The sequence below is a fragment of the Neopelma chrysocephalum genome, unplaced genomic scaffold, assembly GCF_003984885.1.
Source record: "Neopelma chrysocephalum unplaced genomic scaffold, ASM398488v2 Primary Assembly neopelma1_26, whole genome shotgun sequence".
NCBI classification, from domain to species: Eukaryota; Metazoa; Chordata; class Aves; order Passeriformes; family Pipridae; genus Neopelma; species Neopelma chrysocephalum.
Window position 1 is genome coordinate 9,951,492 of NW_020897695.1, and position 72,089 is coordinate 10,023,580.

General features: G+C 42.2%; 1 protein-coding gene across 1 annotated transcript; it reads right to left on the reverse strand.

Moving 5' to 3' along the window:
* Nucleotides 1-26,862: 26,862 nt before the first annotated feature.
* On the reverse strand, nucleotides 26,863-56,534 carry ABHD5 (abhydrolase domain containing 5). Its single transcript, XM_027675476.1, has 7 exons — nucleotides 56,399-56,534; nucleotides 41,112-41,197; nucleotides 40,487-40,859; nucleotides 37,036-37,190; nucleotides 32,944-33,055; nucleotides 32,230-32,416; nucleotides 26,863-29,961 (listed from the first exon to the last, which is right to left on the reverse strand). The coding sequence occupies exons 1-7, from the start codon at nucleotides 56,521-56,523 to the stop codon at nucleotides 29,872-29,874; spliced, it is 1,128 nt and encodes a 375-aa protein (XP_027531277.1). The 5' UTR covers nucleotides 56,524-56,534; the 3' UTR covers nucleotides 26,863-29,871.
* Nucleotides 56,535-72,089: the final 15,555 nt, after the last annotated feature.

Below are 72,089 nucleotides of genomic sequence, written 5' to 3' on the forward strand. Positions count from 1 at the left end.
ATTTATGACTAGTTTTCTGTTCAAACCACTGTAATTTTGTGAAATGATAGCAGTATTGATTCCAGCAAGAGTTTCACTTTGCTGAAACTACCAGGCCAGAGGGACTAAATGGAGCCTTGGAGTGAATAATATAGCTTTCCACTTTATCAATTTCATCTGTTTTGCTCCCCACCTTCACTTAACAACCTACATCTCTTCTTTCTTTCCTTCCTTTTCCTTTAAGGCACTGGTCTTTTGCTGTGGTTCACAGCTATAAATGATTGAGTGTATTTTCTTACCTGAGAACTCTGAGCAGCATCAAAATACAAGCTGAGCAATGAATAGACTGCTTGACATCTCCAAGTGGTTCATGTTGCTGTGTGGGAAGCTGAATTCTGGCTCAGAAACACACTGAATTATGGAGGTGAAAGAAGAATTTTTTATTCATGGAAGAAAAGATTTCTGGTTTAGTTTTTATGAAAATAACAAGCAATCATAAATATTTGCCTAGAAGAACTAGGAAGTTACTCAATCTGAGCTAGATTCTACTCTCAGTTACCTTGATGAAAATGAAGATAAACATTACTGAAGACAATTAAAGCATCTTGGCTTAAAACTGGTGTGCAGACCAGTTCCACAGACAGAAAAATCACCACCTAGTAGAGAGAAACAAAGGGGAGTTGGATGACGTTTCTGGACCTGTAACCTCAACAATGACCTAATTCAGAGAATAAGTAAGAATTGCAGATGAATTCTATATACATTCCATCCACACTCCCTGTGTGCAGGTGTGTCTGTGCTTCCATTTCTAGTCAGAGTGGGAAAACCTCAGAAAACACAAATGCTTCAGTGGCACTATTAATTCAGCCATTCATTCATGGCTAGGCTTCACGAACGAAGATTTGGGAAGGGCTCCACCCACGTTTCTTGCAAGCGCGTTGGTGGCTAAAAAGGCCAATACGAGAAAGGCATGTCCGGTTGCAAAAGGCACAGCAGAAAGACTCCTTAGGTGGTATATTCTGTAAGGCTCGATTCTTTCTGCGTTGTCTTTTCTCCTCAAGGGTGATCCTGTGCGCTTTCTCAAAAGCATCAGCAGCGTTATAAATGGTTTGTCTCCAGGCCTCCCGATTGGAGGCCAGAGTAGACCAGTTATGGTGATCAATATGGCCAAGGCTGAGTTGTTGCTTCAGGGAGTCCTTGTATCTTTTCTTTGGGGCTCCTCTCTTGCGGCAGCCAGTGGCAAGTTCACCGTAAAGCAGGATCTTGGGGAGGCGGTGGTCCTTCATCCTAGAGACGTGCCCGGCCCAACGCAGCTGTGTTCTCAGCCATAGGCACAGCGAATATGTCAGCATAAACCTTCAGTAGCCTCGCCAGCTACTGAAATTGCTGCTTCTGCATTTGCTTTCTCTGTACTTACTCACTTAAAGAAATCTCAGAAAACCAGGAGGCTATAAAGGTGTTAGGAACAAATACCACTCAGAAAAATTAAGAAAAAGATACATATTCTATTTTTCTTGGCATACACACAACATAGATCCATTTTTGCAAATGGACCATCCAAGGCTCGGCAAGTACATTAGATGTTTGATGATTTTGAGGCCAGTGTTGAGGCAAAAAAATGGCAAATAATGCAAACATTTTATCATGATCAAATAATAGTTTTGTCTCTATCACGGGAACCATGGTCTAAAGTAAAGCTGAGACAAACTGTATCTCTCCCAAACATTGCACGTAGTGGTGTGGTTCCAGAATGGGGATGTCACCAGTCAGCATGTGGGGTCAGGTTTGAAGGTGGAGGTGGATTGCTGCCTCCATGCTTGTGCTAAACAGGCCCGTGGTGGCCATAAAAACCTACTGCCTGCAGCCTGTCCCCTCGGCCCCAGGGAGAGAAAAATGCAGGTAATGGCTCAGCAGCTCCCAGTGCAGAGAAAAAAGTGCACATAGTGATGCAGGAGGGAGAATGCTCCTGCTTGAAAACCAAGCCAAGCATGAAATTAGTATTTCCTTTACAGTTAAAAAAAAAAAAAAAAAAAAAAAAGAAAAGAAAGAAAAAGAAAGCCTGTAACATGGGAATAAATGTGAACTTGAAAGCCTGGGAACGGGCTTTGAATCTCCTTGTAAGAAGGGGAAGGCTTTGACAGGTTCGCTTCTCTCCCCTTGAAGAGGTCTAGGATGTGCTGCACAGTTAGATTGTGATACCCAACCTGCTCCCTGGGTGAAATCCCTGTAGATCATGTATTCTCAGCCTCCCCCAGGAAAAATTTCACCCATGAGGTGAAGGTAGGGCCTGTGTAAGTTTTCCAACCCTCAAGAATGGATTAGGAATGGACCCTTGCTGGGCCACCAGCTGCCAAAAACCACTGCAGAAAGCTGGTGGGGCTTCAGAAGGGCTTTCCTGTGGACAAAAGGGAAAGTAGTGCCGTGCAGGGCTGTGCATCAATGGACATCTTTGCTTCCATGGTTGGGTTTCATGCAATCCTTTGCATTTTTTCATCCCTCCACTTCCTTTAAAGAACCACTCTGAAAGATTTTGTGTTTGGAACCATCTGCACTGAAACTGACCAAAACTGGACTGTGAAACTAAAGCCTGGACAACCTGAGAGGTATGGGATTTAGTCAAAACTGCATCTTAATTTCCCCAGAAGAAAGTTGCTCAGGAAATTGTTATTTTATTTGTGGTTTTCTTCCTCCCACTTTTTTTTTTGACAACCACAAGTCAGCACTGCCCTGCCCTTTTCTCCAGTCAGCGGTTTCCTGGGGAGGAGTTTTGCATCCCCTGAGCCCAGCACAGCATGGCTGGTCCATTTCTCCTGGCTGGCTCAGTACAGAACCTTGCAGCATCACTGGTGCTTCGCAGGGGAGGCAAACTCAGTTTAGCTGTCACCATCAGCAGCTGAAGCAAAGCAAATGAGCACTGGGGACTGGAAAACACCATGGGTGGCAAGTGCATATTCTCCCCCAGTGGGGAAGAGCTACATCCACCTGGATTGGGCGCATTTTAGAGGGTGCTGGGTGGGTGGTGGGCAGGTAAATACCCAATATGTCATCAACTTACAGCCTTTTTCCCCTGAAAGGTGTGAGATGAAGGAAGAGAGATGGCCATTATGCCTTGAAAAAAATTGATCCAACCTTCTCCGTTTTGGGCACAACACACAGCTACCTGAAAGGAGGTTGTCATGAGGTGGGGGTCAGTCTCTTCTCCCAGGTAACAAGTGGTAGGACAAAAGGAAACTGTCTCAAGTTGCACCAGGGAGGCTTAGACTGGATATGAGGAAAAGTTTCTTCAGCAAAAGGGCTGTCAAGCGTTGAAACAGGCTACCCAGGGAAGTGGCTGAGTCATGTCCTTGAGGTATTTAAAAGACATTTAGATGTGGCACTTAGGAACATGGTTTAGGGATGGACTTGGCAATGTCAGGTTAACAGTTGAACTCAATGGTCTTAAAGATCTCTTTCAACCTAAACAATTCTATGTAAAAGAGCAAAATTATGGAAACTGCAGCACACTTTTCAGCAAAAGGTAAAAAGCTAAATAAATTCCTGTGGCATTTTTGTTTCTGAAAAGCCTGTATTTGGGAAATCTGCTTGAAACTAAGCTTCACTTGCTCTGTTCTCCTGCCTCTGATGGGTTGAGCTGTTGTTGGTTCACAAGGTCTGATGTGCAGCAATGCTACTGCTCAGCGCACTCCCTTTTTTTCCTGCCATCCGTCCAATTTTTTGGTCACTTGAGAATCCCGAAGTTTTGCTTTGAAAAGCCAGGGTCTCCTCCTAAGTCATCAAGCTCTTGTTCCTCCTCTCAGCTAGAAACCCAATATGCCTGTTTAAAAAGGCAAAATAATTCTGTTTTTTCCCTGTAACTGCTATTTCAAGGACAGCCCAGACAGTGCAGCACGAGATGGACTCTGGATACTCTACAGTATATATATTTCCCAAATGTCCTTCTGGAAGGGGTCTGACAGGAGGAAGCAGCTGCAGTGAGGAGCCACTTGGCGTGCTTGGGACCCCACCACACTTTGGTCGCTTTCTCTGGCAGGCTGCCTCCCTCCTCCTGACCCTGGTACACCCACAGGCCTTTAAATTCTGCGAAAGCACTTTGATTTTGGAGAAAATAATAATTAGAAAGAAAAAAAAAAGAAAAAGCGGAGGAAAATTCCTCCTTGATTGCTGAGGCACTGATGGTAGGACCCCTCTTTCCCCGCTGAAGCACTTAATCAGGCTGGCCCCCTGGCAGCAGCAGGTGCCCACCAAGGCGACCTCGTGAAATCTTCTCATCACCGGCAAATGGCCCTGATGACGGCACAGCAGGGGCCGAGCGAGACTGGCTCTTAGCAAGCGCAGAGGAGCTTCACCAGCAGTGCTGGAGATTCCCATCCCTCACCAATGCTGGCAGGGGGGAAGCTGCTCTGCCACTGCTCGGGGCAGCTCCTTCAGGCTCTTGCTGCCGAATGCTCAGCCCTGAGTCCTGGTCCTGATGGCACAGCCCAGTGCTCTCAGTTTTAAGAGGGAGGACTTGTAGCTTCCTTGGGCAGTGGGGAAGGGATGGGATTTCTGAGGCGAGGAGCCATCAAGAGGCCACCTGGGGCACAAACTGACTTGACTGACCATATCCATTGGGATTGCACTTCCTTTTTGCTTATAGCCATGTGGCTGTAAGACAGGCAGGGACTTGCTGCTCATCCTCTGGGAAGTTGTGCTTTCATATATGGTGCCCATATGGAGCCTTATTCCAAATCTGATCCAACCCTTCTGGATTGTGGAAGAAAGCATGGCACTGGCATAACCTAGTGATTTCCCCTTTGCTTCCATACCACAAATACTGATGCCTTCCCCTAAACCACAGGTCTCTGCCCTGGGCATTAGCAGTGGCTGCCTTACCAAGTTTACTCCAGGTGACGTGATTACAGCCCCTGTCTCCTTTGGATAAATGTCTTCAGTTGCTCAGCAACCTCCACACCGGGATTAAATTAACTTTGATTACAATTACAGACAGCACGAATCAGCCTGCACCATCAGAAGAAAGCAAAGCATGGGCTATTTTTTCCTGTAGGATTTTCTTCCCAAAATACTGCCATTGTGGGGTAGGGGAGCGGAATTGCATTTCTGCTCTTTCCCCTCCTTGCTTTGCGCTGAGCACAGGTGCATCCCAACCTTGATGCTTTAAATGCGCAGGGGGATTGAGCACCAAAAAATTCATTTACATGCCTGAAAATATTTCCTTGCATGAGAAAGGAAAGCAGAGAGGAGACCCAAGTGCTGAAGGTGGCTTTGCTCTTATGCCAAGGTCCCAAAACTTCCTCTGGTGAAACCAATAGGCTTAAATACAGCTACTCATCACCCCCAATAAGGTCTTGGCTGTCAACCTCCTCCAGGTGCTCAGATTAATAATAAGAATGTGCAGTTATTATATATGGCTTCATGGCTCCCTGGAACAGACTTCCTGGCTAGGAGGAGCAGCTCCAAGAATCCCCTGGGCAATGAGGATTGCAGAGGACCAGCCCTGCAGGGACCAGACCTATGGGAAACAAAGTGGGAGGATTAATCATCTCTATCTGCTGCTCTTGGTCTTCTGTGCCTGCACCTGGAGCAGACCTGCCAGGCTGGCAAGATAGTTTCGTGGTGCCCAGCATCTCACTGTGTGGGGTGCAGAGGGGTGCACCTGGACGGGCAGGAAAGCCTTTGTCTGGCATCTAGAAAACTGAGGGTTGCCTGACATTTACTGTTCATTTACTCCTGGCCTTGGGAAGATCAGCAGTTCTGTTCTCTGCTCTTGTACCTCTGTTTCACCACCTCTTCCCAGCCAAACCAGAGCCCCTCTTTCCCTGATCTCTTCCCCTGGTTTCCCCACTTCCCTGATTTGTGGCTCAGGAGAGCTGAGTGATGCTAGCCACATCAGTCTGCAGGAGACCTGTTGTCATGGCTCTGGAGGAACGACTGAATGGTGTTTCTTTGGGTAAGAGCCTCTCTCTGGTAGGTGGAAAGGAAAACAGTGCAGAGTGGTGTATTAGTGTGGGAACTGGGACTGACAGCACCAGTGAGAGGCACATAGAGCCTGGGTGCAGATAAAATTGAGGTTTGCTTCTTAGATTCCTTAGTAGAGGAGCAGTGTTTCTTTTCTCCCTGGGCAAAGAGGAGGAGGAGGAGGAGGAGGAGGAGGAGAAGGCAGGGCAGGGCAGGGCAGCAGCTTTTGCTCTTCTCTGTGGTTCCCTGACCATGAGATTTCTGCCAATGTGCTACCTAAAGGCATTGTCTGCTGCAGGAATTGGCCAGCAGCAAATGACTGTTCCCAAGTGGGAGTGGGGAAGGAAGTGTGGAGGCTCATTACATTTAATGTAATTACTCTGGATTTAGAGCAGAGTATGTGACAAAGGAATTTGGTCTTCTCTTTTTTTTCTCCCTCCCTGCCTTAATATTCAAAAATATAGGGGTCTGGTCAAGCCAGCCTGGGATCCAAAGAGGCTCTTTGCAGTGCTCCTTAAGCAGGGACATCCCCAGCCTTGCACTGGTAGAGGTAACATGGCAGAACAATTTATAAATAGGCCTAGAATTTTGCCAAGGCTGCTGCTGTGCAGAGGTCTGACGTGAGTGTCCTGCCCCAGCGTCCTCTACCAGGCAGGTCCCTGTGCTGTTGGAGCTGCTGCCCTCCCAGCTCTGCCAGGGAAGAGTTGGAGCTGCTCCTTGGCCTTCTGCCCATTTCCAGCACAGGAGACACAGCCACAGAGGCCAACAGAGTGTTCCCTTTGCTGGGTCCCACCAACATATCTGCACCACTTGCAAAACAGGATGTCTCAGAGGTGGGTGGGATATGGGGCTTTGATCCACCCACTCCACCTTTCACAGCTCTCATTTTTGCCTCCCTTGTTCACTGCTGGGGGAGAGGGAGATGGCCCAAAAGCTGTGGCAGTGCTGTCCTGGTCCCTCAGGAACGCACCTCTCCTCAGCACCCTCTGCTCTGGGATTGCACCCCTGTCCTGGCAGGGACCCCCTCGGTGCCAAGTACTGACCTTCACCCTGGGGCTCCCAAGGCTTGTCCATGCAAACCAGGCTGGGGCCACCTCCTGCTGGATGCCTTCAGAGATTAAGCAGGAAGGTCCCCAGGCTATGGCAGTGGGCAGCTACCTGCACCTTGGGAAAGTGCCTGGTCATGGTCCGTTAAAGCTCACAGCTGTCTTTCAGTGTCTGCTTTCTCTCTCTCATGAGTATCGTGATGTTTCCTGACACTCTCACCTTCCTCTTCCTTGTGTGTATCCAGGGGAAAGTGTCTTTGACTCACATTCCCATTTCACTGTGACACATTTCAGCCCTGCTGCAGCCTGCTCTGACCACTGAGCGCAGCACCAGAGATTTGCCAGGATTTGTCTTTCCTAACTGCATTTCTGACGAGGAGCCTTTGCATAGTCCGCCTTTTGCAGATCTTGGTCAAAGAGATCACTCTGATCTTGCGATCATCCAGAAGTTGTAGTTCCATGCTCACCTTTCCTAGTCAGGCTGGACTTCCAAACAGTTTAAATTTGGCTTTCTTTTGCCCCTTGCTACAGGAAGAAAGCTTGAGCTATTGCTTTCAAAGGTATCTTCTTCTCAAGGGCTTTTGTGATACCCTCATGTTGTTGTTTGAGCAGCAGTGATGGAGGCATCCAAAACTAGATGCCCAGGTGTTTTCACCACCCCTCCCACTCATCTCAACAGCTGTAGAAACACAGTTCCTGGCCACGGAACACACACGTCAACCTACAGCCTCTGGCAAAGGCGACGTCTTTCCTCTGCTTCCCTTTCAGGAACAAGCATCCACAGCATTCATTTCTCCTATGCAGATAAACCCAACTTTCAGAATATGGAGAACTTTGCGTCCATTTAAATACTTATTTGCTAACACAAAAGCAAGTGCCCTCATGATTTAATATTCTTCGGGAAGTAATTGGATAGAAGTCCTTTGTTTCTTTTCCTCCTGTCAGCTTGCATTTGTTTAATTTGGCTGTCGTGACATGAAGTGACAGATCCCATGCTCTGTTTTTACAGATAGCGAAACTCTGGGATTCTTCTTTCTGCATTGTTAGAAATTTATGTATTCTCCCCATTCACTCGTACATCACTATTGTGTCAGATTACTGACCCCCTTAAGAATAAATGCATTTTAATACAGCTGACCCAGAAACCTCCCAGAGGGGAGATAAAGCCTAGCTCTGAGAACCAGCTGAATTTGCTGTAGCTTAGAGAGGAATCAGAGAAGGGTCCAAAGTGGACAATGGCTCAGTGCCATAGTTATTTCCCATTAACATGCCCACATTTCCTGCTGCTCGCAGCATTCTGGTCCCAGGGTTGCATCCACTCCTCCGACTGGGAAGGGGCTGCTCACACAGAGTTTTCAGCAATGCTTTCGTGGAGATACAGATTCAAGAGAAGGCAACAGGGCTGTCACAGAGACCAGGGATCCTGATGTCTGGCACAGCAGGCATTGAGGGCAAGTATTACTCAAGCACAATGCCCACAAGGGCAGGAAGGCAGGGGACACAGCTATCTGCAGGGGTTGGGGAGGCACATTGCAAATAATGCCTCCTACTACAGTTGCCTGGTTGGCAGTGTTCCTGGCACTTCTCTTTAAGGAATATTTCCTATAAGAAAGGAGAAACAGTAGGAAATTGCAGATTCACACTTGTATGTAAATGTGAAGCTGCAGAGAGCAGGAGAAAAAAATGTCATCTTTCTCTTTCTAGAAGTTTTTATACAGTTTTCTCAAATTTCATGCAGTGAATCTTGCTCCCTGTCCATTTCAGCAAGTTGTTTTAGAATGATTTCTGTAAAATGCATTCAAAGCCCGAAGGATGTGCTCAGTTCTGAATACCACAGGCGAGTAGCACTTCCACTTCTTTTGTTTTGAGGTTTCTGAGTCAAGTGTTTGTGTCCCTGTAGGCGTCTTTGGTTTAAAGGAAATGTCTTCAGATTATAGCCATGGCAAACTGGGGGGGAATTTGTGTCACCTTGGATGACTACCGTTACCCATCATGTTATTCTAACACCTTCCCCAAGCACCACAGGCCTTAGGTGTTTAATCTCTGTACTATAGTGCCAGTGACCAAATAAAGAGCTTTCAGGCAAAACTTCTTTTAATTTACAAATTGTGTGTTGAATGTTAACCTCAAGCAGTTTATAATGGCCACAGTGTTATTAGCCCTAGGAGTCTCAATTTGCCGTGGCCCTGGCAAGGACCTTTCCCCATGGGAACAGCAGATGCGGGTGGACGCTGCCACTCAGGAGCCTGCCCATGTGTTCTGTTTGCCACCACAGCCAGTCTGACTGTATGGAGCCTGTGTCCATGGAAGGGATGGAACCTACTGCTGATGAACTTCCCACCCACCACTGCTGAGGCCACCAGGAAGGTACTTCAACCCAGCAATATGTTTTGCACCCATCCTCCAAGGGACCAAACCCTTTGTAATGGTTTTCCTGTTTCCCACACATATGGAACACTGGTTTAACCTATTAACACAGCAACACAGCAAGGAATGAGCCTTTCTGCTATTTTATTAGTGATGATCAGGGGTGGAGGGATGAATCAGGAAGTGGCTAAGTTCATTTGTTTAATCTTCCAGGGTAGTGCAGACTGGGTAGGCTCTTCTAATTCATATCTGCCTTCCCTGAGGGGGGTATGAAAGCCAAAAGGAGAAAATAGCTGAGATTTCAGATCTCAGGTTGATTTTACAGCATGGCCAAAAAAAGAAAGCAAGCTACTCCTCTTGTTTGGAGCTGAAGAACATTTGCTCTGGAAGCCCTTGAAAGAAAATAAACACCATGCAATATGGTGTTGTTTGTACAATCAGTTTTCAGTGAAAAACCTCACTTTAAATTGTTACAAAGATCTGGATAGTGGTGATCACTTATGTGAATTTAAGGGCTATGCAGTAGCCAGGGTAATATTTATATAAATGCCTAATTAGAGAATAAAGCAAGTTACACAGAAGGATGCATTTCTGAGGGCTGTTCTCCCTGTCTCCAATACAAACAGACCCACAGATATGCATATGTATACATATATACATACATATATGCATATATATGTATATATATATATGTATATATATACACGTTAGAGTTTATTTAGATCTAAGGCCCATTTAACAACCTGGCTTTAAGACTCATGATGAGATTAATCGGGCATGATAATTGTATGCACTTGAAAATTACTTAGCAATTATACTTGAAGTTACCAAGACCTTCTATGATGAATTACCTTAGGATTTTAATTCTGAAAGAGGTAAGGACAAGGTTAACAAAGGTCTAGTTTGAAGAGAGTTGAGCACTAGATAATTATCCTTTGCTGCTGTGTATTTACAGCATGTACTGTTGCCATAAATCTTCAGACCTGTTGCAACGTAATTATTTCTGTTTTCCATAATAAGAAATGGAAAGACTTGGGATTCCCTGTTCAAAGCCATGAATATTTTTTGTCTGTGGTCCAGAGAGGGGACCCGGCTGTCTCTCAGGTCACTGCAGGTGACTTATTCCACTCTCCTTTCCTTACACACTAAGACATGGATTGAGGTTCCAGATATCAGGCACATGTTTTGGAAATTTTAATGGAAAAGGGTTTTAAAGAGCTGTGTTCAGAAACCGAAGCATTTAAACTCTTAAAAAATGTGGTGTAAGTGGCTGTTGCTTTCCTGTGTCAGCTGAACTAAGGGGAAGATGGAGGATTGGCACACAGAAGCACACTTTTTTCATCTACAAACTCTGTGCATTAAAAGCAAAGAAGCCATAAATTTCTCTTTCTGTCCTCAGCCCCTCCAGGACATACAAGGCTGTGGTCCTGGTATGAGCCAGATGGATCAGGGGTCTCAGCCCTACGGGGGACCAGGGGATGGTTTCAGCAGCCAGGCTTGGCATGTTGGGTCTTCAGTGGCTGGGTGGGTGTCCTCAGGTGTGGTGTCAGTCCCCCAGTGTGCAGGCAGGACTGACACACTTCTCACAGCAAACGACAGACAGAGCTCACCTTGTCCTCAGCAGCATTACTGTGTCTTCGATGGAGTTGCAAAAGCAAAAGGTTTCATCTCTGGTGCCCAGGCAGAATGAGAGGGGGAGAGGTGGGGCTGAATGAAATCTCTGCAGCACTTAAGTTCCCAAGTAAATATCTAATTAGAGAAATGTTTGATTTCAATAATAAATGAGCAGAATATCAGGAGACATGAGTACTGGCAAAGTACATCTACAGCAAAGTCTTTACAATGGGGGCATTTTTTGGCCTGCCCTCCTAAGACCCTCATGTAAGTGGAATAAGCATGTGTGCAGCTGCTAAGGGTAGGGCATGACTTTCTTCGCTCTTGCTTGAACAGTTTGGAGGCACCCATCGGCAAACCCACCCTCATCAATTCTGCATCCTCCTGAAAATGTACTTTTAAGCACCTTAATTGCATTTCAGAGATAACCCTGCAGGCAAAGTGACAGGAAGAGAAACCATATGGAGCAGTTTGGCGGTCAGGCTCTTTGTTTTAAATCAATCAAACATCTGCGGCTAATGTAGCTTTGGGCTGCTCCTCAGGAAACATTAGCCCTATTAGTCTGGGCTGGCAGGAACACAAAATAATATATTTATGGACAAAGCACATGTGCATTACTGTTGGAGAGCAAGCGGAGGAGGAGGAGGAAGAGAAGATCTGTGGTCAGCACTTTGCCTTCTCAGGAGATCAGCTCCAACAAGCAAAGAGCAGGAATGTGGAGTTCTGTCTCCTTGCCCCACACCACCCACTTCTCTTCCTGGTAGCAGCCTCAAGACCTGCTGCCCCAAGCTCTGAGGGGAAAGACCACCCAAAAGAAACTGCATGGCTTCTTACCTTAAAGGAAATGAGGTGGGGGACAGTGCAGTGGGATGTGTTGCAGTCTGCAGGGGCAGCAATGGAAGAAAAGCACCAAGTGGTGGGGCTGCCCATGTTGTGGCTCCCCACACCACCACATCCCTGTACAGCTGTTGGACCATAGCAGGCACAGCACAGGTATCACATCTCAACCCTCCCAAGTGGAGTCAAGGACCTTGCACACAGGGGGCTGAGTGCTACCAGGCTGAAAACAACACCATTTCACACCAGGGACTACAAAAGCCGGAGGCGGGCTGGTTCCCTGTCTAGTGTTCCCTTTTAAATCTAGACAGCCAGTTCATCCCACTTGCCTCTCATGTCGTGTCTTTATGTGTGCTTTGGTAACAGCAGCAGCGACAAAGATGAAGCGGGAGATGGAAAGGGTACCAAGGCTTTTTCATTTACATTGTCATGCAGGCAAATATAGATGCATTTGCAGGTGCATCAATAAATGAGAGGACTGAGGACAATACGCCTGCCACACAGCACTTCTCCAGTCTGTCCGCCAATACCCCAGTTTCCTAGGAAATGGAGAACCATGACTGAGAGCATGAAGAACAGGAGTTTGGGGGAGGCTTCGCAGCCAGCCACTGCCCCTGTGCAAGAGGTAATTTACGCTAGAGAAACTTTAAAAGGTGTGAAAATACTGTTTGTACTTTTAATTAATTCCCCAACCTGCTTCTTAGGCTTCTTTGTTTCTATTTCCTACAGGGGGAAACTGAAAAGCCTATGACACTAGGGGGGATAAGGTAGAGCAGTCGTATTTTCTAAGGAAAAGTACATCGCTGACACATTTTGATTCTGCCAAAACAAAATGTTGTGAATCCCAAAAACACAAATAATTGTCAAGTTTAAGAAAAAACTCATTCAGAATAAGGAGTTGTATATAAGGTAGACTGAGACAAACCTTAGTGACTGAGACTTGCCCCTTAGTGACACTCTGAAATAATGACACAGCTATGACATTTCAACTAGATTTTCATTCCAGCACTAGATGATCGTGTCTTCCAAAATATAGTCTAATTAATCTATTTCTATTTTTTCTGATGCTAACAACACTGGGTAAAATCAGGGATTTGGGGGTACCTTAACTGTGACTTTCCAAATTTTATTATGTTTTATTCTATCTTTGCACCTCTACAGATTATAATGGCAGAGGCTGAAGAGAGGAGGGTAGAGGAATGTCCAATTTGGGTATTATTTTTTTAATCATGCATCCATGGATGCATTTAGCATTAGCGTGTATGTATCTGTTTGAGAAGTTTCCTCTTTTGCCCACGTTGAAAATATTAGACTGGTACAGTGACCGTGAAATGCAAAGAGAACACTTTTACATAAAGGAAACATAATTACTTAAATCTGGAGAATGCCAGCTCTATTTCCATTTCTGTTTTTTCATGCACATGCCCACATGTAAGCTCTGGCTTTCCTGGAGGGATGCAGAGAAGCTAGGCTGGTTTGGTTAGGCAGAGCAGCTGAAGCAGGTAAGTCTGCAAGCCCCACAGACCTCCCCACTGCCTCTGCAGCTCACACCCCTCACATGCCCCTCATTGTCCCCCTGCCCACATCCTCTCCCCATACCTCACAGCCCTTGTGCTTCTCCAAAATGTGTGTCAGCTCCCAGAGTTTTCAGTTGCACTAAGACCATTTCTGCCCCAGGAAATACCCCCATTTCTGAGCAGACATGTAATTCCACCTTCCTCTTCTCTAAAGGGATAGATGAGTTCTGCCAACTCATGACCCCCATTCTCCCAGGAGGGAGCTCCATCCCCTGTGAAATGGGGCAATCTCTGGGACAGCCATTGTTGCCTTTTCCTTTTCCAGAGTGTGACAAAGGTTCCACGCTCAATGGCAGGAGAAGGGCTCACCTTACCTTCCTTTGAGAGCCTGTGAATGTAACCTGTATGAAATATTTTGTCCCTAAGGGAAGGCTGGAGAAACATCTACACTACACATTTTCTCTGGTGCATTCATGAGAAAGCACAAGTCTGAAGACCGCTGCTAAATTTGTCAAAAGATGTATTTTCCAAAGTACTTGTAACTCAGGCAAATTATCCAATCTATTTGCAAATTTTTTGAAAATCCATCCTCTACTCAAAAGAGTAAATGCTGTAATGGTGTCAGAGACACACTGCATCCATATCAGTTGCTCACCACCTTCTCCAAGTGCAAAGAATCAGCACAGTTCTCAGGAGCAGCCATATCTTGCAAAGCACTCTGAGTTGATTTGAATTCTTCCAGCACCACAAGCAAAAGGTTTCCTTGGGTCACCCAGAGCTGAGGGGCTTCAGGAGGAAACCAGGGGATAACTCAGCCGTGAGTACAGGGAAACTGCTGCTGGTGGAGCTTCCCAGTGCGGCCAAGGGTCTTCTGGGAGGGTGAGAAGAATAAGCAGGAGGTGTTTCTGGGTGGAAAAAATGGTAGAGGGGAGTTTGCTTTGAAAATAACATGTACTTCCACCCATAGACCACATCCCATGATGGGGGAAGTACAGGAGGTAGCTGAGGTCTTGCAGCAGACTTCTGAGCATCGGCTGCCCCATGGTCCCCCTGGCAGCTCAGCGGAGCAGGAGCCTGTGTTTTGTGGGTCACAGAGTGGGATGGCATCCCAGGCAGCACATAGGGTTTGAATGGACTGAATTTCCACAGCTTCCACAGAGGATACTACAATTAGGAGTCATCCTAGCCCATATGGTCAAAGACAATCATCATACATGATATATTTGAAATCATCAGCTACAACAAAGGGAAGTTTTTTCTTTCTTGATCCATACCTTGTGGGAACACTTTTTCCAAGGAAAGGAAGTGAGATCTTTTCATCAGAAATGATAGGAACTCAAACCAAGGGCATCAGTTCTTCCCTGTGCAACTGAAGATCTCTCGTGACTCCTAAGAGTTCATCCACAACCACTCTGGGCAACCTGTTGCTGCATTTTACTACCCTCATTGCGAAAAACTTCTTCCTTATATCTTATGTAAACCAACGCTCTTTTAGTTTATAGCCATTCTCCCTTGTCCTAGCACTACATACTGCTGTAAAAAGTCCCTCTCCAGCTCTCTTGTAGGCTCCTTTTAGGTACTGGAAGGCTTCTCTAAGGTGTCCCCAGAGCCTCCTCTTCTTGAGGCTGAATAATCCTAACTCAGCCTGTCTTAATAGGAGAGGTGCTCCAGCCCTCTGATCATCTTCATGGCCCTCCTCTGGACTCACTCCAGCAGGTTCATGTCCTTCCTGTGCTGATGACCCCAGAGCTGGACACAGTGCTCCAGGTGGGACTCACGAGAGCAGAGAATCACCTCCTCGACCTGCTGATCACCTTCTTTTGGTGCAGCCTGGGATGTGGTTGTCTTTCTGGGCTTCTGATCACCTGTTGCTGCGTCATGTCCAACCTTTCATCTACCAGCCCCCCCAAGTCCTCGTCAGCAGAGCTGCTCTTAATCTGTTCACCCCCTAGCCTATACTGATACTGGGCTTTGCCCCAACCCAGGTGCACAGTACCAAGCAATCTTTGGCCCATGGCTTCCAAGCTGGGGCCCTTTGGCCTCTTGCCCCTTCTTTAGTTGTTCATTGAGGAGGCTGTGCTCAGGTGGGCTGCAGCAGGCCCACCTTTACAAACAGGCAGTGAGGAGCCTTGCCCAGCCTAGGTAGTGGATTCCCAGATAAGGTGAGCTGATGAAGGCTTTTTGCATCTTCACCCTGACTGGCACTGCCTCTGTGACCTTTGCAAGACCCATTGTCCCGCAACATAAAGAGCACCTTTAACCTTCCCCCTAGGTACCAAATTAAACAACGTTTGTTTTCTTTTGCTTTCAGCAGATTCTCTAATCATTAACTGTGCAGAGGACTCAGGGTTTACTGCATGGGTTGCTTCCTCTTGCTGGGGGAAGGTGCTCTGCACAAGCTGGGGGCTTGTTTGCTCCTCTGCTCCTGCAAGATAAGAAAGACATTGAACAACAGGAACCCAATCATCTTCCTTTTCCCCCCTTGACCATTACTTTGATTCATAGTACTTTCTGTTTGTCACTGATGAGTAATGAGCTATTTCATCTTCATTCCAGATCTATGCAGAAATGATAGGTACACATCATGCAATGTAAAAGATATAGAGATTTAACCCCTTGGCCCAACAATGCACTGGTAATAACATGTGCCTTAGAAATACTGCTGTAGTAGTAGAGGGAAGAAGTATTGTTTTTTTAAATCTACCTTTGATTAGAGACATACATTTTTGGAGTGACAGCCTGCCAGAAATACAGTGTTACACAAGCTCTCATCATCTGAACCAGCATCCTGGAGTTGCTCATTTTTCTCTCTCAAGGTCGTATTGTTATTATGCAATTGCAAAAGCAAGGTAGGGACTAAAGGTGTAAAAAGACAAAGAAGGTTTTGATGCACTCCCAGGAGCACAGGTCCTTTAGGACTGCTCATTTAAGTAGAATCATAGAATCATAGAATAGGTAGGGTTGGAAGAGACCTCCAAGATCATCAAGTCCAACCCCTGATCCAACTCCAATTACTATATCATGGCACTAAGGGCCATGTCCAATCTCTTTTTAAAAACCTCCAGGGATGGTGAATCCACCACCTCTCTGGGTAGGCCGTTCCAATGCCTGATAACCCTCTCTGTAAAGAATTTCTTCCTAACATCTAACCTAAACCTCCCCTGGCAGAGCTTGAGCCCATGTCCCCTTGTCCTATTGTTGGTTGCTCGGGAGAAGAGACCAACCCCCGCCTGGCTATAACCTCCCTTCAGGTAGTTGAAGAGAGTGATGAGGTCGCCTCTAAGCCTTCTCTTCTCCAGACTAAACAACCCCAGCTCCCTCAGCCTCTCCTCATAGGACTTGTGCTCAAGTCCCTTCACCAGTCTCGTTGCTCTTCTCTGGACCCGCTCCAGCACCTCAATGTCCTTCCTGAACTGAGGGGCCCAGAGCTGAACACAATACTCAAGGTGTGGCCTCACCAATGCAGAGTACAGGGGAAGGATCACTTCCCTGCTCCTGCTGGCCACACTGTTCCTGATGCAGGTCATATGTTTGAAATATTTTGCATGTTTTTTCTCAATTTGGCCCTTTTTTGGCACAGGCCCCATGCAGTCTGGGGCTCAGAAGTGTCACCCAGCCCTGTATGCCGGGTGCCTTGGGGTCCTACTCTCCCTGTGCCAGGCTGGAACAGTGCAAGGAGGGTGTTGTGCCAATATCCCAACCACCTTTCCACCCTTCTGTAGCACAAGGCACATACTTTGGTCCCACCTTGAGCAACTCTAGCCAGAAAGCCCTGTGCCAGATCAGCCTGGTGGTCCCTCTAAGACCAGTCCCCTTCCTCTAGCAATGCCCAGTACAGCAGAGGCTCGGTGCCTTTGGGATCAGTATAGGTTGGAGGCAGCTGGCAGGAAGCCCTTACTCATACCCACCTGACTAACCCCAAGTGCTGTCAGGATAATATATATGTGTGGGTTAATAGAAGTGCTGAAACGGTGATGGTTTCCCAGAGTCCACCGGAGCTGACTCATAGAACAGAGCTTTGCCAGAGATGATAGGGGGATAGAAATCAGGGCCCTGACCTGCTTCTCTCTCAAATATTTATTTATTTTGTTCACCATCTTCTCCTTCTGCCTGTTGGCAAGGAGAAGAATTCATAAATGAAGGTAATAAATGCGGAATAACAGCTAATCTTAATTGACCAAAGCTTCCCTCAAAAGCCTGAATTGTGCTGGATGTAATATGCTCTAAATGTAAAAATATAAGCTAGGAAATTACACTGGTGGTTTTACATGCCTTTAATCTGCTGGGTTTTATGCTGCCAAGCAACAAAGTCAGGGTGGGATCTATCTGTGAGGGGGATTTTTTCCCCTAGAAGAGGAAATCTGCAGTTCAGCGTCCTTGCACTGCTGCTCCGTTCTGCCTCCTCTGCTTCCCAAACCTGCAAATTTGGGCTCCAAAGTGGCACCAGTTGGTAGGGTTTTATTTTCTGCCTAATCTAACTTTGTCTTTCTGAGCATCTGCCACATGTTTGGTGCAGCCACCGTGCCAAGACACCACTGAGATGTGCCCGAGGGGACCCCTGTATTTTGCCAATGACATTTTACCTTGGTGGGTTACTTATTTTCTCTCCAACTATAATGCACCACGGACTGTTATTTTTTCAAGAAAGTATTTTTCCTCCCAGGAAATGGATGTTGATGGCAAGATGTCCCCTTATGTTCCATCAACTGCAGCACATTTGGAAAAACTGGTGCACGATGCCCAGGGGCTCTTTAAGGCTGAGGGGAAAGAGGAGGAGGCCAGGCATAACCCCAGCTATTCCCTACAGGGACACAGTGCTTGGTGCACCTCTGGCAGACTTCTCTTCCCATCAGAGGGTATCAGAGGGTATCCAATATTTTCCAGCACTCCAGGGAGCCAGGGCTCTGGTGGCTGCTCCCTCTCCTGCCTTGGGCTTGCAGCACCATCTCACTCCCCACATTTTTTATCTGCAAGGAGGTGTCTGGAATGCTGGGGCTGGGACATGTAAAGGATGAGGGCCAAAGAAGAGAGGAAGGTGAGGAAGAAAACCTGAAGACAACAGCATTTTTGCAGTCCTGCCAGGATGCTTCTGCTTGGGGTTTCTTTCCTACTTTCCCATCTTGGGTAGGTCCTCGCCCTGCCTGTCATGCCAGCTCAGCTGGGCTTGTACTGCGGCACTTTCCTGAGAACATCCCAGAGACTTCAAAACCTCCTCCTCGTCCTGGCAGAATGACTTGCAGCTTTTCCGAAACCTGGCAGGCAGCCTTGGTGCTTTTACCATGGGAAGAAGGTTAACTCCTTCCCTCCTTTTCTCCTTCCCTTCCCCCCAGCCCAGTGCATCATCCTGCTGATTTGTCCGGGAACTGGGTGTAAGGAACAACAGAGGAGGAAATAGTTTATTTTTAAGAGCATTTAGCCCTCACAGCTCCTTGGCTCAGGGTGTCAGGAACCCAGCCTTGCACTGACAGCCAGAGGTTTCCTCCGTCTGAGGCCATGAGATAAAGACATTTGTACGTGGTTTTTGAAAGGGGCAATTGTTGAGGGTTTGGGGGCCGGTTATTTGCAGGGTGAGGAACATTTATAAGTGGGGACAAAAGATTTATCCTTCAGTCATTGCAGGGAGGAGCTGGCAGCAGCTCAAAGGGCGTCCAGTTCCAAAGGAATATTTTAAAGTTTTCCTATTTTCTAGCTCTGCGTAAGAGCAACCTGCAGCAATTGCACAGCAGGGCTCCTGCCTCCTCTTCCTAGCTTTGCCTTGGGCTTGCAGCATCATCTTCTTCAAGAATACTCATTTTCTTGGTTAATTTTCAAAAACACAACTTTTTTTTTTTGCCCAGAGGAAGCTCTGCAGGTAAAACTATTGGGATTCAATGGACTGCAGCTGCAAACCTGATTTGCACCCTGTTAAAGTGTGACCCTGGGGTGCTGCCTTCATTCTCTTCTGTCCCTGGGCTCCTCTGCACCACCCCATCTCCCCAGGGATACTCTTGGTCCTGGCCACTGCTCAGGTGGGAATTACTACCCTTCACCCCTGGCAGAGGCTGGCCAAGATGGTTACAGTACATGTAGTGGGAGAGGTGAGGGATGAGGAGGAACATGACTGAGAAGCTGCCACAGCAAAGGGGTCCAGTCCAGTAAGCCAGACTTTAAACTTTTTTCTTGTTCTTTTTCAGACAAGATTCTCACTCTTGCAATGTCAAGATTTCAGATTATTGGGAGATAAATTTAGAATAGATCTGAAAAGTAATTTAGAGACCTAAAAATAGCCTGTGAGCCTGTCTATCCAGTGACTGTAAAACCAGAAGGGAGGAGGAAGGAGAAAAAAATGACTGGGGGAGTGGGGTGAAATAGGAATAAACTATTATGAGAGCACACAGCCATGACAGAGGGAAATCTCTCGCACATGTGTGCCTGATCACTGGGATCTGGAACTGGCTTAACTTGTCCTGGCATGCATTGAGAAAATATGGCCAGCTATTCTGATATTAAAATCGAGAGATGCCATTTCACGTCACAGTGGGTAGCCCTGTGCGACTGCTCACTGCTTCACCCTCTGTACCCTCTACCATTAGGGCATCGTCAGTGCCTGTAGCCCAGCGAGATGTGAACCTTGATCTCCTTTCTTTCTTTCCTCGATAAAGTTGTGGGAAACACCATTTGCCCCCAGTGCTGAATCAGATGTGGAGTCGGTGGGAATCAAACAGCAAAGGAGAATTTTCTTCAGGAGTTTTGGGAAACTGAGTAAACAAAACATGGCTGATGATGGAGATTTGCTGTAGCAGGGTTGGACCTGGTGACCACTGACAGTCTCACCTGGCACGGTGAGCCAGGTCCAGGAAAATCCAGGAGCCACCAGGAAATCCAGCCAGGAGCAAAAGGAGACGGGTTAGAAGACAAGTGACAATGTATAAGCAAGGTGTCTGTGCCAAGGAGAAGCCACCCACAAGCACAGGGCCACAGTCCATGCTGAAGGAAGGACCAGACACAGGCAGTATAATGCAGGCAGGACTGGGTACTCCAGCCAGAGCTGAAACAGGTTTCCTGGTCCCCCATGAAAAAAATAACAAGTGGGACCAGGGTACTCAACCACCATCACAGCACCAGAGGCCCGAGGGGGAGTGTGGCAGCCCTAGAGGGGCATGAGGAGGGAATGGCGAGGACTGCAGATGTTTCTGGCTTGCTGCACATGAGATGCAGAGAGGATATAAATGCTGGTGCTGTGAGCTAAGCCTTGCCTCGTATCACGCCTTGCTTTTATAACCTCTTCTTTTTAATATCCTGTTGAGACAAACAGCCTGTGCATGTGTGCAGGGGGGGCCTGCCAGGCAGTTGAGTATCTTACAGCATCTCGGCCTGAAAGATGCTTAAATGTCCCAGCATTTCTTAAAGCATTTCAGCCTGAAAGATGCTGTAAGAAATTCAGTAGTGCAGCAACTTCTGGGCTGCCAAATTGCTCCTGTCCCAACCTTGATCCCTCAGGAGCAACAGAGAGATGTGACATGGCCACAGTCTGGGTTGTACGCTTTGGTTTGCTGGTGACAGACCATGGAGGACAGGGATTGCAGCAGGACAAGGAGACAATGTTATAGGTGCTGAGATGGTCGGTCAAAGGACTGATAGGATGTCATGGACATCTCCCATGCAATCTTCTCAAATGCCACTGGGACACTATAATGCTTTTGTTTATCTGGAGCTGGCATGCATGGTGACAAATATAGGCATTGAGTAGATGAAACATGATTTTCCATATGGTGACACTGCTGGCCACCGTAAGTCTGCGTCATAAGTGCACTCCTGGATGGAACAATGTCATCACCTCTCCTTCTGTACGTCCCATCAAAAGAGGTGATGTAGCTGCTGGTATTTCTCCTTGCCCCCTTAGCACAAATCCCTGCTTCCAGAGCGTTGTTAGATGTCCAGAAGCACATGTGAGTGAGGCACACAGAGAGCAAGAGCCTCTCCTTTACTGACACCTATGTCCCCTGATGACTGATGCCCAGCACAGAGTTTTCCCCTTGAACTGTGAATCATGTTCTGTAATAGGTGTTTTTGAGGCAGACACATCATCCTTTATGTGGTCTGTCACCACATTCCCAGCTCCAATCAGAAAGAGAGATGCAGACAAGGACAATGGCAGGGGCCAAGGTGTCATCTCTTGCACCATCAGCACACAGACTGGGAAGGAGGGTGCCCAGCAGTCACAACCAGAAGCACAATGCCTATGTGGGCTTGGCCATGGCCATAATCCCCTAAACTGTGGGGTGTACTTTCAGCCTCACAGGCTTATCCCAGCACCCTTTGGCATTCCAATCAGTCCCATGCTCCAGTCATAGTAGGGCCAAATCTGGTTGTCACCATCCTGAGTGGGAGACCTGAGGTGATGGAAGCAGTCACACCTCATTCCATCTCCCATGGTCACCAGCCCCACCAGTAAGGTATGGTGAACCATCCCTTTCCCTCAGCAGCAGCTGGTGCAGCCTGTTTCCCCAGTGAGAAACTGCGCTGAGTGGGAATATCCGGGGGGGGCACATCCTAATCCCCTGTCCCCAGTTATCCACGCCAGGTGCTATTTGGTGTCTGCCTCAGAAAAAGCCCCACTCTTTTAACGAAATGTGTAGCTCAGGCAACTCATAACCTGTTTTTGCAGGGCACACTAAGCCTTTTGACTGGTCTTCCCCTGGGGTAATAGGCCTTGGGTGTCGGGTTCCCGCAGCCCATGTCCATGGGATGATCCCACCTGGGGGATAGCAGGGTCTGCCCCCACCAGAGCTGCACAGACCTCTGTCCTAACAGTGACATGCAGTGGCGGCAGGCTGCAATGGAGGCTTGAGGTACCTTTGTGCTGGTACAAGTTACACCACGTTCTGTAGCTGTATTTATACTGCTTTTTACTAAAGGGTCAATATTATCTCGATAGTGAATTCTGCCCTTGTTTCCTACAGTGTTGTTTCCTTCTAACTCCAATTCTGTTACCACTGTGAGTGCCTACTACAGTATTTTCTGCAGAGACCTGGCTAAGCAGCAGCAAAGCTGCCACCACTTTCCCTAGGGCATGGCCAGCCAGGTGCTGCTCCATCTTCCAGAGTGAGAGGTGAGGCTGGTGCAGGCTGAGGGATCCCTGTGGGATATACGCTCACATGCCATGTCCCACTCGGCCCATCCCTGAGCCGTCTCCCCATCTCTGGGGGTCTCGATCCTTGGACATGAGGGAATCACTGGAAGGAAGGGAGCTTCTCCCGTGCCCTCGGTCCCTCTCAGCAGGCTGGCTGGGTGCAGCACCCACTCAGCCCTGGCAGAGCATGCCCAGGGCCGTGCCCCAGCGCATACTTCTGCACTGCTTACCTGCTGCTGCTTGCAGATCAAGTAGCTAATGTCTAAGCAGTCCCATTTAAACCCACAATCAAATTACAGGAACAAAATTAGAAGCCAGACTGGAGCCACTTTAAAAGTTGCCCCTTATTTAATAATTCTGTCGCAGTTATTTTTTCCTCTTATCAACATTTATTCTCATTCTGGGGCTGGTCTAATAGAGGAGGTTCATATATAATAATAGAGGAGGTTCATTTGCACTCCCCCTCCTCTTTCCAATGCCTAATCTTTCTGTACGGATTTCATTTCTGCCTTGTGAAAAGACATTAGGATAAATAAAACAGTGATGCACTACTACAGAGGTCTACGTTAATGGGACCACATCACGCTCACCTCTTCCACGACCTGCCCTTTGCTGTATGAAAGGAGTGAATCAAATGGATGAAATACCTATTTCATCCCTGCCCCACACCTATAGGTATCAATCTACCAGGTGTGGAAGAAGAAATTGCAATGCAGCTCTTTCCCTAAAAGCAGCGCTGTGCAGAAGCAGAAGCCCGCAGGAAGTGCTGGGGCGGTTTGGGAGCGCCATCTCCCCTCTAGTGGGGTCTGCGCAGAATTGATGAAGAAAGGGAGGCAAGAGCCTCGGCTTCCCAACTGATGGAAGATAGGAGGCGAGAGTCTCCTCTTCCCTCCCTGCTCCTGCCATCCCTGCTCCGCGCGGCTGACAGTGCAGGCATGGAGATACTGGAGTGGCGGGAATGTGCAGCCCCAGCTGGGAACTCGCTTGTGCTGAAGGAGCCAGGGGAAATCCCGTTGTAATAATTTGCCTACTAATCAAAGATGTGATTTGATGAGAGGTTGGATTCCTTCACTTGGCTGGATTTTCATCTGTTTCCAGATATTGCTGGGATAAAAATAAATGCATTTTGTCACTAACCCTTCATCATTTTAGCAAAAACTATTTTTAGAACCCTCATAAAACAAATCTATAGCCATTCTACAATAGGCAAACACTACTGTATGGTTAATAGTTGCTGTCTCCCAAACTGCTGTTGAAATCTGCCAGTATTCAAATAAAGCAAAATAGTTTATGCAACATTTTGGTGACAGCTGCCTCTGTGACACACCTGAATTCTTGTTTTCTGTGAACAAGGCATGACTAACTCACAGTAGGTACCAACTCAGGCTTTGCTGGCAGCAACCATGGCAGGTGCCACACAGCCTGGAAGCTGTTTCAGGGTGATGCACAATGTCCCAGCAATGCCCCTGCTTTTGCAGTATTCCCATACCCACTGGAATGGGGGCTGCAGTATGGGAGATCTCCATGAAGGTAAGTTGGGTTGTATGGGTCTTTGAGGGTTGAACCAGATGATCTTAGAGGGTTCTCACAACCCAACCTATTCTGTGATTCTACAATTTGTTGTAGAATCCCAACTGGGAGACCTTCCTGCATGGCCAGGCCTCTTGCAGGGCATGGAGGGGGGCTGAAAGTTAGAAGGAGTCAGTGCTAGGGGATGAGCCAGCTGGCAGGTTAGCTCCTCGCTTTTCTCTGTGTCTTGCCTGCACCCACTATTAACCTGCAAATTTCCTTTGTGGAAACAGCCATGTATTCTCAAAGGCTTCAGCTGCGAGCAGACTAACTGCTGGCAGAATGCTTGGGTAGAGGTATTTAAGATGCTCAGGAGGCTCAAAGGTTTCATCCTGCAGCTCAGGCAACTAGATGTAGGGAACTAAATTATGAGTTAGGGGTGTGCAGCAAGCAGAACTGAGAGCATCACAGTGCTCAGGCCCTGCAAGCCTGGAAACAAACCAGGGCCAAGGGCTGGATGGAGTTCCCCATCCCACCACTCTCAGGAATCATCCTGGTGCTGGTCCTTCTTCCCCCATGCATGACCCCACTACTGGAGTCTTCCGTCCTGTGTCTGCAGAATGGTTATTTTCCTTAACCCTGTACTCATCAAAGCATCTACTGGGGGTACTCATGAGGCAAATCTGGCCACCGGTGCATGGGTGAACACAGGGGCTCAGTGTCCAGTAGGACAAGCTGAGGGAGATGGCAGGCCCTGAGGAGAACATGAATGTCGGGGAGACATGAGCGATAATCTCCTTTTCAGAGGTGTTCTCTAGCTGGGGGATTTCTATCCACTGAGCTGTTTAGCCTCCATTTTAGGTTTGAGCTCTGAGTGAATGCAAGTATTTTAAAATAAAAGTCAAAGCAGAAAGGCAGCTGGATATCAGGCAAGCATTTAAATATGCTACAAAGGAAGTGATAGCCACACCTTGCTCCACAGACAGCTCCAGTCATTTACACATCAAGTAGGTGAATGCAAGAGTGCAGAAATAGACCTGTAAATATATGGATATCCTATTTTGCAGTAGTTCATTTTCAAAGCACATCTACTTCTTAGCATATATTTTGGGTCACACTCCGCTTCACAGCCCTTGCCCTGCTTTCCAAAACTAGCTGTTTCAGTTTGCTAGCCTTCCTCTACAAGTGAAGCATAAAATGCAAGTAAACACCTAACTTGTAGTGTTGTCACCCCTTTCATCTTGCTAATTACTAATGCAAATTATGTACATATCTAAAAATGTCTTAGGTTCAGTGTAGTACATTCTTGCTACTTGTGTTTCTTATTTTTAAAATGTATGTGGCAAATATTTCCAGATTTTATACTTCTACATTCTCCTGGCCACGTCCAACCCTTGAGGTAGGATATCTCTGTGATCACAAGGCAACAAGGCAAACTGGAACAGAGCCAGGGCCCTCTACTCCTCTTGTAAAAGATGAATTTATGATCTTTAGTGACAAGCCTTGTTGTACATTGGGATTTTTCACCTTACTTCAGGCAGTCAAGTGACCCCCTACCTCATGTTTTGTTATCAGCTCACTTTTGATTTGTGAGAATAGTTTCTCATGATTTCTTGAGCGCGGTAGGAGGCAGGCATTCTTTAAATGTTTCCCATCCGAGTACAAGTCTTGAGTTAACAGTGTCCAGCTTGGGAAATTACACTTGCATTCAGAGGACAAGCCTTAGTCAAAGGAGGGATACCAAAATTTTACAGTGCCCCATATAGCATAGATCCAAGCTCTCCAGCCAGACTTCCCTCTAGTTGGTGCTGCAAGGCATCTTCCTTGCCCTGGTAAACTGTTACTCTGCACACCAGGCACCTCAAACTCTTCCCTTGCCATTTCCCTTATCCTCATCCAGAGCTGAACTGGCTCTTGAACATTCCCACATGTCCACTTTTCAGCTGAATTTTGCTGTTTTCAGCTGCCTTGTTTCTTTCCAGCTCACACTGTTTCTTGTGGTGTACACTGTCATTCCAGTTATGTGTCTCTGTTCTATACACTGGTCTGTCCATCACCTGTCTGAAAACCTGAAGGCTCCACCCATTTTCATCTACTGCCACTAACACCAGAAAGCAGTTGCAGCACACACCTGTGCCCTGTTCCGATCTTACCAATCACACTAAAATGTGTCTCTCTCCAGTTACCTTTAGTGCCTCACCCTTTCACAAGTTTCACTTGTGTTTCCTACAAAACATAAATCCTCAGATAAAGGCTTCTGGCAACATTAGTGCGCTGCCATGCTTAAACATTGCAGGATAGGTTGATGGTGACCTGGCCAATGTGAAAGAACCCAACAAAACGACAGATTAGGGAGGAGCCCCTAAGAAATTACCCGTTTAAACAGCAGCTGACTATTAGCCTTAGGCTTCCGGAGATTCACATCTGAATGAATGCAAAACAGGCATTCCTGAATATGTCTGGCCATACATTAACTCCAGATGCTTTTATTCTATTCAATCTTGTTTTAACCCCAGTGAAAAAGCTGAGTAACTGTGATCTGGAAGGGCTGGGAATTTGAGGAACCACAATGCGGATCACAGAGAGCATTTCAGACAGAGACTGGCACATCAGTTCAGAACAAATAGTTGTAGGAACCTTCACAGAATCATGGAATATTCTGGGTTGGAGGGTACCCACAAGGATCATGGAGTCCAACTTGTAAGTGAATGGCCCCTATGGCGATCAAACTCACGACCTTGGCATTATTAGTATTGTGCTCTAACCTTAAAAAGATAACTATTTAAAAGAAATGCCAGCATTGATTTAATCCGTGTGAAACCAGATGACGACATTTCTCTTGTTTGGACCCATTTTTCCAAGCTCAACATATATGAATTCATGTTTTCCATTTCCATTTCACAATCAGATACAAACAGGGACTTCCTTGTGATGGTTGTGAATGTTTTATTATAGAGTCTTATCGGTAAGTTCTCTGAAAATCAGTTTTTCAGAACTAAAATCTAATCTGGCAGGGTTCAATAAGTAACAAGATGAACTCAGCCATGCAAACAAAATATTACTAAGTTACTTTAAATAAATTTTATCACAACAACTTCAGGAAGAAGAGCATGTCCTGGAGGCTTAGGCTGTTAATCTTGCATTTCTGTTAATATTTTGGATTCTTTTTGTTATGCTCTAGCCTCTGGTACACAGCTATCTTCATTTTGATGCTAGAACGGGATAGATCTTTGGGTGCCTTCATGCCTGTAATTCTTGTCTTATTTTATAGTGCTGTAATAAAAATAGCACCATCAGAGTTCAGTGCTCACCACAGTACATTGAAGCAACTGGTCATTGCACTGAAATAGAACTTCTAGGGAAACTGAGATTATTCCTAGACAGTAATTGCTCACAAAAGGTGTAGCTCCCAAGTATTTTCAGTATGTGCCATTCCTTTTCTGTTCAGCACCTCCTATGACATTTATTCCGGTAATTTGATCAGGCTATGCTGCAAGCAATAGGATATTCAGAATTCCATTTTGACCTTCAAAGCAGCATTTAATACTGCCTGGAAGAATACCAAGAATCATTTTCCTTGTACATACAATCAACATTCTGAGCTTGCAGCTACTTGTTGACAAGCGCTCACCAGTTTCAGTTAAATAAATGTAAACCTAAGAACATTGAGACATTTGAAAATAAACATTACCATATTTTTAATGTATTTGGATGGTTTAGCTCAACTTGTTAATAACTCTTGATTTCCAGGACTTAATTGCACATAATTTTTACAAAAGCAATATTTTGTCTTAACATTAATCAAATATAACATTTAAGATTTATTGTGCAAAACATAAGCAATAAGTCTTATTAGTACAATAAGCTGAAAAAGCAAGGGATATTTAAAACAATATTCACATGCGGTGTGCGAGTTTTATCCCTACTTCCAATTTTTGACGTGGAATCTAGAATTCCCATCAGTAAGTGCTATCCAAAAATACCAAGTTTGTTTCACCTTTGATTATTTGGAGGAGACTCAAAATTTATTTTGTGCATTAGGTTTTTACACACAATTAAAACAGGTGTTTAAGTTGATAAATAAAAAATAAGACACTGATAAGGGTGAAAAAAACCAACATGCTGAAGGCATCCACCTAAATGGTGGCATGATTGATAATTTATAGCTTATATTAAAAAATGGAATAGATAATTTGGATTTTCCATTTTCAACTCAAGATTTTTGCAAATAACCCAAAATTTCATTTTATAAATCTGGCATCTGCTGACTGAAAAAGTAATTTAAATAAATACTTCATTTTAATTAAAATCTTTAGCTTGCTAGATATTAAATGCTACCAGTCAAGGCAGTCACAAAAACTGTTTGATGTTTACATAGCACCATATAGATAAATATCTCCTTTAGAAAGAGAGATTATGTTTGGCTGGGAACATAATCAGAGTATTTCCTGAATATTTTAGGTATCTTTGCCTTCCACACCATAAATATATGCAACAATTCCTTAATCTGAGAAAAAAATGCAGAGAATTCCATTCAAGCTTTAACACGGTGCTATCATTAATTCAAATTCTCTCTACATAAAAGTATCAAGAACTCTTCTGCAGTTAATTTAATATTCAAAAACAGATCAATAGTTTTATGTAAACTTGTTAAAAAACAAACCACCACATAATTTGGCTTTAAAGTGACAAAGTATTTTCCTTAATATAACTTACTAGGCATGTGAACAACTAACGTCAAACTACAATTCAAAAAGATGCAGAGACTGGACTACCTCTGATATTGAAACACTCAATTAAAATATGTAAAGAATCTCCAAAACATGTAATTATAATTCGTTACAGTGGTATTGTTCATTCCAGTAATAATCCTTCCTACAAGGAGGCTGCATGTTGAATAAAATACACTACCCTGTTCTAGTTCCCAATTAGAGAACATCAATATTCTCCCTCTGCCTCTCCTTCAGCCCGAATTTACTAAAAAGTAGACTAGGTTTTCTACCAAAGGAAATAGGAAATATGCTCACTCTCCAAGTGGCCATTTCCTAGCCCTAATCAAAATCTTATCAGCTTATCTACAACTGTTAGGTTTAGACTAGTAACAAATCTTGCAGTAAAGTGTTAAAAATAGATGGAGTAACTAATAAGCCATCTTCTGCATTTTCAATCACTGAAATCTACACATCGAAATATTTATGGAAGCATGAGCGCTGGTGATTCTTATCATCATTGACTCTTATAAACTGAGTCTTCCGTAAAAGTTGCACAGATGAAAAAGGATGCCTTGAGATAAATGGAAATAAAATTCAACAGAAGACAGATTTCCTAATATTGAGCTTCAATTTCTTGCAAACTAAGAGACATACTTCAGTGACAGACACTGCTTGTTATTTTGGCCCCATCCCTCTTGCAAAATCAGCTTCATAAGCTGTTATCACTCCAACTGAATAAAAAACTCCGCTCTCTTAAAACAACATATATGAAGTTCTGGGTTCTCAAAATAAAATACATATGCGTTTTCATAATCTTGCTATGAAACATCAACTAAAAAATATGAACATTCATAAAGAAACCAAATTGCATTTTGTACATTGTATCTGCGTTGATACAGTTCTCTCTGTTGGAGAGTTCAGCATTTTTAGAGAGTTCGACACGTGCAAATTTCAAAATTTTGAAGAAAATTCCAGTTTCAAAAGTTACACGTAATTTTGTATCTAACAGGTCAATAATCTCAAAAAAACTGTACAAAGTTAGCTTCAAACTTCTTCATTCCCCCCCAAATAGGCACTCAGTGGTTTAAGTGTGCAAATAGCTTCTTAGAAGAAACAGTGTGCAAACAGAGCCTGTCCCATTAGCTCCGCATTCTTTAGTGATTTCCTAAAGTATTGCCATTAAATGCTATCTACGGTATGACTTTCTAAAGAACAGAAGACAGTCAGTCCACAGAATCACAGATATCTTTCACTTTCTGATTGAAGTCTTCAGGTTGATCAGCATACACATAATGACCTGCACCAAGGATAGCCTAGAGGACAAAGGTGAAGAAACAGGTCAGATTCACAAAAATGTAATAAACAAATTAATAAATACTGGGATAAGGTGAAGAACCTGACTTTTACGCATTACCTAGGAGCTGGCATCATACAGCCTAAAAAAAGACTCTGAACATAAGGAAGACAAAAATCTTCTTTCCCCTGTGAAGGAACTTTGCTGCACAGGAAAAGAGGGTAAAATTACTGCTTATTAAATTGCACACCTCGTTAAAAAAACCCCACCATTCAAGTGGGCGCAAGTCACCGCAAAGCAAACTTAGAAGAACACGCTTTGCAATATCAAACTTCTGATGCATCTGCATTCCCTTTGCTTTCCACTCAAATAGTTCTGCCAGGTTGCTCATTAATCCTGCAAGTGTTTGCGTTAGAGAGAGCATCAAGCCATTTGGATTTTCGTATCACAAAAGTGATACAGAAGAGACTAAAGAAGGTACTGGGATAAATGATTAAGAACTCAGAAGCTTAAACTGTTGGGGATTTTCTAGACTTGTGGAAGCAGATTTCAACCCTCCAAATTAATGACTACTATGTTAAACAGAGACAAGTAAAATCCAAATGATGCAATATTTGGGAGGAAACCCCCACATCTGTGAACTAGATTATTTCACAGCAACTATGTAACAAAAGTAAGGATTTAAGAAAGCATTATTTCTATAATTTGTTATTCTCTGTAAAACTGCTACGAAGCCATCACCATAGTGTACAGCAAAGATACTTCACCTATTTTTCTTTCCATTTTACAGTTGATCCAAGACTAATATGTATTTAAATCTATTTTTTCCCCTTCCCTCCTTAAAACACTCTAAGTCTCTAACTGAATCCCATAAATGTATAGCTATGTAATTGTGTTAAAAAAACCCAGAAACTCAAATTAAAAATTAATTAGAAATAAACACACATAATAAACCCCCAGAACTTCTGTGCATTTTACCAAGCATGGCACTGCCAGTCCATGTCTTGGTCTCATTAGAGCCCTTTCCACCCTATGGTTTTTTGAGTGTCCCTGCAATTTTTACCACTCCAATTTACCTTTTAGAATATGTATGTGGCTTGACAAAATTTTAATGTGGAATACAATAAAGTTGTCCACAGTCCTTTCTAAAAGCCATTGGCCAGAATGGAAAAAATCTGCCTGAACAGTATATGCTTATCCCAGCAATATATTGTATACTTTTTAAAAATGACTTTCTGGTTAAGCAGTTAAGTGACACTTTCAATCCAAATGTTAACATTTATGAAATTTATCTGTGCTCTTTAATATACATAAACAGTTCAATAACAATGTCTTATTCTCTGAGTTTTAGCTCTGATGTCAACTGTATCAAGTTATAAAATTTTATTTGAATGAGCTGTTATAGCATACTATCAACATTGCATATTGTCACTTCTGTCCAGATAGTTCTAGACATCAGTAAGATGACAGCTGGTGTGTTCAAACATTTTATCACCTCACAGCATTGTAACATACATGCATATTCAATTATCACAGCTGACTGATGTGAAAATGTGTGAAGAGTACTTTTAAATTAATTTGGTTTTATAGAAATAAAAAAAAAATGCAGAGTGCACATTCCCATCAAGTTGCAGGTACACACGTTTTAATATTTTTCTAAACAAAAATACATTAGCTAGGAAGAAAACACTAAGTATTTTTTAATGACTTAGAGAAAGATGCTTACAAGAACCTAAGCACCAGGTACAAACCACTCTTACTAAAAAAATAAAAGCATTATATAGACAGATGAAAAGAGTTTATGAGAGCCTCCCTCCTATGTTACACATATATGCAGATATTATGACTGCTGTGGACAAAACCTGTGACTACAAAACCTACTTGTACTAGCACACTGTAGAACAAAATAAAGAATGACCTTGTTCAAAGATCTAGTTTGGCTTGTAGTGCTACAGTAAGTTGTTCTTACTTTGGGAACTCAACACTTTTGTTTAGGTTTTCTCTGATCTACAATGTGTTTTCTCTCTTCCTGTTACAGAAAACAGAAGTTATTACCCCAGGCTCTAAAACAAAGGGACAGCATTTCCACAGTTGATATAAAAAACACAGAATCACAGGACAGTTTGAGTTGGAAGGGACCTTAAAGATCATCTCGTTCCAACCCTGATACCATGTGCGGGGAGACCTCCCACTAGACCAGGATGCTCAGAGCCCCATCCAACCTGGCCACATAGATATGACTTAAGTCCACACAATAAACAAACAAGTGCTTTAAAAGTCTACTTACTATTGTCTTCACATATGAGTTTGGTCTCAGAGACTGGATAGTACTGCCAGAATTACCATCGATACACGAACGTGCTCCATAGACCACAGTGATAGGAATGTCTTGATCCATTTGTGAAATCCGTTGCAGCATCGGCCTTTTTGCCCATCCGTAAGGAATAGTCATGTTCTTGAAAGCTGTTTCACCACTTCAAGCCATTCAAAAAGGCAAAAACAATTCAATTTTCATTGGATCTGCTTTTTATCTAAATTGGGGTATCTGTGCCTTTTGCTAGCACAGAGTACACAAGGCTGGGATTTTTCACAATTAAGAAATATAAATTTTCAAGGTTTACATGTAATTTTCAACAGAAAGACCCCATGTTTTTACAGGACTGAGTGTAAAAGAATGAAATGCCTTATTTTAAAAATTTTTAAAGAAATTCTTTACAGATTAAACTACTGTAACAATTTTTTAATTAAATTAGTGCCCAAACTCTCACAGAATTAACACAAGTTAACAGGAAATACAGATATAGGATAGTTTTTACTAGTTTCTTTATCAGTTTCTGGAATTCAGAAAAAGTGCAATGCTATCTTTTTGTTCAATAAAATAAATGCTACAATTAAAAATAAAATAGCATGCACACTGCTGCCATGGCCATTGGAGGGAGTAGCAGGCACTCAGTAAATGCACGACAGACTTCAAAACACACACTGGGAAACTCATACTCACCTGGGTGACTGTACATTGCAGTGATAGATATATTCAGCCACAGTGTTATCATCAAACATCGATGAATATTTTCGCTTGAAATCTGGTCTTAAACGCTGAACAAGGCTTAACCCTGTTAAAACAGAAAACACTATTAGAGAAGAAATGAGTATAGATGACTTTATCAGATTGCTTAATACTTTTCATTACAATCCTCAAAACATGTCCCCTTGAAACTCGTGGCTAAGCTCAATGACTTCTAAACCAGTATTTCATTTTAGAACTAGCATGTCTCAGGAAAACACGATGGCATTACACCAAACAGGAATGAAATATAAGTACTCTTAAGGATTTTATGCTGCACCCCCTGCTGAATATATACAGGGCATGTTTGAGAAAGGTCACTGCAGCAACAGAAGAAACTGTCATCAGTTTAGTCTCACATGCTGCCAATACCTTCTCCTTGCTCTGGCAGCACTGAGTGGGCCAAATGCATCACACCTTTCAGAACCAGAAGGCACTGCTGAAAAATCTGGGCTGTTTTTCTTTAAGTCTGTCCCCTCCTATTACAGAACAGTCTGCTTCTGAAGCTAGTTCATTTAACTAGTGTTTAGTTGAAAAAACAGAAGTCTGTGGTGAAAAACAGGTGTAGAAATCTTGACATAAGGCACAAGTACTGGTCTAAATTAAGAGATTTAATGTTGAAAACTATTGTCCTCATGCTCTCTTAACAGCCAAAGTAGAGAAGTGGGTCGTTTCAGGGGCCAGTTCAGGCCTTCTAAATTTAAGCTTCTTTTCTGAAACACTTCTTTAAGGAGGAAGTGTCTTCTAGTTGGCCAGATGGATCTTTGGGACAAGAGCCTCAGCACAAGGCTAATTTTAGTCTAAGAATACTATTCATCCCTAATATCTGATCTAAACCTACCTCTTTCAGTTTTAACCCATTACCCCTTGTCCTATCACTACATGCCCTTGTAAAAAGTCCCTCTCCAGCTCTCTTTTAGGCCCCCTGTAGGTACTGGAATGCTCCTACGAGGTCTCTCCAAAGCCTTCTGTTCTCCAGGCTGAACAACTCCAGCTCTCTCAGCCTGCTGTCACCGCAGAGGTGCTCCAGTTCATGTCCCTCCTCTAGACTCACTCCAGCAGGTCCACGTCCTTCATATGCTGAGGGCCCCAGAGCTGGATGCAGCACTCCAGATGGGGTCTCACATGAACAGAGCAGAGAGGGAGAACCACCTCCCTTGACCTGCTGGCCACACTGCTTTTGATACAGCCCAGGATGCATCTGGCTTTCTGGGCTGTGAGCTCACATTGTTGGGTCATTTTGAGCTTCTCATCAACTAGCACCCCTCAGGGCTTTCTCCTCAGGGCTGCTCTCAATCCATTCTCTGTCTAGCCTGTACTGGTCCTTGGCATTGCCACGACCCAAGCGCAGGCCCTTGTGCTTGGCCTTGTTGTACTTCATGAGGTTCGCATGGGCCCACCTCTCACGCCTGTCCCGGTCTCTCTGGATTGCATCCCTTCCCTATGGTGCATTGACTGAGTGCACAGCCTGGTGGTGTCATCGGCAAACTTCTGAGGGGGCACACAATCTGCCTGCCCACAGTGCTGATGAAGACTCTGAACAGCGCTGATCCCAATACTGATCCCTGAGGAACACCACTCATCACTGGCCTCCACTTGGACATTGAGCCACTGTGCACAACTATGTGTGACCATTCATGGTTACGTTTCCCCTTTTCCAGATGGCAGGAACTTCATATTGTTGTTAATTATGATGATGTCACTCCTTCCCTCCCACCTCTGGCCAAAGGCCTGGTACTATTTACGTAGACCTTGTCATGGTGATCTATGCTTTTGTAATCTTGAGATTAGATATTGCAACACGCCCTTATGCACGCTTTAAACAGATTTAGAAAACTAATACAGTACAAGAGAAAATAATTCCCTTATGAAACAGTGATTTAGCTCTCAAACAATGAAGATTTTGTAAAATCCTGCAATTCTCTCTGCTCTATTTTCCCTGCAGAGAGTTCAATTGCTGGACTTATTCTTCTCTGTGTTTGGCTTTTTTGAACACAAATTATACAGTTGGCTTGGAATAAGAGTACCTGGAAGAAAGAGACTAACTCTGTATCTTCCCCTGCTATCAGCATGGAGGTCATGGCATAAGTGTTAGCAAATTTTAGAATTCACTTTCCATTTTGATAAGAAGTGTTTTGTCTGTGGGTCCAATTGCAAAACAGTTCTTCTCTGGGAATTTACAGGGGAGAATGAAACAAGGATTTAAGGCACCTTGGAAAAAATTTTGGAATGAAATCACACTGATTCATGCTTGTAATGTTTATTTGAAGACACTCTTCTCTGGCTGCTTTTCCACAGTGTCTATGAAAATGCTGTAAGAAATACTAACATGGAAGACAGCAGGTTCCACAAAAAGGGTGTGGTCACCGTGACATTTCCGTTGTCCTGAGAAATTTTTATGTGTCCAGCTCTAGGAATGGAATTCACAAATCCAACCTAAGCACCAAACCCCCTATACTGTGAGCCTCCTGGGTGACCATTCCAGTTAAGTGAAGGAAAATATGCAAATCCTCTATCTGGAAACCACTCAAATTAAAAAATATCTCTGGATTCTGTTTCTCTCCCAGTGTTAATTATTCGCCTGCGGGTCTGATTGGTCAACGTGATACCATTGAGATATCCCAACGAACTTGGCTCACATTTAAGTGCTTAACTCATACCTTTGAACAAGATCAATTGGCTTTATAGTGAGGTTCAAACAACTACGCTTGCCCAGCAGCTTAACCACATTTGCATGTAGAAGGAAAGCTGTATTTGGTTCAGTGCTTTCACGAGGTTGGGTCTGATGCCTACCTCGCAGGACAGTGGGGACATCTTGCCAAGACAGTGTCTGTTTCTGCAGCATGGTTTTGAGTGCACTTACTGCTAAGGGAGACAAATTTCAGCTTTGAACTCTTCCACATGGATTGATTTATGCAAGCATATGTTATTGGATAAAAGGCATTAAATCAGTGCTTATCACTCAATATGCTTCAGGTTGTTTTGTTAGCCAAAATAGCATTTTACTTTAAAAAAAAAATCTGTTTGTACAAACTACGTTGCTTGTCTGACAAGCTAATTTTGTCACATTCCTGACAAGAAAAAACCAGATCAGTATAATAAAATATATATTCTATAGAAAGAGATTTAGGAAACAGATGTGGTTTAAATGTAAGCAAAGCCTAGGAATCTCACTAGTTTATCTTCAGACTGATTACTAAAAAATGATGAAGAGGTGAGTTAATTATAACTCAGAAGGGACCAGAAGGATATCTTTTTCCAAGCCTCTCCAGCAGATACTTCTGTAGCACACAGAGCAGCAGACAGATAAACTCTTTTTCCTCTAGAAGGAATACATATGATGACTTTAAGACTTTATTATGCCCTTCTCCCCACTCCTCAGATAGACTAATACCACAGTATTTTCAGTTATTCCTACCTAGTCCTATTATTAGGGTATACAGAGTTTACCTAACATCTCATCAGTGCTGTTGAAGAAACAGAAATATGAAGCATAGACTGCCACTGTAATGCAGGACATCAATGAGGCCCACAAGATTTGCTACAGTAATAAGAAAATGACTAATAGAAAGAACCCAGTTTCAATTTAACTTCTCTAAACTCAGAACAAAAGACAAATGAGTTTGTCTAATGTTAACAGAATCTGGAAATCCTGTTTGCCCATCAAACTGCAGTGAGAAGGGAAACTAAACGCACTGTGACCAGAGGCAATCAGAAAAAACCTTTTCACATTCATGCCTCTCTGTCAGGGTTCCCCAACAGATGTCCACATAATCTGGCTCACTGTAACTGGAGCCTACAGTCACATACTGTAGCTTGCCGTAAACTACTGTATTAGTATTTCTAATAGCAAGAGCTTGCCCTCTTGTCCTAAAGAGTTCAAACCTTCCTCAACCACTCCCACCTTTCTCCAAGTCTTTCCTCTGTGGGTGATACAGACCTGCTAGAAAGCTTATCATAATGTGCTATCTGCCCCACGTTTATGTTTAACCAAAACAGAAATGGTACTTAAGAGTATCTAAAACTCACCAAAGGGTCCTGCTATTCTTAGCCCAGCTAATGGATTAAATGGACTCAATATAGCTCCTAGTGCTTTGATCCAGATTGGAATTGGTCTTTCGTGTTCAGCATTGTCAGGCCTCTCTGGAAAACCCCATGGCTCCACTAAGATAAGATGCTTGACCCTGTTGGCAAAAAAAAGGTAAAGAGGGTTAGAGTACAGCAGCTTTTCTTCAACCGAGTATGACAAAAACATGCTATCTGTTTTACAGATACATACATACAACGTGCTTTAGTCACTTCAATCATAGTGGCTTATTACCCAGTTTCTGATTTATCAATGGTTTTGATTTCAATTACTAATTAGAAAGTGAATTGCACCTAATCATGTGTACAAACACCAGAAACTTGGAAGCACATGTCACAAAGAGAGAGTCAGTATTCAATAGATACTCAGTCACATAAATTTGAGAAAAAGGATAGTCTTATTTCTATTTTTAAAAATAGCCTAATCTACGTGCTCAGTCACTATTATTTGCAGGAGCAGTTTAACTTGAGAGAAAAGAGGATAACTGCACCTATTTCATTTAAGTAAAGTTGCTAGAAGTCTAAGATCTCTGTTCAAAGAAGAGACACAATTTAACTGAAAAATCATTTTATCAAAGTAAAATTTGAACTGAGAGAGGCAGGGCAAAACTAGCAGATGTTTTCTAAATTCATTGACTTTAGGTTATGAAAGAAATGTCAGAGACAACTTGTAAAATTATTACTCAAAGGAATATCAGTGCAGAGAGCACAGTAGGAGTCTCCAGCACATGCAACTATTGGTCACTTCATTGGTCACCCATGCTGTGGGTTCCCCTCAAGCAAAAACTCAATTTCATCTTGGTAGATTAGAATCATCCATTTCTGTTTAATCCTGTAACACTCACTCTAATTGTCCTAAGTACTGATGATTTCTGAAAAAAAGTGACTCAACTATAGTTTTGCACATTTAAGGTGATTTTCCATGGAAGCTTCATCATTATTGCTCTCTACAACTACCTGTCAGGAGGTTGTAGCAAGGTGGGGGTTGATCTCTTGTCTCACATATCAAGTGATAGGACATGAGGGAATGGCCTCAAGTTGTGTGACAGGAGGTTTAGATTGGATTTTAGGAAAAACTTCTTCACCGAAAAGGCTGCCAAGCATTGGAACAGGCTGGTTCAACCTGGTCTAGTGGGAGGTGTCCCTGCCCACGGTAGGGGGGTTGGAACTAGGCGATAACGTCCCTTTCAACCCAAATCATTCTATGATACCATGCCCAAGGAAGTGGTTGAGTCCCTGTCTCTGGAGGTATTTACAAGATGTGTAGATGTTGTGCTTAGGGACACAGTTTAGTGGACTTGGCAGTGCTGGGTTAATGGTTGGACTAGATGATCTTAAAGGTCTTTTCTAACCTAATGAGTCTATGGTTCTATGATCTTTACTTTCTTCTTCATGACTTCCTTCTCTTTCAAAACCATGAGATTAGATATTAACAAGGAAAAGTTCCTAGTACCTAAAAGGTGTCAGAAGTGATTCCAAAGGCTATTTTTGGACTATAAGCAGTTGGGAAACCAGAAACCTGTGCTTGGAATGAAGGGTTGGAAAGGATTAACCTCACAAAGATGTTTCTTGGCTGTTGGCTCAGCTATTAGTGTATTTGCACCCTGCAGCAAACAACAGCATTAAGAGAGGACAGGGTATAATCTAACTGTACAAATGAAGCAGGAGCGATTAGAGGCAAAGGAGTGCAAGCAACGAGGAGCCATTCAGGACAGCAACACATTCTGTGCACAAACTATGGCATTACATACAGCACAGTAAACACATGAATAAAAATAGATTAAGCTTTTTTCATGTTTCCTTTCTTAACAATTTCCTTCCTACTTGGCATTTCTCCTTTTGGTAATCAAGCCTAAAAACATAACTCAGGACAACGGGAAGTTGACCACGAGAATCACTCTAAAAGTAACAGTCCACGAGTTGCAATATTTGAAAATCATGGCCCACCACCACTTGGGAATATTCTAAATGGGACTCTTTCTGAATTAGTAACCTCAGATTTTCTATGAACAACTCTGGTACAGTGTAGCAAATTAACGGACATCTATGCTTGGAGAAACAGATCTACTTTCCTAACAATATGTATCCAGAATCCCTTAAGCCTCTAATGCATTGTTAGATAATCTGGCTGAAAGCTGTGCTATATTTATCACTTGATTCAATGCTGTCTTAAGATCAAATTTGCCAATTTGATGGTGCCAGTTTAATTCAGAGAAACATTAGTAATGTGAGAGCACAAACTGGAACCCCCCCAAATTAATTAACCCCAACTTAAACACAGTGAGGTAAGAAAACAAAGCATCACTTTCGATGTAAGTCAGCAGAGGGGAGAAACAACATTCCATCCCACAAGGATAGGACAGTGCCATTTATAGATTCTTTGAAAAAAGAGGTGAGGAACTTGTAGGTGATCTCTACGAAAAACTAACTACAGCTATCTAAAAGTTGTTTTATGCCTAAAAGGATAACAGATTTACATCCCTAAAGCAGAAGATTGCATTTCTTCATTGCAATTCTGGATTTAGACATCTACTTTCACACGTCATTTCTAGCCACTTGTGCTAACTGTTGTCCACTTAGAAAAAGAGGAAGTGTTTTAGGAAAAAATGATGTATGAAATTATATCAAAAATATCCAAATAAGAAACAAAGAAATTATAAAACTTGACACAAATATAAAAGAATAAGGTATGTTGTCCTTTTTTAATATGGAATTACCTCAGTTGGTGGGATCCTAGCTCACCAGGGGATATATAACCAGACTATATAAAAGAGACAAATTACTACTTTAAAGGGGAAAAAAATGTATTAACTGTTGGCCATGACGTGGTGCAGAAAATGCTGATGAAATACAATTAGAGAACTGCTGCAGTTGGGTTGTTTTGCAAAGGAGAAATATGAATGGCATAAGACAATTTAAATCAAACAGTCTCTAAAATAATTTTTATATTATCGTGCTGGCACCAGGCTGACTGCTAGTGTATAGGCATAAATTACCTGGGGGAACAACATTCGGAAGTTTCAGTGTTATCCGTAATAGTGGGAAGTTTGGCAGAAACAGGCCTATTTTCCCTTTACAAAACAATGTTTAATCACAGATGTCACAAATCATTCACCAGTAAATACATTCATTGCCATTTTTAACAGGGCAAAGGGGTACTGAACAAAAGCAAACAGACAAGTACACAGAAAATCGTGCTTCCCAGATCTACCTATTTCTATTCACCTGGAAACAAACCACACAATTAGTACTTTTTATTTTTAATGCTTAGAATTCAGTATCAAGTTGCTTTAGATCAGCATAATCTATAAAGAGCCTGATAAAGTAAAATCTATGTTAAAATCATTAGTCAAATACAGAAAAGGAATTCCTTCATTCCTTTATTTTCACATACCTTGATGGGTATTTTAATGAGTAAGCAGCAGCCAGGAATCCACCTAGGTTGTGTCCAAGTAAAATCATTTTTTCTAATCCCACCTCCTTTCTCCATTCTTCTATGGATTCCACAAACTGATTTTCTGCTTCCCGAGCATCAGTGTCAAAGTGTGGTCTACTGCTACGTCCAAATCCCAAGAGGTCGAAAGCATGAACGGTCCTGTTCTCACAGAGATCTTCAAAGTTGAGAGCCCACAGTCCAACACCTCCTCCAAACCCATGCAGGAGAACAAGTGGAGTTTTATTTGAAAGGTCTGGAGAGAATGTCAGTGTCCATATTTTATTTCCATTAGATATATACACGTATCGTTTATTGTATATGCTTGCAATACCTGAAGAAAAAAGTGGGGAAAAATGATGTTGCTAGACACGCCTGGTAAAATACGAAGTACACTCTATGGAAACCACTGTTTTAAATAGGAGCTCCCTTTCAAAGGAGAGAATCTCTAATCAAATATCTTCATAAGGGAACAATGAAAATGTACTTTTAGACCTGTTTATTTCATCACAGTGTAAAAGCCATATTGAAAAACTTCTTTGATTATATGTGAATTTATGAAACTTATTAAAAACCAAAGACTTACATTTTAGCATTTTGTCCTCAGCCTCTTTAAGGTGTAGCAGCGATGTGGGACACCAGGCAGGAAGCCAGCTGAATAACCATCCTAACCTACAACAGCAACACAGAATAAAAATGTCTTGAGCAACATGGTAATTTTTGGCACCATTTGATGCTTTGAAGACATTTCTTTTGCTGCTCCTCATAAGAGAACCCATGTAAAACACATGCTATGAAGAACAGGAGAGTGCAGTGGGAGGGAATTCTCTTTCTCCTGACTTTTATAAAGTGGCATCACGATTAGAGGTATTCTTCAAACATTGTGCAATTTTTCCACTGTGTGCTCTTATCAGAGTATGCTGATCCGGAGACATCAGCCCTCATGCCAACCTGACGAGCCTGTCAGGATACATAACATAATCACCGGAGTTTCCAGCCTCCTCTTAAGTTCCTTTGGAAGTCTGCCTGCACACCCATTACCTTACATGAACCTATTACTTCCAAAAAAAGCAATGAACTGCGTGCTCGCCAGCCTAACCTGAACTGATTAATATACTAAATTTAAAAAGTGAAAAATAAGCAGGTCTATCCTAGCAAAGCAAAAATCTAGGACCTTAATTACAAACTTAGAAACAAAGTCCCAGAGGAAAACAAACCTGCAATTCCCGCAACAGAAGCTGCTTTTCCAGCTGTGAGTTACTATCTTGGTAGCGCTAGCTTGACCATGAGAGCAGGGGGAATGACTCAGCTAGCAGCACTGCCTCACCTACAGTGCCGCAAAGGACACAGCAATTTGGTACAGCTTTTACTGGGTGCTAATTTATCCCTTGTTTTTACCACAGAATATTCTTTTTCCATGTCACACCTGGTTTTGAAGTGGCTCACACTATCAGTGCAAAGGCTGCTAAGGCAGGACCCCAGACCATTCCTCACAGGCAAGATGATAGGTCACCAAACTCACAATCAGCCTTCTCTAGCACTCTTCCTACACTGAACTGCTTTCCAATAAGTTACAGAATTTTCAGGACTGAATACTGCGAGTACTAGTTATACAACAACTAATGTTAAAAGACTATTAGGTTACTAATGTCCAGTTTTTCAGAGTGCACAACGCACCAATAATAAATTAAAGATCTGCTCCCCCTAGTTCTTTATCCGGAGGATCTTCCCACATTTTAAGGGGCAGACATACTCCAGCTGCATAGATACTAATTTATGATACCACATGCAAGGTTTTCTGGGGATGCACAGTGCAACTGTGAGAAGCACTGTTCAGATTCATACAAATGTATTAGGGGACATAAAAAACCCCCAACCCAAATGACACCTGACCAAAAAGGATGAATCATCCAATCACCTATGCCCACTGCTATTCAGTATTCTTTACTCCTCCACTCTAAGGTCTGGCTGTCCTGTAAATAACATTCCTGACCCACCAGACCATGGGATTCGTTATAATGAGGGACCATGGGAATTGTTATAATCATTATAATTGAGGGACTGGGAAGGGATGATTGTATGTCCTTCCACGCCATGTCCTCATGCAATCTAAGAAATCAAGGAATTTAGCTTCTTACAGGAATAGGCATCCTAGTGTTTTGCTTCCACATTAAACTATGCATTTATTTAAAAGTAAGGTTTTTAAGAGGTTAAAGCTAGGACAAGCCAAAAGTAATTTCATACCCAAGTAACCGTGATATCTGAGTTTAACAATAACACTTATTGTGTCCAATGCTATGAATTACTCTGATAAATTATTAAACAACAGCTAGACCACCACTCTTCTGAGTCAAACTTTCTGTTAGTTATGTGCTCAACTATGCATTTTCATTCTTAACTCTTAGGTCAGAAGCAAAAAGCCCAGTCACTATTTTCCCTAAGCTGAAACTATATGAACTGCTTCCTCTCAGCAAAACCACTGATTTAACAAAGAGAATACTTTAAAGGTTTTATTTATAGAAATGTAAAGCTGCAACATGTCAATATGAAAACAGTGCAGAGATATGGCCACAGTGAAATAAAAATGTCATTTACATTTCACAGTCCCAGAGTTATATTTCCCAGTCTTGGGGAGGCACCTGGATACTCAGGGAAATTATTTAGAAAATTGTCACAGAATGGGAAAGCTGTAACACAGATGCCCACTCTTTCTTTTGTTAGTTACAAGTACTTTTTACAAATACTGAGATTTTAATTCAGAAGAAACATTGAGTACATGTATAGTTTGACAAACATAGTCAGCAAGGTGAAATATTTAGAATTAAAACTATGTTTGCAATTCTGTCATTTTTTACTTCCTGAACTAAAAGAGCAATGATGAAGGCTTTCTGTCAAAAAAACAAGCACTTTCTAGAAACATTATTTTAGAAAGAAAATATTTAGTTTTGAAGTATTCAAGACTTAATCCTTTGTTTCCATCTTTCAAAAAATGATTTACCACATTGCTAGAAATTTGGAGACATATGGAGAATAAGCAACTATATCATCTATTTAAATCATTCTTCTGATAGCTTTGGAAGACTACAGTCGTATCATTTCTTTTCTACATCTGTGCTAAATGTGTCTTCTAAATGCACACAAGAACACCAATTGCTTACATGGTCTATCATTTTTATTTCTGTTATATAAAGCTGTAAGTACTATATAATGTCAAAAAAGAAGCAATGGATCTTTCAGGATAGTGTGTTCACCAGCAATGGAGATGAGTTACGAAAGAAAACTAAAGATTTCAGCAGCAGTTTCACATTGTAAGTGAGCTACCAACTGCCAGAAGAGACAGACCCCACTCTACTCTCATCACCCACCACTTCCCTGACACTCTGTTCCCATCAGTCTTTTTACAAAAAGAAAAGCCAACAGCAGAATCTTGTATTTTGAGGAGTTAAGAGAACTACTGGGCTTAGCTGCTTGCTATATCAAAAAGTGTGAAATAAATCTGGCAACTGACAGCCCAAATTTTTATCATTTTTACACCAATTGTACCTATGGGTGTTACACATCAAATTACCAAGGCACATAACTAGTGGAATTTAACCCATGTATTTGTGGCCATGTAGTAACATAAACCAGCATGCACATCCATGATAAGATAAACAATAACCAGTAGGGCTAAGCATTGCATAGGATGCTTCCTCCGTCTTCTATTTGAGGTCAGTTACAGTTTTCACAGCCACCTGAAAAAGTCTAGAGTACCAGAGGCTGGAAAAATCAGAGGCCAGCAGGTGGGGGGCCTGCTGGCCTGCCAGGCATTCAAAGAAGTCACTCTCTTTGCCAACAGAACTCCCCACTCCTCGCAACATATCTCAGGAAGGAGACCAGAAGGTAAGGGAAAGCCCCAGAGACACCCACCAAATGACCTCAGACACAGAGAAAGTCTAGGTGATTAATGTGGGACTAGAAGATTAGTGGAGACCATCAGCAGCCTATGCTGATGACCAAATACAGTAATAAATGATGCAAACAAAAGGGACACAAACATCTGAACAACCTGGAGCTGCAACCACTATGCACAAGGGCTAAACCAGCAGGCAAGACCTAACACGTTGGTTCGTTGGAGCAAGTGTTCTGTGCCTCTCATTGCATGCATAAGAAAGGATAAAAAGAAATAATAAAAAAATAATTAGAAACAAATAGTTATTACTATATTTACACATCTAATGAGAAAAGAATAATTGAATATTGTGTTAAATGTACCTAAGGATAACACTGCTTTTCCTTAGCTGCTTGAATGTTAATTTGTTAATTTGAATCAAGAACTTGTTGTCACAGCACAGCTTGAATTGCCTGAGGGTAACTTTCAAAAGAACTGAGAATCAAGTGGAGGCAGAGGCATAGCGAACCTGACCCACCCATCCACCTCCACTAATTAGGTCAAACCCGATGAAGAATGAGGCAAATAGGTAAGTTGGGTAGTACCATTCCATCAGCTACATTAACCCTATTTAGCTTGGTGAGAATTGATTACATGCAAGACAACTGATGGATCTGTAGCCAGTTACAAATTTGATATACTCCACAAAAAGCTCACAAAAGCTTAGATAATATTGAAGAATTGAAACATCTATTTTAACACTGAGGCATGTACTCAAACAGATGAACAATCTCTCTGATTTCTGGTTTGTAATCTGGATTTAAAAAATGGAAGCTCTACCATATCACGATGTTCATCAGAATTTGCTTATAACTCTGTCTAGGAGATATAAATGTACAGAAATGGAGCTTATTCTCTCACTTTTCAAGTTTGCAACTTACTTACATTAGAGTTATATGAATGCATGGCTTACAAGATGTATTAAGCCTGAAATCATTTGACAGAGGCACCTTCCCACATACACCACCGTTGCAGAGCTAGCTGTCATAATTTGTGGAAAACCTGTGTGGCAAAACAGCAAACCAAAAAATGTTTTCCAAACAGGTTGCAAAAAAAGCAATAGAACTCCCCTAAGTTGGAATAAATGAAAGCAATACCATTTGCTACCTGATGATTTGTCAAAAATCACTGATCCACTGAGACAGGACACGCAGAGACCTTTCTACAGTGCTGAATATAAATTCAGCTTTGAACTAAGAATTCTGAAGTTAGTACAGTAACCAAAACTCCCAGTATAGACCAAAAGCCATGCACTAGAGTGACAGAAGTGCAGAGAACAGATTTTCCTGTCGTGAAGAATTATTTGGACTTAAAAACTTCATCAGTAGGAAAGCCAGAGCTCAGGGTATACAACAATTGCACAATAACTCACAAAGGATTACAGGAAAGTAACTGAATGCATGAGCAACAGAGCTGTCTATCTGTTTCTGTCTTGCTCTCAGAAGATAAGCATATGTAATATTTTTGACTGAATTTTTGCAGCCAATATTGCAAACTACCAAGATTTTAGCTAGGGAACAACCTCAAAACCTTAAAAAGCTTAAACACTGAGTGAACTCACTGGTAAAGCACTTCAAGCTTTACCCTTTACCCTTAAATCTTATTAGAATCAAGTTGATCTCTCAAAAACCCTAACCCTCTCCTCTCCTGACTCTCAGAATTAATTTCAGCTATTTATAACTAAGGAAAGAAAAATAAATTAATGCAGAGAACTTGGTACTGTTTCTGCCCAGCACCAAGAGAAATGGCATTGGGATTTTCAAGGTCATCCAGCTGGCAAGGCACCTATAAGTACCCATCAATTTGAGCTAGCTCCAAATTAAGCGAATCTTACACTAACAGAAAAAATAAGGGTAAGATAATGGAGAGACAGCTCAGACTCTCCCCTCTTGTTTCTGTATAAAGCATTTTTGAAGTACTGTGCAAGCAAAAGAACTGAAAATTGCCAACGTGTTGAAATCTAAATATAAGCAACATAAGGCTCACTTTTCTCAGGTCTCACATAAATCTCATCACATAAAAACACTTAACTATGTTACTTTGCAACTCACTCAGCCCTTTCAATTGTTATAGAAATACTAAGAATGGGCAAAAAAGGAGGAGTGAAAAAGAGCATCAGGTATTCATAACTGGGTATGAGGAAAACATATCAAATTTACAGCAAAGTGTCAATTTTAAAAATAAAACTTTTACAGTAATGCTCTACAGGAACACTCTACAGTCAACACAGGATGGATGGATGCTTAAGTGAAATGGAAATACCCTTTTACCCTTTTCATTATCTTTTTTTTTCCTTCTATTTTTTTAAGAGGAACAGTAGAAAGACATCGGTTTACTGAATCTTTCTGCATTTTACTCAGCAGTAGTCTACACAAAGCTTAAGAGGTGAGTAGGATGTGGTTTCTTCCACCATCAACACCACCAACTTGGGCTACTAAATTTCAAGTTTAAAGGTGATAACCTGAAACAGCACAAAGCAGAAGAAACAGTCAAGGATGACACAATCAAACAGGGCTTTCTGTGTCAAAAGGTCAGAGAAAAGTAGCAGGTTTGGCTGATTTCTACCCAAAATAGAGTTTATTACAACTTAACTTTTCCTTTCCCATCTCATTAATTTAACGGCCTGCAACACCAGAATACTGCATGCTGTTTACATGATTGACTATGGCAAGAATTAACACTTCTTTGTTAACAGTTAACACCAACATTACCATGGCAAAAAAAATCCTAATACTTAAGTAAAGAAGAATATTTTTCTTTCCAGTATCACTATATCCAAGTTCCATCTTGTTCCCTCTTTATTCCCAGAGGAGTAAAATTCCTCTTGACTATAGGTTGTTTAACAAATCACTGGTAAAAAAAATAGCATGGAGAAAAATGCAGTAAGTCTATTTCAAACTAGTGAGTGAAAAAACAAGAAAATATACTTCTATAACTCCAGTAAATTGAAAATTGAGGAGACAAAGAAGAAGCAACTATTTTCAAATCAACAAAGTTTTAGAATTATTATATAGTGGAACTACATATCTCTGAATCAAATTTGATAACATTTTTCTGTTATCTAAGACTAATAGTGATAAGAAATTTAAAACACGTAAGGTACTACACTAAAAATGGAAAGTTACTTAATAATTGTGGACTAAATTTTATAAATAGGTTCAGGTTCTTCTACATGGTTTTGGACAAGCCAGCAGCCTCTTTAGCATTTCAACAACTGTAATCACTTAAAATCCATGAAAATTACACATTCAAGCTTGGTACCCATTTAAAGCAGAAATCTAGCTATGAGAGGAAAAACTGGGGTACAGAACAGTTTAATGTAAAGAAGTAAATATAAATAAGTAAATAAACCACATTCTTAATGACTAAGATAAATGCACCTTCTGTTCAAAGAATATATAACAATATAACAGTGAGGTTTTATTAATTATAGAATGAAGTAAAAACTATAAAGCAAAACACATTTAATTGAAAATGACAGACAGTATTACTGATTAGCATGAAAGAAGACTCAAATTTCCTAATCAAATTTGTAAAGTTTAGAAAATTAGAAAAATATATTTATCATGTGAAAGCAGCATGCTCTGCATGAAACTGAGAGCAAGATGCAACAAATAAACATGTATTAGAATTGAATTTTTGACAGAAGTAGTTGACTAGAGTTAATATTCAGTGGGTTTGTTAATTCAAGGAAAGCCAATTTTTAAAATGAGAAAAATAAAACAGACGGAGAAGTCTGTGTGTCAGTTCAACTCTGAGAAGCACCCTACTTCTGTGGTTTTATTCCTGCTGGTGTTAATATGTAGTAAACTGGGTGACATAATGCCTGAATCTCAGGCCATTCTCACTGCCAGGAGATCCTATCAGATCCAACAGCACACCACTCCTATTTTGCCAGTTCAACTATTTGGTGGTTGCTCTCTCTGTCAGACTCGTGAAATGAACTATATTTTAACCCAGATAATTATGAAGACCAAGCTATAGAGAAGCCATAAAGTTAACCAGCAGACCTACAAGCTAACAAGATGGAAAAAAAGACTAGTGAGTCAAGGTGGAGGACAACAAGCTTTCAAGCCAGAGCTGCCACTGGCAGTAACATATAATCATGACATCAAGTCTGCTTTTAACCAGGCAGGGATGTTTCTGCAACCAGGCTCAGGATATTGTTTCATTAGAACCTTAAGAGCACAACCAATTTTAGGAATCCTTGCAGTCCTTTATTCCTGTCCCTAAAGTGCAGCATGTTCTTTAATACTTCTTCTGAGAACAGTGAATATAGTCAGAATCATTCAGGCATACAGAGCCCATGTACAGTAGCCATTGTTGTGAAGGCTGTATATCCAGGGACAAAGCTTCTGCATGTATAGCAGAAATCAGATGCAGCAACTACAATTTGAATGAGATGTTTCTAGGACAAAATGCTCTGGCAGTTGCAGACAAACATCAGGAGAAGAAAAATATTCTATGTTTCACTTTCATTGCATGAACAGACTAAAAATGTTGCAACCCTCAGGGAAAGACCTTGAGGAGCATACTAAACAGGCAAGATCTGGAGGGAAGTATTAGGAACATGGTGGGGGAACAAAACCTCAATTCTTTAACAAATGTCTGTTTACCAACTTCATGAGGAGACAAAAACTGGATGAAATCATTGTGAACAGGTTAAAAAGGACACCAATATTTTTTTTTTCGCCCCAGATGACACTATAACCCTGCCCATAAAGTTCTGTTTAGAGGAGTTTTGAGCCAAGATGTTCTATGCAATAACATGTTGTGAAACTCTTGGAATACTTCAGTAACATTAAACCAGAACGTTTTGAAAACCTCTGCATAATATTTCTAGGAAGTGTAATGTACATCAGTCCCATTCCAACAAAGAACCCATGATAGGGTATTGCAGAATATTGCTCTACATCAGGGCAGAGGTGAAAGGAATGCATTCCTCATGTACTTACTGCATCTTGAACTCTGTATTCAGAACATTCAACATCAGAATTAATGCAAAAATACAGGAGCAAATTTTCTTACTGTCTCTACTTATATTAACAGTCCTACACAGGACTATCACTTATCAAAATTAACCTGACATGTACCTAACGAATGTGAATCCCTAACCAGTGAGCATTTTCTGACTATTTTAGCGATATTAAAGGTTACCATATTTATGTAAATTCATTTGAGCAACCTGAGCATTCAGGAAGTGGAGAGGACCTACAATCTTGCTCTCTCCCATGCTGAACCTCAGACATAGGTACACCTTGCCATATACCTTGAATCATTGCAGCTCCCTCCACATTCTCTGTCTCCCAGCACTGCCTTTCTTTTTTTTTGTTTTAACCATACGTATCTTTTTTATATGCTTATGTAATTTCTTCCACCCTCCTCCTTTCAGAACAAGTGCTTTTTCAACATGTCCCACAAGAATGAACTTTATCCGTGGACTGCCAACTAAGCCTGCAATCTGTAATGTTCACATTGCTTACAAAGTAGTTGTGGTAGCACCGAATGCAAGAAACCATTCAGCATGAGTGCAACAACAAAGAAACCATGTGTGTGGTCACACAGCTATTACTTACTCCTGTTACTGTTCACTGCTATACAGGTTCCAAAGCTACAAACAAGGGCAGTGTCCTACTGTCCTCCAAAATATCACGAAGTCTTCTCCACGGTCAGGTAAAAGTCAGGCCACAATTATACTACTGAGTAGAGAATTAATTAGTCCTAACAAGCTTTCAGAAATGCTGTTCCTCCCTAACTTGCAACACACTGTTTAACACACAGGCATTTCCCTGTGAAAACTTTAAGGTCCACTAACCGCTAATAGTACCCAGTGAAGCAAGCCCTGCATTACTACTTGCCATCTCTCCTAAGGACTCATTGTTCTATATTTTTATTTAAACACTAAAATCAAAAACAATCCAGAGGAAAAAAAACACATTAGCAACTACGTACCAAGTATGGAAGAATACAGAATACAGAGATAAAGATGCAGGTGCAGGGGAGAAGAAAGGGGGAAGCTGCACAGTCCCTCTAAAACTACTCAACCTTGTGACAGAGATCACATGTTTAACACACAGGTTTGGTTCCGCAGAGGACCTACATCCCTCTGCCTTCTCCACAGTAAAATCCCACCTGATAGAACTTGGTGTTGCCACAGCTTTGAAGAGTTTTTACAAACAACACACTGCACATTGCAGCAAGAATTTGTGAAGAAAAGCATAAATAAAATTAAGGAAATGAAAATTTACACTTGGTGCCCTTCAGATGCTACTTAACTTTCTACTGCTTTCATTTTATTCATACACCGACTGATGTACTCTTGCTGCTCTTCAGCAGCCTCGACCTTGCTTAAACCTTTGTCAGCCTTCTCATACTTCCCATGCCAGCAGCCTGTGTTTCAGAACATCCCCAAGTTCCACCGAACTGGATAAGAGCAAAGCACACATGTAACAGGCACTTCTCACCAATCTGCACCACTGCCCAACCACACTCTACCTTGCTTATCTTTTGTTTATATTCTGTAGTATATTATACTCAATCTAGATCACAACTTAAATAGGATGTGGGTATTTTCATTCTTCCATAAGGAGCCACATAAGAATACAGATAAAAAGCTATCTAAGGCCCATGATAATACCCCTTAGCTCCAAATATGCTGTACATAAACCCCACTTGTACCTGAGCATAAATACACATTGAAGACAGGTTGTTTCACTGCAGAGCATTAGAGCAACTTCTACGTTGTATTCCTTTATCAAAGTCACTTATGGTGACAGTTACCTTTGTCAAAATTCAAGAACTGGTATTCAACATTTTGGTCTACCTAGCTTCATTTCCCCTTTCTTGGAAAACCTAAAAATGCACAACCCTTTTGATAACAGACTCTTTTCTGTACATGCTTACACCACAAATGCTTTAGATGCCAAGGAAGTGCAAGTAGTCTTAAAAATAGTTAAGAAGTCTATAAAGTCATTGCATCAAAAGTCTCCTTGTAGAAAGGTAGAGATATAATTAATAAGCTTTTAGTGTCGGTATGACACTTACTAAATGCAACCAAGAAAAAAAATTCTACGATAGTCTCCTGGAGCACTAACCCACCCCATTTCTTTATTTTTCTCGCTGCCCTTCTCTTCCCTTACTTCAATACATGAGCGGACTTTCTCGATGGCAATAGGCGCTCTTGTATCTTTTTTCAGAGAATGCATTTTTATGCCTGTACCTTCCCCTTCTTTCTGTAGTCTCCTATTATCCTGAGCTTTCTATGACAACAGACTCATAGCACCTTCCTCCTCTGGCATTCCTCACCGTGTTTTCTTGCTGTCACTTAAAATCCTCCTTTTCCCCTCTTAACCTTATTCCAGACTGACCTCATTCCCTTACACAGCTTTACTGACTCACAAATCTCTCTTCTCCACTGACCTCTTTCCTGCTGCTCAGCTTCTCATCTGGATCTTTCAGAGCCAATGCAAATGCAGACACTCACCTTTCCTCCCATGCCCTCTTCTCTCTGGCTGTCAATGCAAATCATGTACAAAAAACTATCCTGAAAGAATGTCAGAATTGCAAGTAAATACTCAAAAGTTATGAAACACAAGAATCAAAATTTCCTCAGCAAGCAATCTTGATAAACCACTATATAAGAGAAAAGACATTTTAACAATTTATCAGTTGGAACAGTTGTTCAGATTCTCCCACACAAGTTCAGAATAGTCAGAGAACCTCCTGGCACAGATGTGGTCCCTTTCGGAGGGGTAGGTCTCTAACTGGGCCTACCAGCCCCCATCAGGCTCTAAAACACTTTGCATATACCCAAATGTAAGCAATAATGGCCAAAGTTTGCATTCTGCAATGACCCATAGTCACTAGCACTGTGGCAACCCCACACCTAGTCGCCCCTCTGGCTCCACTTTAACTTCCACGAGGGCTATGATTCCCTTCACAGGTACCCTAACCCTATTTGGCAACTTCTGCAGTAGCGTCTTTGCTTGATACTTGGAAAGTAGGGTCATGAGCACCTTTCTTCTGCCACTGGAATGAGAAGATATATATAAGTACAGGAAGCCATTATAAACAGTCCTATAAATGCCTGAAAACCTGCTCACACAAATACTTTCAGATGAGCTCATGGATGTAACACAAAAGGCATTAAGCACTGCAGCTATGACAGATACTCAGTCTTTAAAAATGCTGACATTTTTAAATGTCCTGCACTATATGAAAGGCCCTTAGAAATAGTCTCCTTTCACGAAGAAAAGTAAGCAGGACCCTGCTTTCAGCAGCCTACCCACTCAGTTTGCTTTAAAACCTAGCTGATGTAAGCAGAAAAAAAAAAAAAATCAAGAAAAATTCTGAGTTAAGAGTGTCCCTTCATGCTGTAAGATCGTGCTTTAACACACCACTATGATATCCTCGTAAACCATCGTATTAAGGAGCACACACAGGCTCTATTAAGCCTAGTAAACTATTCCTCTTTTATCAATCAAAAAGTTCACGTCAAAATTGTATAACAAGTTCTGTAATACAAACAAGCTTGAAGGATAATACAAAAATAATTTTGAACACTGGTGTTTGCAGTGTACATTTTTACCCTCTACTCCAAGCCATTATTTTGTAAGAATACAGGCCACTTACAAGCAATTTGATGTAAGCTTGTAAGTGCAGATCCCTTAAAACTTGTTTCAAAGAAAGCTATTCCACTTATCTCAGAGGGGAAAAAAAACCCGAGGATTGTGGCTTGGGGATTTTTTCCCACAGATACATACACACATTCGGTAGCTGCTATTCCTAGTTCTATTGCAAGCCATATGCAGTCCGGCTGCATCCAGATGGAATGTAAGCGAGTTCAATACTGGCAAAAGACTTATGCTAGGCTGTTTGCCTCACAGGCAGAAGTCTACATCTAAAACTTACACACAGAAGGTCCAAGGCTGCAAACAGGTTTGGAAATCACTAGCAGGTGTCATGCTAACCAAGTAATCATTGTCATTATGAATACTAAAACATCTGTTTAGTTAAACTTCTCATTCAAAGTTGGGACAGGGTCATGAATATTTTTCAGCTGACATCTTCCAGAAAGTAACCGAGCCACTGTTATTCTGTTTTCACCATGCTTTTACACAGTTACAACAAAGAGAGTGCGTTGCATAACAAGTTGAGTCACGCTATTGTTTTCAAAGCAGATAAACTTCGTATTTATTCTTTGAATACACCTGTCACTCATAATTTAATCTAGGGATTTGATGGTATATTGTAATTCTTCCTCTCACTGCCACGGCATTCTAAATCAAAAAATATTTAACATATTTCTCTTGTTTATCAATTTCCTCTGGGTACTGAGCTTTGCTCAACTTCAAAAGATAAAGAAATGCTAATTTTGATTATTGTTACAAACAGACCAATAAAAGTGCTAACATTTCAAAGCTAATGCACTTTCTGAAAAGTTAATGCACTTCAAAGCTAACGTATTTTCATGGAAAAATACGATGAGATTTTGTTCTTGGAAGTCTTTAGCGAATTGGGGGGCTTACTCTGAAAGATTTCACATCAAATGGCCTGACTGCTCAGAAGTTCTGAAAATAAACACCTTTTAAAAGCTGTCCAGTTCATGACGAGAAACTTGCAATAATCCTCTTGAAAATTCAGCCTACTATTCCTAACCCTATGTCCAGATCAACTAGTGTTACAATCCTGCAATCCTGACAGGCAACTCAAGTTGAGGGTGCTTGGCACCATCTCAGCAGCACTCAGCACTCTATGTGATAAAACCAGACAGCTGATACAGTTCTGACTAATGCAGTGACTGAACATACAAACAACACAGGTTGAGGCAGGGCTATTTTAAGTCTCTTACTTAGAAAACCCGTAAACCAGCAACAAGAAGCTTTACAAATTGCTTTTATTTTATGAATGTGAACAGGTCAGAAAAAACACAGAACCAAGAAGGGACTGTAGTTTCAAATGGGTAATGTCACAGAAGGTGGGGGTGAGGGTGAGAAGATTATTTTAAAAAGCTATTTTGAGGAAAGGAGGAGAGAGCAGAGTTACAGCGTAGACAAAACTGCATAGTGCTTTGAAAGAGAAGCCTTTGGAGTTTGGAAAAGATGGATAGTTCAGTTCTGGTCAGATTGAGCTGGCAGAGCAGGAAAAAATGTAAGATGAAATACCAAAGTCCTAAGTTAGAAAAAGGATTTAAAAGAGAACAGGACTGAGAATGCAGGTATTTTTAAAAGATAACAGAACAGACACATAACATGACAACATGCAAACAGTAACATCCTTAATTACAAAGTCATGAATGCACAGCATGATTTTCATGCAAATAGCTAAAGAATTTTAGGTGGGATTTCTTAAAATAACATAAGATTTCATTATGCAAGAAGGGACATGGAGAAGAAAAGGCAAGAAATGAGTTTTTGAGGGCCAGGCAATCGGCAATGAGATACACCACCTGATATTTAAAGCACAGAGAAATACGAAAAAATCATGTAAACAATGCATACAAAGCCTATTTACACATTTGACAGAGGAGATAAAGCACATGTGTGACAAAGGCACTGCTAGATATCTTCTGACAGAGCAATGTTTGGACTAGACTTCTAAAAAATGATTGAACAAAGTGGGAGATAAGTGACCAGCAGACATATTAATTATGTTTAGTGAACAGTCTCAGATATAAGATGACTGTATTATTCTGTAGTGGGATAAAGGAGGACAAACAATGTATTTGGGGGCAATGGAAAGGTATAAGAATGGGTCCACAATGAAAGCTGAAGTGTATAACAAAAAATAAAGCATACACTGAAGGACTAGGTATGAGAAGGCATATGTAAGCAAAGAATACGTGAACTGAAGAACAGACCATTGGTTGGTAACTTGTATGGAACCATTTGAATGTACACAGACAAAAGATATAGTAAGGAACTGCATCGTTTCAGGCAGAAGAATGACTAATAACTATAATGAAGTCATATATTGAGAGCGTAAGTCTTTACAAACAACCATTAGAGATAACTTATGCCAGAGAAGACATTTTGGTAGATGGGAATGCCTTGGGATAGTGAAAGGAAAGTTCACAGGGACAGTTGGAGATGAGGTAAGCATATAGAAAGAAAAGGGAAAAGTTAGAACAACAGCTTAGGTTTGTAATTTACAGATTGTGCTCTCATTTCCTACTTGCATCAAGTACAGAATGATGACACAGAAAGGCTGACAAGCTTACTGTCTGCTCTACATCAAAGTGAACATATAGAACTGATGGAATGAGAGGATAGGGTACCTGTGTGCACAGATAAAGCTCCAAAGGCACACAGAAGCACGGGCCAACAGTATATACAGACGTGTGGCCTCCGGGGCGCAAAGGGAAGGGTGGATGACACTGGGAGTGCGCGCACACGCCAAAGCAAAGAAGGCAGAGAAATGCGTAGGCACACACCTGCAGGCAGGTGAGCAATGACAACAGCTGTCCGGCCACGGCGTTGCCCCAGCGCAGAGGGCGAAGCAGCGGGGACACGGGGCTCGCAGGGAGCCGCCGGCAAACCCTCCCAGGAGCCTGCCCGTGCGAGGAGACATCCCTGCGCGGGAAGCCGTGGCAGGAGGGCGGGCTAGGCGGCAGGAAAACATGGCAGGCAGTGTGCCCTCACGCTGGGAGAGCGCCCGAGCGGCGATGCAAGAGCGCGGCGGGGCTGGAGCGGAGCGCGGAGGGGAGGCGGGAGCCCCCCCGGGGAGGCAGGAGTCCCCCGGCCCCAGCCCCGGGCACGGGGACCGGCCGCCGCCGCCTCCCTGCAGTTCGCGGGCGCCGCGGCAGGACGGGCCAGCGGCGGATGGAGGCGGGTGAGCAGAGCCTGTGGCGGCACGGCCCGGCCCGGGCGCCCTGTCAGCCTTCCTCCGGCCGCCCAGGACGCCCGTAGGGACGGCAGGGGTCACCCCGGTCCCGCTCCACTCACCCTTCGCTGGAGGTCTCCTCCTCGGCCATGGCGGCGGCGCGGCGGCCGGGAGCTGACAGCGGAGGAGCGGTGGCGGTGGCCGGGAGCGCAGCGAGGGACAGCGCGACGGCGACAGCACCAGCCATCACTGGCTCCTCCCTCTCTTCCTCCCTCCCGCTTGCCCGCCCGCCGCCTGCGTCAGACCCGCGGGGCCGCCCAGCCCGGAGAGTGGGCGCCCTGAGGGCCGCCGTGCGCGGCCGGGCAGCGGCCGGGCAGCGCCCGGGGCCCGCGGGCGGCCCCGGTGCCTCGTGTGGGCGTCGTGCGGCCACAGGGAGGGGTCCCACCGAGAGGGGAGGGGGTCCCGGGCGCTTCTCACCCGCCCGCCAGCGGCCTGGCTGGAGTAAGGCTCCCAGTGGTAGGACCCATGTCCCGCTGCCTGATCCCGGGATGACGCCCGTGAAGAAGGGCCGCGGCTTCCCGGCCAGGCAAAGGGTCGTCTGTGCCCCGTGAGACCTGCGTCTGGGGCGCACTGTGCATATGTGTGCAGAGTGTGGTGTGTACACACTGTGCTGTGTACATTGTACATACATACTGTGTACAATCACAGTTCGTCTATACATGTACATACTGTACTGTGTACACACTGTGCACTACACTGTACGTAGATACTGTGTACATATGTGTACACACTGTACACACTGTATACATATCACAGTTTGTACATATGTGTACATACTGTGTATACACTGTACATGCTGTGTATCACAATATGTATATATGTGTACACATTGTACTTTGTACATGCTGTACACAGTATGCACACTACATACTGTGTATGTATCACAGTGTGTTCATGTATACATACTGTACCGTGTTACACACTGTAGAATGTACATGGATACTGTGTACGTATGTGTACACATTGAACATAGTGTGTACATACCTACCAAGGGAGAGTGTTCCCCACTGCCTCCCTAGGGAGTAATGTACAGGTGGGACACAACACCTGGCAATTGCATCGGAGATGTGGCAAGGCCTCTGTGCCAGTATCCAAGCTGACAAGTAAAGCAGGAGAGGTAGAACCTAAACAAAACCCTCAGCCCTTCCACAAACAGAGATCTGTGGACAACTTGCTTAGCAAGGCCTGCAGAGAGGGCAGCAGGGGTGGCTAGCACAAGGTTTTCAGGTTTGTAATATTTGTTTTTATTTATAAGAAGCAAATTAGGAGTTCTGGATGCAACTTAAACACTACCTGTCCCTAAAATGATTACAAGTAGAATAACTATTGCGATTGCCATTTTCAAGTGTTTTGAAAGACTTAAGTGAAGCCATGCCCATAAGGAGGAAAATGCTGGGATGTGCTTGTTTTAGACAGCATTTAGTCTCACAGTATTGGTTGTGTCACTGTTCAGCTGCATAAGGACTCCATTCGTACTGAACAAACAACAAACTTTAATTGAAATAAAGCAGCAAGGTGCAGCAAGTGGAAGGAGTGGTGAGAAGTTTATGTCTTATGTTTCTTCTGAATTTTGTCACTGAGCTCTGAAGCACTTTAGAAAAACAGATGCAAGGATAATTACTGTTTCTTTTGGTTTCTGAAATCCCTTGATAAAAGGCATAAGATTAATTTGGTAATAGCTGAAATACTTCTCATCTAAAACCATTCTGCAATTCAACAACAGCGATTGTTGAGGTTACACAATCTCAGCTCAAGTTTGTTTGGCTGTGTCACAATGCTTTGGCAATCTGATATTTTTCTTGTGAGAGCGTATTTATTTTTATTATTGCTCTGAAATATTTTATTTACCAAAAATGTGGCTATCATGATCACTGGCAAACGTTTGCAATGATGCTCTCTAGAATTTGCAAACAGTTCGAAAACATAGCTCTGAACGCTATGATTTTATTTCTTCTTGATTTCAATGTAATAGTGAGTTTAAAACCTCGTAAGTGAGATTTACCCCCTACTCATGGGACATGCAAGTGTTCAGACAGTTATCTCTGCGATTTTAATTCAGTGATGCTCACACAAGCACTAATTGGTTACACTTGTTTAAGAATTAAATGTACAAGTAGCCCACTCCCACTTAGCAGTCCTTTCTCTTACTAAGGAATGACTCAGTTTCTTTAGAGCTGATTTGATTATGTGGATAAACCAGCTGTATTTCTGTGCTTGAAGAAATGACTGTGATAATGCTGATAGAAGAGAGTTGTGCATTAGTTGGCTTATGTTGCAGTGTAAATAAATGAAGGACGGCTGTATCATAATGGGAAGCAAATAGTTCAGATGAGTTTTTTCCCTTTTTTTATTTCAGAGAAATTTCTGGACACTGAAAATATCTCTGACTCTAAGGGAATGGTCCCTGCTCCTGTTTAATATCCCACTTCTCAGTGGGACTTGTATCTGGCCCTCTTTATTGAATAAGTTTAATATCATTCTCTTTAATAAGTGGTATGTTCCCCAAAGTTGCTTTAGAAGCCACATTTATGTTTTCAGATCCCATCGTCTAATATAGATAAAATTAAAATAGAAAGACTTTCTTCTCTCACGGTGAAAAAATAAAATTGAAAAAAACCCAAAACAACAGATGTCTGGTCGCTTTGTTGCTACCCTTACAGCTTCCATTGTAACACTCCTTTTTCAGGGCAAGCATCTTTTCCTGCTAGCATCAGAAGAAAAGGCAAGTACTTTTTCCTAGCAGAAGAAAAGCAATCCCCCTTGTCCTGGATTGAGATAAAAAAAAAATCAGTCTCCATGCTAGAGAAAATTTCCAGGCAACATTACAGAAGTTTGCGTGCCAAAGCCATCTTGCTTACTCTAGATTTCACACAATAGCTTTGAGACTATCTATGTTAGAGGCTAGTTCACAGTAAGGGTCACTGTTCTTAGCTGTTTGCCATTTGGGGTTGTACTATTGTCTACATCAAAATTCTTCAAATACAGAGAATTTATATATTATATAGCTTGTGATCCTGCTTTTGATCTAGCAGAAGTAGCTGCTTGTCAGCTGGAGCTTGTGACTTAATAAAGCACAAAAAGAGAGCAATAGTGTTTATCACCCACATTTTTTATAATGACCCACTTAGTAAGCTACTTCTCCAAACTGCATCACAAATAACTTGCCAAAATCAGTCTGAGCAACCAGCACAGAGAGGGTTGACTGGGCCAAGTATTTACAGGCTGAGGTTGTTTATGCTTGTTTTTTATATGGAAGTGATAAAAATGACAACTTCATGAAAGTAATGTCGTATATTTGGTTGATCTGATTTGGTAGCAACAATTAAGGTGGCACCCCAGCTCACAAGCAAAGGGATCTCACCAGTTGCATCCTGGCAGTGTTTCAGCAAGCCTGTAGCTGACTACCATTTGGCCTCTGCAGGCCCTGTGTTTCTTGCTCTCGCAGATCCTCTTGGTCTAACTGTCTACTCCTTATGTTCTCCATCTTTTAGTTCAGGCATAACTTCCAGCAGAAAATTTAAGCCCAGGTAGCCCGGGATGAAAAGGAGAGCCCCCCCGTTTTGTGGGGACTTAGGACAGCAAGGAGAAAGCAGAATAAAACTGATTGATTTCTGCAAATTAACCTGTTTGTGATGACAAGAGGACCTTGAAGCCATTGTAGAATGTCCCTGGGAGCTCTTGTCCATGCTTTGCTGTCGGTGGAAGATTTACTCTCTGCCATGCTTCTTCAGGGGAGAAGCCTGTTTGTCAGCTGCTTCAGGGTCTGGAGGTGAAGGTGTTGAAACTAGCTGTGGCTAAGCCTGAGAGGAAGCCCAAATAGGGCTGAAAGACTGAAGATTTATGCAGCTCTCAGGATGTGTAAATGAGGAACTCAGCCCAGAGTGCTGTTGTTTGTGTTTCTCTAGGAAGCGCTTGTGCTGTTGCTGAGGTGAGGGAGAAATCCTGACTTCAAATGAGCTTCTTCTGCCTGGTTCTGGACTGCAGTATTATGTCAGTCTGGCAGCTGGATGTTTCAGCTTTGGCTATGTCATTGAAGAAAGGAAAAGTCATAAAAATGTCAGTCATTGGTGGTGTCAGTCATTGATGGAGGTTCATATTACTGAGCCCTTTTAGACCCCAGTGGTCTACAAGGGCACTGAAGCCCCCTGGGCAGCTTGTTCAAACTTCTGATATGTCTAACTGTTTTGTGGACTCTGTCACAGTGCTCCCCTGCAAAATGGAATGGCAGTTTGAGACCAATAGCACCATGCTTGTTGTGTTCCTAGTGTGACTACTTCATGGTAGCCTGTTTCCTAGATGTATCTGGGTGTAGGAATAGAGTTTAAAAGAATTATAGTTCAACTACCTGGAGGTCCTCATTTTACCAGCATCTTTCAACCAATATGTCTCTGACTCTGGTGAGCATTAGAAGGCTATTTCTACAGATACCCAAACTCCTGGAAGCTGTGAGGGATGCTGTTGACATGGGGCACCCTCCCTGAAGTGAGGCTAGTGTTTCACTACGGTCCTTGTGCCCCAGGCCTGCCCTGCATAGGAAAACACTGTGTCAGCCTCCTGTTCTTTCACATCCTTACTGTGCAGGAGGGCAAGCTTTCTTGTGCCCCTTCCAAGACTCATGTCTGATCCTGCTCTGGGAGCAGGCTGTCTCTAAACAGGAAAATCAATGACATGGTGGCTGTGACTGTAAGGGGACAGTCTTGGAGAGAATGTCTGGGGCAAATCAGAGCCTCTGGTGAATCTGGCACTTGAATGAAAGAGTGTAGTTGAGGAGAGCTGTAAGAAAAGTTTTGCTGGTTACTTCACCAGGGTCATGTGATGCGAGCAAAGAACATACCAGTCCTGACTGAGCTGCTGTCACACTATCTCAGAGTGGGTTTGCATTCAGAGCCCCTGTCTGCCCTATAGGCACCATTTTGAAACCATGTCCACAGCAGTTACGGTAGAAAGTTGAGTAACTGTGTGCAGGAGTCAGCTACAAGGAGGCCAGGAGAAGTTTAAGTGCTCCAAGGAGCGAGTGAACTGCAAAGAGAAGTGCCTAGATACAGATTTTTTAATATATCAGTATCATCAACAGCTGAGTCCATGACAGGCTGTGTTGCTAGGCAGAACTTCCATCTTGTCATTCTTGACTATTCCAGAGTATATGACTCATATGTGATTAACCTAAAAATTCCCTCCTAGACACAGGAGTGGCTGGGGAGACACAAGGTCTCATATTTTCGGGTGGGTGGAAGAGTGCTTCCATCAAGGGTGCTGTGACTGTGTCTGCCTGGGTCATATGTGCTCGCTGTGAGAACCCATCCAATGAGACATTCAGCTGCTTGAGACAGGGTGTGTAATTTGAGGAGTGTCCCTGTGCCACAACCTTCTGTCTCCTCTCCCTCACCCGTGAATGTGAATACCTACATGAACACACAGGCTGGAGACAGATGAGCCTTCTATACTTCCTGGAGACATTCACACAGAGCAATAAGGCTATTCCAGTTCTGATTGCAACTAGCTGAAGAGGTCAGGGTAGGCATTATTTGAGACTTTCCATGACATAGCAGAGTGAGTTAGTGATATGCAGGACCAGAACAAGGAGTATAATCAACATGAACCCCATAAAAGTCAGGAATGCAGACTTCAATGAACTTGGAGAAGAGGAGGGCAGGGGTCACCTGGGAGGCTTGTATAACAGGTAAACAAAAAGGAAAGAGGAAATTCACAGGAGTTGCTAATATTAGGAGCACAAATACAGATTTTCACTGTGACGCAAAATCAACAACTGTGTTTAGGAAACCAGCTCGGCTAAATCACTCAAATTGAAGAAACAAACCTATAGGAAAGGAGAAAGTAAGTTAGCTTTTAGGCTGGTTATTATGGCTGAGAATAAAAGTGTAACAGAAGCACATAGGAGCAAAACCAGAAAGACACAAGCTTGAAATGAAATGCAACTAGCAAGCAAAATAAAAAATCCCCCCATCACTCCAGAAGCCCACTAATTATGTGGGGTAGAAATAGTTTTCTAACTGCAAAATGAGAAAATTGACAGGTGTCAAGAAGGCAGTACCTTCTAGATTTCACTATCCAAGATCAGTAAACTAAGGAAACTAATGCACTATCCAGGTGCATTTTCAGTTAAGAAAAGGGTAGAGTATTTAAGCCAGGTATTTTCAAATTGACCTCAATTCTCTCTTTGTCTTAGTGTATTTAAAGATCTTGCTAACAGAATCTCATTGTAAGTAATCAACGTATTTGAGAAGTTATAGATGCTAGGTAGGATAGAGGGAGGCTGTAAAATGACAAGCATGGTACAGGAGAGGGAGGAGAAAGAAAGGAAGGTATGACATTATTAAGCAAATTAATTTTGATTTCTGGAAAAATAGTGAAAAATATATTTGTACATCCCTGAAAAATAACATAGGAATGAATAACTGGCCACAAGAAATCACAAAAAAAATCTCAAAAATCTGATTGCCTTTGCAACAGCATGGCATACCTTATGGATAGAGAAGAACTGTAGATTTGAATCTATACTGATGTTTTGATTTTCAGATAACTTTTTATGTGATTCCCATAAGCAAATTAATAAAGTGTGTTTTATATTGATCTGCAGCTAAGTGCATGCAATGCTTGTTGTAAAACCAGAGTTATAGGGTGATTTGCTGTCAAAATGGAAATGTGTATCAGGTTGGATTGCACAGATTCAGATTCTGGTGACCTGGATGGATGCTTGTAAAAGGGAAAATCAAATTCACATATGTGTCAGGCTGGGAGGAAGTAAGTATGATGGAGGACAGGGGCAAAATAAGAAATGATCTTCAGTTAGAAATATGGGAAAAATGGGAAGCTAGTCAACCAAAACAGCTGCAGACTGAGGCAGGAATAATCAGCTGGTTGGGAAAACTGGTTAGGTAGCAGTTCTGTACAGTAGTAACTCAGGCTTTGAGTGGTCAAAGACTGAGTGTGAGTCAACCATGGCTTGTTATTGCAGAAAAAGTTACGCTTTCTGCTAGGCTGTATTATGAGGATTAGAGTTTGCAAGACTTGGCAAGGAATTCTGCTTTGCTTAACAGTTGTAAAGCTAGTTTTGAACGTTGCACATGAAGAAGGATGTGGACCACTAGAGAACAACCAGAATGTCAGGGGCGTAGAGGAAATGGTGAATTATTTCGGATTAGTTAATTAGGGAAGAATAGGAGTAGGAGAATGACAACAGTTCTCAAGTATTTGAGGAGTTACTAATGAGGTGGGAATAACCTGTTTTCTATGTCTACCAGGAGCAGAAATTGCAGCCAGGATATTTTAGTTCAGACATTAGGACAAATGTTTTTCAGGGTGGAGGGACTGGAAAAAGGTTGCCAGTGGTATGGTCAGTCTGTCATTTGGGTCTTTTAAGAACAGACTACGTATATATCCTTAATAAACAGAAATTTAGTAGGTATAGTGAAGCGGCCTAGAGACAGGAAGGCTGTCAATATGACTTTCTCAGGATCCTTCAGCCCTCTGTTTCCATTGTTTTTAATGTCATAGAATCATAGACTCATAGAATCATAGAATAGTTTGGGTTAGAAGGAACCTTTAAAGGTCATCTAGTCCAACCCCCCCTGAAATGAGCAGAGACACCTTCCAGTAGACCAGCTTGCTTAAAGCCAATCAAAAGTCAACCTGAACTTGAGTACTTCCAGTGATGGGGCATCCACAGCACCTCTGGGCAACCTCTGCCATTATCTCACCACCCTCATCATAAAAAAGTTCTTCCTTATATCAAATCTACCACGTTTAAGTTTGAAAATGTTGCTCTCTTTCCTATCACTACAGGCTTTGGTAAGAAGTGGATCCTGTCCACCAGTACACCCATCGTCCTGTCTCATGTCCTGGAGCCTGTGCCACTCCACTTGATACTAGTTGAAGGTTTCAACCCAAAAAATCCTCCTCAAGATCCTGCTCCTAGTTAAGTTAAACATGAAACACAGTGCAACTTCTCTGGTGTAAGAGATTCATCAAATCCTGATCTCATCCTCAGTCTGTTGGTTGTAAATAAAAACTTGTGGAATGTTTTGGAATCTTCTTTTTATATAAAACTACATTTCTTTTTTTTTTAACCTTAAAGCATATGTTGCAATACTCAACGGGTCAACAATCTCCAAGCATCTGCCATGAGTAAATACAGGAAGCATCTAGTGGGTATTGTACTTGATATCTGGTAAGCTCCGACCCTGAGAATTTCCAGTCATCGCTCTTGTGAAATAATTTCTTACTACAGAGTTTTTTTGTTAAAAACATTATTTTAATACCTCTCTATACTTGAAATACAATAAACGTTTTCAATCAGATCATCAAAGTAACTGATAGTTTTTCAGTCATGTTGAGTCTCAGTTATTTATGTATACAACATGAGTAAAGAACAATTACCTCGACTAGTAAAATCTTTTGCTTTGTGTGTGTGAAGGGAACATTAAAAGCAGTATTTAAAGTCAGTCAACATGTTTTGTTACAATTTAATCATTGTTTCTTCTTTTGAGAGAAACTGTCCTTTTTTTTGTTCTCAAAAGATAGTAAATCATTAGGGGTCAATAAGGCAAAAAAGAAATATTTGTTATTTGTACTGATTCTAACTGGTAGAAAATAGCAATACTAAGTAGTAGTAGTAGAGTGAAAATTACTTTTTTCTTTGGGGTTTGGCCTTTTTAACATAAAGGCACTTTTGTAAGGCAGTGTCAAGATCAGTGACTGCTTAAACTCAGTTTAAAGTATTTTTCCCCCTTACTTTGTAGCCTCTGTTGCTGACCAGATTCAGCCTTGTGAGGTTTTTTTAAATTAGGGCATCCAGTGACAGAGAACACAGACATGTCTTTGGTGCACTGTTTTAATTTACAAGAAATGAACACAAAGTCTTATTTCCCCAAAAGAGGAAGAATCAAACCACAAAGGCATAATGTCTCTTACAGTTTGTTCTTTCAACTCGCTGTTGCTGATATGTAACTGCTGCTTCCCTTGCTCTCCGAGGCTTTTTTTTCTGTTTGTTTACTGGGTGCTGATGACAGACAGAAAAGCACTGTCCTTCTACACTATACTGAACCTTTGCATTCACATTCAAACGACAGTGCTACCCTTTATACCATATATCTTAGTTCCCACTCCACCCTTGTCACGTTGGTCTGGATTTCAGCCACGTTTTTTTTTTACTGTCAGTTACTGCTAAATAAAAGCAAATTTAGCATGATTAGATATATCTATTCTGCCTGCTATTTTCAGCAGTGCCCACAGAGCAAAGTCAGTGGCTACTCCCAGAGATGACAGATTTACAGGATGAATTTATGTTCAAAATTAAATATATATTTATGTGTTACTTAGTGTTCAAACTGCTGCAGTATATGGCAATATATATGCTGCACTTGCACGTTGGTTTCTTCCTTCAGGATGAAAATACACTATCATTTCTGAGAGAAATGAACTCTTTCTCCCACTAGTATTTCCCACAGGACCTCAGGAGGGGGCTGGCTTTGGAACTGCTGCTTCCCACAGCAACAGAATGGTGCTGAACTGTTACTGTGAGAGGCGAGCACCCCAGAGTACAGCTCCTGCTGAGTCTTGAGCTAAGTAGGAGGAGAGAACAAGTGATCCTGCTGCTCACGGAGTCAACCCTTTCCTTTCCTGGATGCTTTGAGTTTCTGCATTCCCCCTGAGGTCCTAATTAAGCTGTCCTGCAGCTGCTATCTGTCACAGCTGCATGATCTCTCTCTTGTTGGGCAGGGAGTGCTCATGGAGTTCAGACCTTGTCCAAAGGTGGGAAAACCTGCAATTCATCAGTGGAAGAAATGGCTCGTGTGAGTGGCAGAGCTGATGCATCTGAAGTGGCAGAAACTCCACTATTACAACAAATGCCATCCATGAGCGTTCAATGATTTAACAAGACAGTTTCTGAAATGGAGTAAAAATCTTTCAGGGAAGAAAAGAGTATAATTTTTTTCTAACAGGTTGTGGAACAAGGTTATTCTTTCAGCGTTACCACATCTGCAGCTCAAGACAGCTAGCTGTCACACCTCCAGGTAAGCTCCTTGGTGAACAAGTTCTTCAGCTGAACTGACTAGGTCCAGATGGGATGCCAACAGCAGCTGTGGTCACACCTTCTCATTAAGTCATGTGTATGATTCTGTGTGATGTAGGAGAGCTCTGTCGTTGACCTCATTAGGATCAAAAGCAAATTATAGTGTCTGCCTGCTAGACCCTGTGATGGCAGTAAAAGTTTTGCCATTGTACTTTTGTACCAACTTAACACATCATGACTTCTGTCTTCATATGCAGGGACCCAATCAATTGGAGCTCTTATCACGCTTCTGGGATAAAACTGATCAAAAATAAAATATTGGACCAAAATCCACTTTGAGTTGGTTTATCTTTCATAAAAATTTTAGTGAGTTAATTGTTATGGAATTTTTTTTTTCAGGAATTTTTTTCAGTTTCACTATTGCAACCAAGTGCACAGCTCATCTGAAGTGTTTCCCAGCTTCAGAAAATGTTCTGATCAGGAATCTTTTAATTTCTTTTGGTTTTCTTTATGTTATTTCACTAAACCTTCTTTATGTTTGCTGCTGAATATACATTTAATTACTAAATTTAGTGCTTCTCTTCACATGACCTATTTCTTTTGAGTCTTAGTGCTGTTGCTTGGATACGCTTCTCTCTTCTTTGTGAGACACTTGGTTTTATCTTGCTTTTTTCTGTGCTTTGGGTGATACAAATGGATTGCTATTGAATATTTTTCGGGGTTTTAAATGTATTTGGTTCGTCTGGCACCTTGTTTTCAGCAGAACTTTTGTCTTTGATTGCACATCTGTGGTTTTAGGTATAGTATATCCTGTGTAATGTGGAACATTGTACTGTTCTTGCTTTTCTTTACAATCAGTTACAAAAATGACTCTATTATGCCAAGTAAAGGCCAATCACTATGTAATTCATGAGAATACTAATATTTAGAGGTAAACAGAGAGATATTCAATTTTGGTTTTGTATATGTACTGTAGCTGCAAGTTAATTCCTGGAACACCCTTACAAGAATTCATCTTTTTGTTTTAGTCACAGGATAGGAAAGGTAAGTATACAATAGGAATAAGCTGAAGAACTTTAATTTGGACTGAAGCATTCTTACTCCTGTGTGGAGTTTTGCTTATGCTGTTTCAAAAAAGGTATAGTAGGCTAGAACAAGAAAAAGTTAAAGGAAGGATGGCAGAGACTTTCAGAGGGGGAGAATAGCTATCACATGTGGAGAAGTTAAATAGGTTAGAATTCTTGGCCTAGAAGAGTGATGGTGGAAAACATAAGAAAAATCATTAAAGCAATGGATGGTGTGGAAAGGTAAACAAGAAGCAAGCATTCACGTAATCTCAAAATACAAAAATTAGGAGCATCCTAATGAAAAAAAATCAGAAGGAAGTACTTTTTCATGTGACAGAAATAATGGAACATAATGCTGTTGAAGACTGAGGAGCCAGAACTATAATAAAGGGAGTAGGCAGGGTAACGGAAGACGTCTGTTGGTTGTCATTGAAGACAAAGGCCAGATAAAAATCCCATCTCAATCCTTTGATCACTGGCTGCTGGAAGTTGAAAAAACAACAAGAAGGTTCAGAGCATGTTGCTAGATTTTTGTACAGCTTGTGTTCTGATTTATATAAATGGCCTATGTTGCTGCATCTTCACTGCTACTTGTAACTATGCTAACTGAATTAAAGATACCTCCCTGTACTACAGGCTTATCTTGATTTTGCTGTATAGGATGTTTGGACATGTAGAGCAATTCTGAGAAGAAAGGGGAAACTTTTAAAGTTTACTCTTGTCAAAACATTCCATATGCTTACTGGTGTGAGGCTAAGTAATCACACTGACATGAGTGTTTATTTAACACTGTGTATTTTCTTTGTAGGCACACCCAAAGTTTCATTATGGTTTGTACTGCTAGTGAAATAATAGAAATCAAGGAGTTAGAATTCCATGAAGAGCACGGTAATCGATGTTGATGTGCTGTGAAAGCACACACATGAAATAAGTACATGGACACTCCATTTATTAACAGTATTAACAAATGTTACTTACATGAAGATGTTACTGTAGGCTGTAGAAAAGAAAAATTAATGGGTATGCTTGTTAATCAAAGTGAGAAAAATGTATTCAATCATATTCTTGATGGGTAATTTCTTGTGTAGAGAACTGTTGGCTTTTGAGGCTGACGCAGAACACTCCCCTCTCAAGAAAAAGAATAAAGTGCCCACCTAACATGAGAAACAAAAAGCTAAATAAGCTGCTTAAACGTAGCTGTCTAATACTCTTTTTTTGTTGTTGTGTGGTGTATCTCACTGTTGCTTCTGAATGGTGCAGATCTGTCTTCAGTCTTGCGGTGTATCTGCAGCCCTCTGCAGATTCTTTGATACCCAAAGGTGTGTCAAGTGGCTCTAGATCATGCAGATAATCTCTGTGAGTGGCAGCTGAAGGGTCGGTTAGGGAGCCCTTGCTGACACTCCTTCAGGTAACAGAAGTGTGGAGGGAACTATCTGGGGAACCAATTCCTCACCTCGAGATGTCAGGGCACTGATGCACAGTCCAAAAATATAAACATTTATACTTCAGTTACATGGGCTGAACTTAGTGGAGTCAAGACAAATAAATCACTTTAAAAATCATGTATGTGTCCATTATGTAAAAACAGATTCCATGCTCTATAGAGTATAGTACTGGGTACATTACTTTGATTCAATTTTTACTTGATTTTGGTATCTAGTATGGAAGAGGCTTTAATAAAGGTCAGTTAAATGCCGAGGTATTGTTTCTTCTGGTCTTTTAAGGATCTATCATTTCTTTACAATTTTTCTCCTTATTCAGATATGTTCAAATGCTGTTTGAATTGTCATGCACCAAACATGTATATTTAAAATAGCAAATAAATGTCTATGGCTTCTGAAATAAAAAAAAAAAGTGGTGAACTACCTTTATTACCCACTGCATCCCTCAGAAAGTTGAATGATGACACAGTAATCATGACATGTAATTATCCCATCACAAACAAAAAAAATTAACAAAACAACAATTGTAGACCTAGATTAAAAAATCAAGGAGGATAGTAATACATAAAATAATCTGTAAAATGTCCATCAATCAAAAATCATTAAAATAATATTACACAAACAATATTACTACTTACCATAAGAGCTCTGTATTTTTTTAATAAATGTTAATATTTTTGGCAAACTCACCATGTTATTTTTCTTCATATTTATCATACAACATTACTTTTGTCATACAACAAAATTTCAGGAGTATATTGAGACCTCCTGAAAGACCACTTAACTAAATTGGGGTCAAATGTTGTTCACTGAAGGCAAAACACGTTTCACCTTTGAATTTAAAATCCTCTTTAAAAAAGTCCGAAATGGATGTGTGTTTAATTACTTTGCTAATGATTAAGGAAAAAAGTCCAATGTATTTGGTAACTCAGTGTTGCTTATTAAGAGTTCCCTAAGGAAAGGATGTGGGAAACCCCAGTATATTCACAACATGTCTTTCTTTTGGCTAGATGATGCTGATATCTATGGTCTTACAGCATGTTAGGTCAGTGTTGCCAAGTGGATCATTTGTTTTCAGTGGGGGTTACTGTTAATTACATGGTCTAATATTACCAGTATCTATCTTAATTCTGCCATTTTTGCTGCTTTTAAGAAGGTTAAATGCCTAGAATGTTTTAGATTGTAGTGTTTCAAACCAGGTTAGTGTGAGTTTCAAACTTGTCTGAATTGGCAAAGCTCTGCAGCTGCACACATTCTCAGTGGTTTCAGAGTATACAACCATATTAAGCTGGAACTGGCACAGAACAGCCTGTTCTACCAGTTGTTGCCAGATCCATATTTCCAGACACAGAAAGATCCTCATTTCCAGCAAGCAGGTCCTACCTATCTGGCATGTGGAAAACCGTCTCTCTGAACAAATTGTTGTTTACCACTAGGGGTAGTCCTTAACCACCAGCCCTTTGTAAGTACCTGAGGGGGTGTCTTGACTGAGTGCATTACTTGTGCGCTTTACACTGCTTCTGGACACCTGAAACCATCTCCTTCTGGAGGTGGGATTTTTGTTCAGACAAGCTGGTTCAGCTGGGACACAGGACCAGCCCTGCTTCTTACTCTCACTTTTGTTAGTAAGCTGTCAGCTTCAGAGTGACAAAATAAATGAGTGCTGGAAGTCACTCAGCACTTCCCAGCATTTCCAGTGTGTCCAGAAGAACAATCAAGTTCTCTCACAGCTAAGTGAGAAAGAATCACAGACACTGTTGCAGGTGTGGACTTAATAAAGCAATAGAGGATTTAATCCTCCCACACCTCCACATTGGCCTTCACTACCTTGTTCCCTGCTATCATACAGGGAACTGATGCTATAAGTGTAGCGCTGCAGCTTCTCTCAGAGCCCTCAGTCCCAGTGCCTGGGAAGATGCTGTGGCTGTCTCTGTCAGCCAAGAAAGGTATGTCTCTGCCTGCACTGCTGGTCCACACTGCTGTGTGTGCCAGCCCAGGGAGCCTGCCTACCTTACGTGCCTCTAGGGGAGTGCATTCTTGCCACATAGCCCAATATGTCCAGGGTGTGCACCTCCAATGCATGATCCTACACAGAAGAGAGAAGCCTTCGTCTGTCGACTTTGTGTAGAGCCTCCATGCAGCAATAGTGCAGTAACATAAGAAGCATTATATTCCCATGATTCTAGGGCCTTACATGCAATACTAGTTAGACTCACTGTGACTCACAGGCAGCTTTAAATACACCCACTCACACCCAGGCTGGGCTGGCTGAGATTGTCTGTACCTAGACACTTCACATCTCATTAAATCTGAAGTGAACACAGACTCCTGGTTATATAACATCATATCAAAGTACTATGCTGTTTTTCCTGAAAAGGAAAGAAACCGCAAATGGAACTTGCATTCCACATTCTGATTTTAGTTCATGACTTCAGATCCCCCAGGAAAACAGTTTTTAAGGGCAACAGTAATTGGTAATCTTTTCTTGACTTGCAGTTGACATTTCATATCAAGAATGGGGAATCCTTTAATTTAATGTGTTGCTTAGCTTATTTCATGGTACTACCAGCACAAAGGAGAACTCCCTTCTGCAACAGGGCAAATACTATACCCTTCTGCCACTCCATCTTGGCAAACACTAGACATCTGCTTCAGAAGGAACTGAGAACAGAAATAGAATTTCTGGCTTTTACTGCATTGCATTTCTAATTGCTGACTGGAGATGATTCTACTAAAATAAAAACTTCTTAAAATTAGATTTTCTATATCTAAGTGTGCTTCAAAACAGATTATAGAATTACAGACTACAGAAGTAAAACACAAATTCAAAGACCTTGATAAAATCAAGGTTTTTCTGTACAGACTCATAATACTAAATTTTAAGTGGACAACTTGATACTAATAAAGATAATATACTAGTCTCTAATTAGTAAGAATTTATATAAAATGTCTTTAAATTTATGAATTTTTTGTATCTAGTATTTCTGAATGTAGGTAGGTCAGGTTAAACGTTTTTTCAGTTTCACTTCAAAGGCCTTGTGTTCCCCTGAACTGTCAGAAGATATCATGTATCTTCATGACTCCATGCTCTGAACATTTGATGACAGCACTGAGACCCACGTGAACGCAGATGGTGAAAAACCACACCACACTGCATTCAAGGAACTAACTAGAGGCCAAAAGTACATGCTGATTCAGATCAGCACACGCA

Excerpts from the sequence above, each read along its gene's own strand:
- ABHD5 (XM_027675476.1), bottom strand. The coding sequence starts at position 56,523 with ATGGCTGGTGCTGTCGCCGTCGCGCTGTCCCTCGCTGCGCTCCCGGCC. Across the intron at positions 41,198-56,398 it reads GAGGAGACCTCCAGCGAAGG|GTTAGGATGGTTATTCAGCT; the intron begins GTGAGTGGAGCG and ends TTGCTGTTGTAG. Across the intron at positions 37,191-40,486 it reads TCATTAAAATACCCATCAAG|GGTCAAGCATCTTATCTTAG; the intron begins GTATGTGAAAAT and ends TTTTGCCAACAG.